The sequence below is a fragment of the Apium graveolens genome, chromosome 4 (genome assembly GCF_009905375.1).
Source record: "Apium graveolens cultivar Ventura chromosome 4, ASM990537v1, whole genome shotgun sequence".
NCBI classification, from domain to species: domain Eukaryota; kingdom Viridiplantae; phylum Streptophyta; class Magnoliopsida; order Apiales; family Apiaceae; genus Apium; species Apium graveolens.
In genome coordinates, this window is record NC_133650.1 from 55476636 (window position 1) to 55548724 (window position 72089).

General features: G+C 37.9%; 2 non-coding genes across 2 annotated transcripts; one reads left to right on the forward strand and one right to left on the reverse strand.

Annotated features, from left to right (window-relative positions):
• Positions 1 to 860: 860 nt before the first annotated feature.
• On the reverse strand, positions 861 to 967 carry LOC141722486 (small nucleolar RNA R71). The gene has a single exon (XR_012575506.1). It is a non-coding gene; the product is annotated as a small nucleolar RNA R71 (small nucleolar RNA).
• Positions 968 to 20647: 19680 nt separating this feature from the next.
• On the forward strand, positions 20648 to 20754 carry LOC141721919 (small nucleolar RNA R71). Its single transcript, XR_012574960.1, has one exon. It is a non-coding gene; the product is annotated as a small nucleolar RNA R71 (small nucleolar RNA).
• The last annotated feature ends 51335 nt before the right edge of the window (positions 20755 to 72089 follow it).

The following is a 72089-nucleotide window of genomic DNA, read 5'->3' on the forward strand; positions in this document are numbered from 1 at the left end:
CAACCTTTTACTCTCTTAGTAATTGCATGTTAGTTAATAATCTTAGTTATAAAAAAACAATTTGTTATTCGTCTTAGCATTGAATAATAACCATACCATTGTTGCATAAGTACATTGACTGAAATTAACCTAAATCAGTCTCTATCGGAACAAACTAGAAATAATTCTATATTACTTGCGATAATGTATACTTGCGTGAATACTAGCGCGTGTTTTCTTCCTAACAAGTTTTTGGTGCCGCTGCTGGGGGCTCGTGGTTATTTTTAGTTTATGTGTTTTTCATCAATGGTCGTTAAAGTCCATTGACTCGGACATTGTTACTTATCTATTTCCTTGTCGTGTTTCAGGTACTCTAGCGAGTCTGTATGCATACGCGTTCTCTGTCTCGCAAGAGAACACTGGATAAAGCGGAGGAAGTAGGTGAAGAAGTTTTTGTTGAGGAGAAAGTTGAAGAGGAAGCTCTAGTCATAATGGGAGATCAAGCAGAAAATCCTAAGGCTTTGATGAAGTATTCTGAGCCAAAGATCAATGATATTCAGTCTAGCATTATCAGGCCAGCCATCTCAGCTAACACTTTTGAAATCAAGTCGAGCATAATTCAGATGATACATAATTCAGTTCAGTTTGGGGGTTCTCCTATAGAAGATCCCAACATGCACATCAGGGATTTCATCGAGATTAGTGACACTTTTTAGTTTAATAGTGTTACTAAAGATGCTATTAAGCTGAGGTTTTTCCCATTCTCTCTGAGGGATAAGGCTAAGTGTTGGTTATATTCTCTACCACCAGGCTCTATTACAACTTGGGAGGATCTTGCCCAAAAGTTTCTCACTAAATTCTTCCCTATGGCGAAGACAGATGCAATCAGAAATGCTCTTACTCAATTTATACAGCAAACGGGAGAATCTGTGTGTGAGGCTTGGGATTGCTACAAAGAGTTGCTTAGAAAGTGTCCTCATCATGGGATGGCTGACTGGATGATCATTAACTACTTTTATAATGGGTTGGGTGATACTTCTAGACCCATGATTGATACAGCATCAGGAGGAGCCTTATGGGCCAAAAGCTACGATGAAGCTTATGAATTGATTGAATTGATGGCTGCTAATGAATACCAGAACCCAACTCGGAGAATGCCTCAAGCCAAAGTAGCAGGACTTCTGGAAGTGGACACAACTACTACTATAGCTACTCAGCTTCAGGCTTTGACGATGAAGGTGGATTCTTTGGCTAATTTCGGAGTTAATTAGATCACTAGTGTTTGTGAGCTTTGTGCCGGTGAGCATGAGACGGAGTAGTGTGCTATTTTTAGAAAATCAGCTAAGTTCATGAGCAACTTTCAGAGAGCGCAGCAACCAGCTCCAACCACCTATCATCCCAACAACCGAAATCATCCTTACTTCAGCTGGAGCAACACTCAGAATGCGGTGCAACAGCCTTATCAGCAGTATGCTGCAAAGCAAATACCATCCCCCTGGTTTTCAGCAACCGCAATATGCACCAAGACAACAACTCCAGCTGCAACAATCTAATGAAAAATCTGAATTAGAGGAGTTAAGGCTCATGTGTAAGAGCCAAGCGGTGTTTATCAAGACCTTGGAGAATCAAATTGGTTAGAGTGCTAATGCCTTGCTGAATCGTCAACCTGGTACACTCCCTAGTGACACTGAAGTACCAGGCCAAAGGGAAGCTAAAGAGAAGGTTAAGGAAATTACATGGAGGTCTGGGAAGGTTGCAAATCCTGAAAAATCTCCAGTTCCAGAGGTAGAAGTTGTGGTTGAAGAAGAAGTGTAGAAGGAAGCAGAGGTGGAACCAAAGAAGACAACTGTTGTCAACACTCCTCCTGAGAGTAATATAGGGGAAAAATAGGTCTATCTCTACCTCCTTTTCTTAAGAGGCTGTAGAAGCAAAAGCTGGATAAGCAATTTGCTAAGTTCTTGGATGTTTTCAAGAAACTTCATATCAATATACCTTTCGCTGAAGCTCTGAAATAAATGACTAGCTATGCGAAGTTTATGAAAGGTATTCTCTCTCAAAAAGTGAAGCTCGACGACTTAGAGACCGTAGATCTCATGGAGGAATGCAGTGCGGTCTGGAACAGAAGTTACCTCCAAAGCATAAAGATCCTGGAAGCTTCACTATTCCTTGCACTATTGGAAACTTGTCGTTCGACAAGTATTTATATAATTTGGGAGCTAGCATCAATCTGATGCCTTTGTCTGTCTTCAAGAAGTTGGACCTACCTGATCCAAAGGCTACTTATATGTCCTTGCAGCTGTTCGATTATTATATTACATATCCACGAGGCATTGTGGAGGATGTCTTGGTCATGGTGGACAAAGTCATCTTTCCTCCTGATTTTGTAATTCTTGATTTCGAGGAGGATAAGAAGATTCTTATAATCTTAGGAAGACCATTATTGGCTACTGGCCAAACCTTGATAGATGTGTAAAAGGGTGAACTCACTATACGAGTACTGGATCAGGATGTGACGTTCAATGTTTTCAATTCCATGAAATTCCCTACTGATAATGAGGAGTGCTTAAAAGTGGAATTGGTCGATTCTGTGGTTACTTCAGAACTTGATCAAATGCTAAGGTCTGATGCCTTAGAGAAGGCCTTGTTGGGGAATTCAGATAGTGAAGATGATGTAGGTGATGAGCAGTTGCAATTTTTGAATGCTTCTCCTTGGAAGCGAAGGCTGGATATGCCTTTTGAATCTCTTGGATTGGAGGAGTTGAACAAATCTCCAAAGTGAGTTAAGTCATCTATTGAGGAAGCTCCTACACTTGAGCTTAAACCATTGCCTGAACACTTAAGGTATGCTTTTTTAGGTGATGCATCTACTTCGCCTGTTATTATTGCATCTGACCTTTCAGGTAGCGATGAGGAAAAGCTCTTAAGAATTCTGAGAGAGTTCAAATCGGTAATTGGATGGACTATAGAAGATGTCAAGGGAATCAACCCTTCTTATTGTATGCATAAAATTCTACTAGAGGAAGGTAGCAAGCCTACTGCTGAGGAACAGAGAAGGCTTAATCCGATCATGAAAGAAGTTGTGAAGAAAAGAATTCTCAAGTGGCTAGATGCAGGGATCATCTATCCTATTTCTGACAGTTCTTGGGTGAGTCCAGTTCAGTGTGTGCCGAAGAAAGGAGGCATCACCGTTGTTGCTAATGAGAAGAATGAGCTCATTCATACTCGAACAGTCACAGGGTGGAGAGTTTGCATGGATTACAGGAAGCTGAATAAGGCCACAAGGAAGGATCACTTCCCTCTTCCTTTTATTGATTAGATGCTTGACAGATTGGCTGGGCATGGGTACTATTGTCTTCTGGATGGCTACTCGGGCTATAATCAGATTTGCATTGCTCCAGAAGATCAGGAGAAGACTAACTTCACATGTCTGTTTGGGACTTTCGCCTTCAAAAGAGTTTCTTTTGGTTTGTGTGGAGTACCTGCCACATTTCAGAGATGCATGATGGCTATCTTCTCTGACATGATTGGTCAGAATATGGAGGTGTTTATGGATGATTTCTATGTGTTCGGTAATTCTTTTGACGAGGGCTTGCAAAGTCTTGGTGCCGTTCTTAAAAGGTGTGTTGAGACCAATCTGGTTCTCAACTGGGAGAAATATCATTTTATGGTGCAACAAGGCATCATTCTTGGGAACAAGGTTTCTAGTAAAGGTCTTGAGGTAGACAAAGCCAAGGTGGGGGTCATTGAAAACCTTCCTCCACCAATTCCAAGGGAGACCGCAACTTTCTTGGTCATGCAGGCTTCTATAAGGGTTTCGGCAAGGACTTCTCTATAATCTCTAAACCCTTGTGGAATCTTCTAGAGAAAGATGTCCCATTCAAGTTTGATGATGAGTGCCTAGCTACATTTGAGAGATTTAAGAAGAGTTTGATAACAGCACCGGTCATAACTGCACCTAATTGGGATGAACCTTTTGAAATGATGTGCGATGCAAGTGACTATGCAATTGGAGCAGTTCTTGGGTAGAGGAAGAACAACATATTTCATGTGGTCTAGTATGCTAGTAAGACCCTCAATGGTGCTCAACTGAACTATACTGAGAAAGAACTATTGGCTATTGTCTATGGTATTGAGAAGTTTCGATCTTATTTGCTTGGGACGAAGGTGATAGTTTTCATTGATCACGCTACAATTTGCTATCTCGTCTCGCAGAAGGACTCGAAGCCTAGACTGATTCGATGGGTTCTTTTACTTCAGGAATTTGGTTTAGAGATCAAGGACATAAAGGGTACTGAGAATCAAGTCGCTGATTATCTCTCTCGTTTAGAATATCCAAGTGTAACTTCACAGGATAAGACATTGATTAATGAGTCTTTTCCCGATGAGCAGTTGTTTGGGGTACAAGAGGAAGAATCGTGGTTCGCAGACATTGTGAACTACCTTGTGAGCAATATTATGCCCCCGGACTTGTCTTCTGCTCAAAGGAAGAAGTTTCTCCCTAAGGTGAAGTGGTACATGTGGGATGAGCCATTTCTATTTAGGCAAGAAGCTGACCAAATCATCAGGAGATGTATTCCGTACAGCAAAACGGGGGGGGGGGGGATCTTGCGAGATTATCATTCGACTATTTATGGAGGCCACTATGGTGGAGAAAAGACAGCGGCTTGTATATTTTAAGCGGATTCTTCTGGCCTACATTGTTTAAGGATGCATATCAGTTTGTTTTAAAGAGTGATAGCTACCGGCGTGTTGGTAAGATGTCCAAGAGGGATGAGATGCCTCTTAATGTGCTTCTCGAGGTTGAGGACTTCGATGTTAGGGGAATTGACTTCATGGGGCTATTTGTCTCATCTTACAATAATCAGTATTTTTGTTGGCTGTTGATTATGTTTCGAAATGGGTTGAAGTCAAGGCTTTACCGATAAATAATGCGAAGGTAGTGCTTAATTTTCTTCATAAGCTGATATTCACAAGATTTGGGACTCCAAGAGTCATAATTAGTGACGAGTGATCGCATTTCTGCAATCGCAAGTTCACTGTCATGATGCAAAGATATAATATGAATCATCATATTGCTACAATCTACCATCCTCAGAGAAATGGTCAAGATGAGGTATCTAACAGGTAGATCAAGCGTATTCAAGAGAAAGTTGTATGTCCATCAAGGAAGGATTGGTCTTTGAAGATGGATGAAGTTGTTTGGGCGTATAGGACAGCATACAAGACTCCACTTGGCATGTCGCCATTTCGGTTGGTTTATGTAAAGGGATGTCATTTGCCTTTGGAGCTAGAGCATAAAGCGCATTGGGCTTTGAAGAAGTTGAACCTTGATATGGATGCAGCTAGAAAGAAAAGAATGCTTTAATTGAATGAACTCGACGAGTTTCGGCTTTAAGCGTATGAGAACAACAAAATGTATAAGGAGAAAGTCAAGAGGTGGCATGATAGGGGTCTAGTGCTCAAATCATTTGTGCCAGGGCAACAAGTTCTTTTGTTTAACTCTTGTCTCCGTCTTTTTCCTGGAAAATTGAAGTCGAGGTGGTCACAACCGTTTGTTATCAAAACTGTGTTTCCACATGGAGCGGTGGAGATTTTTGAGAATGATCTGTGCTAAGCGTTCAAGGTAAATGGACAGAGGTTGAAGCATTACTATGGGGATATGGCAAACCGCGAGGTGGTTAACGTTATTCTATTGTCCACTTGATCTCGAGTTTCTACGTCAAGCTAACGACGTAAAGCAAGCGCTTCTTGGGAGGCAACCCAAGTTTGTTGCACATTAGTAGAAAGATGAAGAAGGAAACAAGGAGAAAAACACAAAAAAATCAGAAAAAGAAATAGATTCAGTGCCAACTACAATAGCATGGCGCGGCCGCGCTGCCAGGCGCGGCGGCCGCGCTGAAACTCCACTAGCACGGTGTGCCCGTGCTGGTATACGGGGCGGCCGCGCTGGTTTTCCAGAAGCACGGCATGCCCGCGCTGCCAGGAGGGGCGACCGCGCTGGCTTCTTGGATGTGAAATAAAAAAAATCAAAAAATCGGGAATTTAAACACAAAACCAATTCATACCCGAAATTTCCTCCTCCACTTCCCATAATTTCTATTCCAAATCAATTTCATTACTCCTATTACTCCCATTACTCCCACTTCTTTTTTGTACCTAATTCCTAATCTCCTATATATACACACACACTTATACACAAGTTTTCTCCAACACTTCTCAAATTCTCAAATACAAATCTCTCTTATACACACATCTTTTCTCTTAACTTGTTCAATCTCAATGGCACCCAAAAGACAATGAACCCAAGTTAGCAACAGCACCACCGATTCTTCTAGTGTTAGGGGTGTGAGACCTAAGTTTTCAACTTTGGAGGTTGAGGCGGAGTATACGAGGCTGATTTCGAAGCCTATAGCTAAGGAGCGAGGTTTTCTGCCATCGGGGTGGGATGGTAAGTTGATGGAGATGACTGTGGAGATGGGTTGGATTACTTTTTGTGAGGCACCGACTGCGGTGCCTATGAGTGTGGTTTGCGAGTTTTACGCGAATGCAAAGGTGGATAAGAACGGTTTTACCGTGGTGAGGGGGTTGACTGTGGATTATAGTGCGAAGGCAATTCGTCGGGTGATAAATCGGCCCAAGAGACAGCCTGCGCAGGAGGATTGGAATGCAAAGACCGGTGAGGATTTTGATTTGGATTTGATAGTTACTACTTTGTGTGTTCCAGAGACTCACTGGAAGTTCAAAAAGGGCACGAACGAGTATGCCACTTTCCCTGCCTCGTGCATGAACAGGTTTGCACATGCATGAATTTCTTTTATTTGTGCCAACATCAGACCATCTTCTCACTTGCATGATGTTACTGTGGAGCGAGCACGGTTATTGTGGGGAATTCTTCAGGGAGATTATGTGGATCTCGGGATGGTGATTTATCAATGTATATTGAGGTTTCTGCGAGGAAGTGCTATGGATTCTATTCCTTATGAATCCATTGTGACGAAGCTGTGTATGGCGGTTGGAGTTCATTAGCCCGCACATGAGCAACTGCAGCTTCCTAGTGCCCCGATTGATAGTTCGACATTGTTGAGTATGCAGGAGTGTTATGGTGGTTATCCTAATCCGAAGGGGCTTGGTAATTCTTTTGACCACTTGCCAGGTGGACGTCCAGCACCTCAAGCATATGCTGATGGTACAACTCAGGCGAGCAAAGCAGCTTGTGTGATGGCCACAACCCCGGGGTCAGGAGTTGACGTCACCAACAATAACAACAACAACAAATATAATATAATCCACTCCAATGATAAAATATAAATACGACCCCTTTACCAAGATCTATTCCAGGTTTAGTATGACTTAGGTTACAATTATTACAAAAACAACTTATCACAAACAACCTTGACGTAAATAACTTAATACAGCAACTCAACATACGATCTTTGGTCTGACACAACTACCTCAGAGGATTCCGGTACGAAGGGAACTAGAACTCTGCTCTGCCGATGACGGAAGAGTCTCCTAGGAGTCTACAATACATATATATAAAATATTCTGCAAGGGTGAGCAATCAATTGCTCAGCAGTACTACTATATGAATAACAAGTAATTTTTTTTATGATAAAACAGTTATAGGAACATAATTCATAACTTGTTACAAAAATAAGTAAAACATGTATAACTTGATATTTAAAACTAGCATGCTCTGTAAAAATGATAACATCAGTCGTGTGCTGTGTATAACCAAAGTTCAATTTTAGCATGCTATTTCCATTTTCAAATCTTCTGTTCCATTACAGCAACCATTAAACCAGAAGTCCCGTTACGGGGACCACAAATTCATTTGTTCCGTTACTGGAACCACAAACCGTAATTAGATATATATATATATATATAGTGGATGTCATCTAGGGACGGCTGATCAGGCCTCCACACAAGTTATCTAGGATAATTGGCCGGGCTATCACACAAATTGTCTAGGAAAGCCGATCGGGCTTTCATACAAATTAACCGGAACCGTAGAGACTAGCTAGGTCTCTAATTAACTATGCTGGACTAATCGGTGAAGATAGGGTGTACAACCGAATTAGCCACTTACGCAAAGTTATCCAATATCTGATTCATTTTATCCAGTTTTCAAAATCACTTTTACCTATCTCTTATTAAAAACAATTATGTCACAACACACTATTCAAACCTCTTTCTACTTTTTAATCATATTTTAGAGATAGGTATTTTCAGAAGTTACTTTTCCCCAAAACATATTTTAAATAACATTTTCAAATACAGGGGATACGTAACGTTTCTGTCCCTATTCGAGAATAAGATAACATTTTATTCATATATACTGAACCATAAGAGCATGGTCAGGGGTACTAGAACCTACAGTTTCGAAATACCCTACGTTAGACGACTAATTATTCTTGACATATCCTCTCTATCAATTCTACCCGAAAAATAACAAATCCCGTCTCGTACTTATATGCATTACTATAATACACGTAACAATCAGGATTCGCGAATTCAAAACTCGGTCGATAATCACTTTCGGAATATACATATACTCGTTGCTTCAAAAAATAGGGTTATCAGTTATTTTACAAGATATTTTACTACGACACGCAAGTAAGTCTCGTAAAATAGGGTTGTTAACTATTTTATAATATATTTTATCTCAATATGCAAATAGGTTTGTACAATATTTATTTATAATTATATGGCTATAAACATTTGACCGATAATCCCGATAATTACAAGATAGATACCCGTATTTTCAAATTTAATTTTCCGAAAATCGGGCAGCGTCTCCTTTGTTTATCGGACTTCCTGTCGAAACATAATGGACGTCTCAATCAACAAACAACCCAACAATTAACCCCACAATCACAATTCACCATCCAAATTATGTGTTCGACTTCGATATAAAATAACTAATTTTTGTTCTGAAAAAAATAATTTATGTACTAATTATTATTTATATCGATTTAGGACTCAGAATATTTTATCACAGTTCACTGTCGGCTCGCTGAGGCTCATCGCCAACGGTGGTAAAATTCACGGTTTCCCGTTTTTATCACGCGTTTTATACGAATTTCACCGATAATTAAATTACAGATCATAATTAAATTCATTTCATTAAAACAATCAAATGATTTTCCCAGCAAAAATCCAGAAATCCCAAATTATTGCACACACCAATTAAATGGAAAATCGGTAAATACCAAATCGGAAAACACTACACCCGCCTGAAAAGACACACCAAACAATCACAGAATCCCACACCAACTGTTATACATACACAGTACACATGTATATATATCAGATAAATGGGCATGAAACCAGCGATTAGCCGAATAATAAACCGGAGAAAAATTCAGGCGACAGCAGAACAGGGCGGCGGTGAAATACCGGAGCACAGGGCGATGGAGACAGAAGAACAGGAGAGGTAAAAGGTAGAATAGAGGGGGAGAAAGGAGAATAACAGAGAGATTGGAGTGATCGAAAGAGGAGAAGAATGCCAAGATTAAGCCGAGATATACACGGGTGTGTGTGTGTTTATTTCTAAATAAACTAATTTAGATGCTCATAACACATGTCCAACCATTGACACGTAGCCCATTCTGACAGCAAGTCATTTTGTATCGTTTTTAACCCATTAATGGTACAATATTGCGAATAAATATTAATCGAAACAATTCCGAAATGATCTTAAATTTTTATAAATATCCCGAAACTAATAAAATACAAATTTCAAAATTTTTAAACCATTTTTGGAATGCAACTTACATCCGCTTTTAACGATTAAACGAATCAACGCGCGGGTGAAATTAATCCTAAAAAATTTTAAAAATAATTTTAAAATTTTCAGAATATTATAAACTTCATAAAATATGAGTTTCGTAATTTTTGAAGAATTCTAGAATTAATCACTGATTTTACAAATAATCGCTATCAGAAAATCATTTAAAGATTAATAATTAATGAAATATTGATTTCTCAATTTTATAAAATCCTAAAAATAAATATTGAAATTATAAAATTATAAAAACAATTTTAGGGACAATCCAAATATTTATGAAAATAAAACTGTAATAAAATCACTTTTAAATGTGAAACAAAATAATACAACTAAATAATTAATTACATAATTCCATCCTATTCACCAATAAATCATAGATAATTAATAAAAACCAACACACAACTGTCAAAACCAATACACATATATTATTTGATTAATTATTCACTAATTACACTTTCAAATTAATACAAAATATACAATTCGTCATAGCTTGGAGAGCTAAGTTGGGTGAGGCTGGTCCTTCACGGTCACAGCAGCAACAGCAGCACGTGGAAGCACAGGATAGTGCTGGTTTGGGTTCAGCGCAGTATAGGCGCTTGATGAGGAGGATGGATGCGATGCATGACATCCATAGTAGGTTTGCACATGATCTCACCCAGGCGTTGGGGACTGCATTCAGAGCCACAGGAGTTGATATCCAGTGGCCAGTATTCGGTGAGGACTCTGCATACCCGCCTCCAGACACTCCTGACACTCCACCCGTTGAGTATGATGATCCTGATTCCGAGTAGGTATGCCTGATTTCTTACTATTACCTTCACTGAGGACAGTGAATATTTTAAGTTTGGGGTGGTAGTTAAGGAATATATATGTTATGTGTGTGTCCATATAGTTTGCATATTCATGATAGTTTAGTTCATATAGTTGCATATTTGCCATGTAGTAGTTTTTTTTATATTATTTTGCATGTTAGTATATTGCATATAGTCCATGCATTTGTATTATAACATGATCCCTTAAGTTTAATTTTCTGACTGATTTGTGATATTGATGCTAGTGTAGTGATGTCGTGTATAGTGATATTAAGTCCTATCGAGTTGATTTGTATGCTAGAAGCAATAAAATTTCACTAAGTCTTATAGGTTGCTTGAGTTCTAGATCATGGTCATGGTTTGTTTGTTTGTCGAGGTTTAATCAATTGTTTATATTTAGAATTTAGGTAATTCTCTTAATGGTAAAATAACATGGATATTTAAAAATTGGAGGAAAATATTGGATTTTATTGCTAGTTGTTATGGCTAGGTGTCAAATGGCTAGTAGCCGGCTTATTTTATATGAGTAGTCTAGGGTTGAGCGAGATGGAGCGAAACACACTCGTTCAGAAATTTGAAAAAAAAGAGAAAAAATATATCGAAAAAAAAGAAAAAAAAAGAGAAGATGTGTTTATACATAATTGATCACGAGTGGGCTCTTTAATACTCAAGTTATTAAGTTCTTAGGGGACTTTGTACCTAGTGACCTAAGGCTTTTATAGTCTGGGACCACTAACCTAACGCTCGCTACACGAGTAATATTGTATAAGTCTTTTGTGGACCTCACTCATTGCACGATCAAATAAGGATAATTGTGTTGTTATGTGTTGTGAATAAAAGTATGAATCTGTGTAATAACTCTGATATAAGAATTGAAGTGTCATAAGGCATTTTGAGTTTAGCTTTTATTTTATCTATATATTAGTCGCTAAACACATGCTAATAATACACGCAAGTATACGAGTTCGCAAGTAGTATAAAATATTTTCTAGTTCGTTCCCACAGAGACTGTATTGGTTAACTATTTAATTTATGCACCTAAGAAACAATGTATGGTTATTATCCAATGTTAAGACGAATAACAAATTGAGATTTTTTATAACTAAGAATTAACTAATAATTATAACTACGAGAATAAGATTTACTGAATTAATATATATGACAAACATGGGATTCTAACTTCATTAAATACTTCATTCAATAGCCTTATTATTCTTAACCTTAGCATGCAATGGTGATGATACTAATCAGATAACACGAAACTGATAAACGCCAACTTTCGTTGCACGAGTACCATTCTACCAGACATCCACAAAAGAGATACAAGCTGAATAGGCATCAATTATATTGAGACCCTATATGTCTGTAGGATTTGACAACATAATGGTTTAAGCACAAGTTATCTATCTTGATTACATAGGGCAAGTAAGATGGTTAAAATTACCTACGAATCATGCATGACAAATACATGAATCTATGCTAGCATGGCAAGTTCTAAATCCTTAAATTCAATATCGCTTTATTATGAATTAACACACTATCTTATGAGTTCGCGACGCTCATAAGAAAAATACCCACAACCATTACTAGGATATCATATAATCACCACATACTAAGGCATCAAATAATTTAACTACAGAAATCCATGAATAAATCCGCTAGAACCCCACGATAACGATTTGCCCATAACCGGACTCATCATCAACGTGGGTTCCGATGAAAACATGATATAGCAAACGTAGTCTTTATACAAATAATTAAACCAAGTACAAACAAGAGTATAAGTTCATCACAACAAGAAACAAGCACCCAAATTACAACCCAAAACAAAGATTCACAAGAATAAACTTGATCATCTTCGCCTTTGTTGAATTGTGCTTAAGGTCTCTTGTCGTCTTCTCCTTGCGCTCTGGTCCTTCTATTTTATTAAAATGACCTAATATGAATATATATAGCAGCCCTCAACAATATGGAAGCCTTCCCTTTTAGAATTGTATTAGAAATAGGATTCCTGAATTCGGCATCGGCGCGGGCGCGCGCTATCACAGCGAGGGCGCGCTGTATTTCTGGAACCCCGGCGCGGCCGCGCGCTATCACAGCGCGGGCGCACCGTCCTTCTGCGAAAAACTCAGATTTCTTCTTAAATCTTGCGGCTTCAAGCCGGCTTTCCGCGAGCTTTTATTCCAACACCACCTTGACACCAAATTAGCACCAAAATAATGCTAATTCACCTGATTACCTGAGTAATGCCTGAAATACAAAAACACTAGAAAACACATTAAAACACTTAACAACTTGAGTACAAATGCATCAATTCAATGCTTATTAGAGCATATATAAGTATCATAAATGCTACTCAACATACCCCCAAACTTGAATCGATGTTTGTCCTCAAGCATAAACAGACTCAAAGAACAAGAAACAAAAATGCATGAATGCAACTATATGAATGCAACGATCCCAATAGAATAACTCAACCAATCAACAAGCAACATATCAACAAATGTAGTTACTCACATGAAGATCAATCAAATCATACAAATCAACTTACAAACTAGAGACGTGCTTGTGTGAATATGCTTACAGATATACAATCGTAACTAGATCAATAATCATGACTCACTACACATCAAGGCAATCACAAGGTTATAAATAAAATAAAAAGCTTGACTCAAAATAACTTATAACACTTCAATTCTTATATTGGAGTTTTATACGGATTCATACTTTTATTCACAACAAAACAACACAAGTATGCTTATTTGATCGTGCAACGAGTGAGGTCCACAAAAGACTTATACAATAGTACCCATGTAGCGAGCGTTAGGTTAGCGGATCCCAGACAATAAAAGCCTTAGGTCACTAAGCACAAAGTCCCCTAAGAACTTAATAACTCGAGTACTAAAAAACCCACTCGTGATCAATTACACATAACACTTATTCTTTTTTTTCATAATTTTTGAATGAGTGCGTTTCGCTCCATCTCATTCAACCCTAGACTACTCATAAAAATATGAGTCGGCTACTAGCCATTTGACACCTAGTCACACAACTAGCAATGAAATCCAATTTCTCCAATTTTTAAATTTCCATGTCTTTTATTATTAAGAGAATACCCTAAATTCTAAATATAAACAAACGATTAAACCTCGACAAATCAACAAACCATGATCATGATCTAGCATTCTAGCAACCTATAAGATTTAGTGAAATACAAGTGTCTCTAGCATGCAAATCAATCCAATAAGACTCAATATCACTAAATACGACATTACTACACTAGCATCAATATCACCAATTAATCGGAAAAATTATCTAAGGGATCATGTTATAATGCAAATGCATGAAACTATATGAACAAATTATCATAAAACTACCAAAATAAAAAAAACTACATGGCAAAATATGCAAACTATATGAACTAAACTATCATGAACATGCAATTATATGAGACTCACACAAACATATTCCTTCAACTACTACCCCCAAACTTAAAAGATTCACTGTCCTCAGTGAAGGTAATAGTAAGGAATCAGGCATACCTACTCTGAATTAGAATCCTCACCCTCAAGGGGTGGAGTGTCAGGTGTGTCAGGAGGCGGATACACAGAGTCCTCACCAAAAATTGGCCACTGAATGTTAACTCCGGTGGCTCTAAATGCAGTCCCAAGTGCCTGAGTGAGATCGTATGCAAAACAACTATGGATGTCGTGCATCGCATCAATCCTCCTCACAAGACGCCTATACTGCATCAAACTCAAACCAGCTCCCATCTCTGCTCCGGCTGCCTCCTGCTGCTGGTGCGATGGTCCTCCTTCATCTCCTAACTGAGATCTCCATGTAGTCCTGCTCGCCTGATCAGCAGCTGGCCTCCCACCAAGTAGGTGGTCAAAAGAATACACAATCTCCTTCAGATCGGGCTTGCCTCCATCCCATTCCTGCATCGTAGCCAAAGTAGTGCTATCAATCAGAACACTCGGAATCTGCAACTGCTCATGTGCGGGCGAATGCACACTAACTGCCACGCACAGTTTTGTCACCACGGATGCATACGGAATAAACCCCGTAGTGCTCCCCCTCAAGAACTTCAGAATCCCCTGAAAGATAACCATCCCCAAATCTATATAATCACCCTGCAAAATGCCCCATAAAAGCCGTGTATGCTCTACAGTAACCTCATGCACATGCGAATATGGCATGATATTAGCACATATAAAAGCGTTCCATACACGGGCAAACCTGTTCATGCCAGCCACCGGGAACGTAGAATACTCGGCTACTGTGCCCCTCTTGATCTTCCAGTGAGTGTCGGGCCGGCACAGAGTAGCACCAATGAGATCCAGATCAAAGTCCTTTGGCGTCTTATCATTCTAGGTATCCTGCCCTGGTTTCCTCGCAGGCTGCTCAATCACAGTCCTGATAGCCTCTGCAGTATACTCCACCGTCCTCCCTCGCACCACAGTAAAGCAATTCTTCTCGGCCTTCACATTAGCATAAAACTCAGGAACCACACTCATAGGCACAGCAGCCGGTGCCTCACAAACAGGAACCCAACCCATCTCAAGAATCATTTCCAATAGCTTACCATCGTTCCCTGATGGCAAAAAACCTCGCTCCTTGACGATTGGCTTTGAAAGAAGCCTCTTGTACTCCTCCTCAGCTTCAGGAGTAGAAAACCCTGGCCTCACACCACTCGCAGTTGAAGAATCGGTGGTTCTGCTTCCAACTTGTATTCTTTATCTCTTGGGTGCCATGGAAATTGATTAGAGAGAATAAGAGTTATGCCTGAGAGAGAATTTGTGTTTGAGAGTTTGTGAATTGGTGAAGAAGTTTCTGTATGGGGTGTATGTATATATAGGTGGTGAAAAGAAAATTAGATATGGAATAGAAGTGGGATTTGATTATGAGGATAATGGGAGTAATGGGTTTGATTTGGAGAGGGAATTATGGGATGTGGGGGAGTAAAATCCGGTTGGGAATTGATTTTGGGACAAAATTCCCATTTCCCCCCTTAAACTGCCTTTTATTTTTTTCCAGAGTCGGGACACAGCATGGCCGCGCGCTGGGACGGCGCAGGCGCGTGCTACTTCTGCCAAACCGGCACGGCCGCGCGCTGTAACAGCGCGGACGCGCCGTGCTTCTGTGTAAATAGCGCGGCCGCGCGCTAGGATAGCGCGGCCGCGCGCTGGGATAGCGCGGGCGCACCAGGCTTTTGTAGTCAGACCTGAATTTTTTTTCTATTTTTTGATTTTTTTATAATTTTCTCTTTTCTTCTTGCTTCCTCTACTTACTAATGTACAACAAACTTGGGTTGCCTCCCAAGAAGCGCTTCTTTTACGTCGCTAGCTCAACATAGAATATTGAGATCAAGTGGACAATAAAATGGCACTAACCACCTCGTGGGTTGCCATGTCACCATAATAATGCTTCAACCGTTGACCATTTACCTTGAATGCTTGGCCCGGATCATTCTCAAAAATTTCCACCGCTCAGTTTTGATTATGAAGGGACCTGACCATCTTGACTTCAACTTTCCAGGAAAAAGACGAAGACGAGAGTTGAATAAAAGAACTTGTTGCCCTGTCATAAATTTTTTGAGCACCAGACCCCAATCGTGCCACCTCTTGACTTTCTTCTTATACATCTTGTTGTTCTCATAAGCTTGAAGTCAAAACTCGTCAAGTTCATTCAACTGAAGCATCCTCTTCTTTCCAGCTACATCCAAGTCCAGATTCAATTTCTTCTAAGCCCAATATGCTTTATGCTCGAGCTCCACAGGAAAATGACACCCCTTACCATACACCAACTGAAACGGCGACAATCCCAATGGAGTCTTATATGCTATTCTATACACCCAAACAGCTTCATCAATCTTCAAAGACCAATCCTTCTTTAATGGACATACCACTTTCTCCAAAATATGCTTGATCTCTCTATTAGACACCTCAGCTTGACCATTTGTCTGAGGATTATAAGCTGTAGCAATGCGATGATTCACATTATACCTTTTCATCATGGTAGTGAACTTATGCTTGCAAAAATGCGACCCCTCATCACTGATTATAACTCTTGGAGTTCCAAACCATGTGAATATTTGTTTGTGAAGAAAATTAAGCACCACTTTTGCATCGTTCGTTGGCAACGCTTTAACTTCAACCCATTTCGACACATAATCAACCACCAACAAGATATACTGATTGTTACAAGATGAGACAAATGGCCCCATGAAGTCAGTTCCCCAAACATCGAAGACCTCAACCTCGAGAAGCACATTCAGAGGCATCTCATCCCTTTTAGACATATTACCCACACATTGACATCGATCACATTTCAAAACAAACTGATGAGCATCTTTAAACAATGTTGGCCAAAAGAAACCTGCTTATAGAACACGAGCTGCTGTCTTTTCTCCATCATAACTCCTCCATAAGCCGTTGAGTAGCAATATCGTAAGATCCCCCCGTTTCGCTGTAAGAAATACATCTCCTGATGATTTGGTCAGCTTCTTGGAGAAAAAGAAACGGCTCATCCCACATATACCACTTTACTTCATGAAGAAACTTCTTCCTTTGAGCATAAGATAAGTCAGGAGGCATGATATTACTCACAAGGTAGTTCACAATGTCTGCAAACCACGACTCTTCTTCTTGCACTCCAAACAGCTGCTCGTCGGGAAAAGACTCATTTATCAATGTCTTATCCAATGAAGTAGCATTAGGATTCTCTAAATGCGAGAGATGATCAGCAACTTAATTTTCAGTTCCTTTTCTGTCCTTGATCTCTAGTTCAAATTCTTGGAGCAAAAGAACCCATTGAATCAATCTAGGCTTTGAGTCATTCTTTGAGATGAGATATCGAATGGCGGCGTGATCAGTGAAAATTGTCACCATAGTCCCAAGTAGATAAGATCGAAATTTCTCAAAACCATAGACAATAGCCAAAAGTTCTTTCTCCGTAGTAGTGTAATTCAGTTGAGCACCGTTTAGGGTCTTACTAGCGTAGTAGACCACATGAATAATGTTGTTCTTTCTCTGCCCAAGAACTGCTCCAACTGCATAGTCACTTGCATCGCACATCATCTCAAAAGGCTCATTCCAATCAGGTGCAGTTATGACAGGTGTCGTGATTAAACTCTTCTTCAATGTCTCAAAATATGAAAGGCACTCGTCATCAAATTTAAAAGGAACATCTTTCTCTAACAGACTACACAAAGGCTTTGAAATTTTTGAGAAATCTTTGATGAAACGCCTGTGGAAACCCGCATGACCAAGAAAACTGTGAATTCCCTTAACAAAATTAGGTGGAGGAAGATTCTCAATGACCCCCACCTTGGCCTTGTCTACCTCTAGACCTTTATTAGAAACCTTGTGCCCGAGAATAATTCCCTGACACACCATAAAATGACATTCCTCCCAATTGAGAACTAGATTAGTCTCAACACACCTATTGAGAACGTGTCCCAGATTCTGCAAGTATTCATCAAAAGAATCGCCAAAGACTTAGAAGTCGTCCATGAACACCTTCACATTCTGGCCAATGATGTCAAAAAAGATGGCCATCATACATCTCTGAAATGTGGCTGGTGCACCACACAGACCAAAAGAAACTCGTCTGAAGGTGAAAGTACCAAATGGACAAGTGAAGGTAGTTTTCTTTTGATCTTCTGGAGTGATACAAATCTGATTGTAACCCTAATAGCCATCCAGAAGTGAGTAATACTCATGACCGGCCAACCTGTCAAGCATCTGATCAATGAAGGGAAATGGGAAGTGGTCCTTCCTAGTGGCCTTGTTCAGCTTCTGATAGTCCATGCATACTTTCCACCCCGTGACTGTTCTGGTAGGGATAAGCTCATTCTTTTCATTTGCTACCACAGTAATTCCACATTTCTTTGGTACACATTGAACCGGGCTTACCCATGAACTGTCAGAGATAGGATAGATGATCCTTGCATCTAGTCACTTCAGAATTTCCTTCTTCACTACTTCCTTCATGATAGGATTAAGTCTTCTTTGCTTCTCGACTATAGGCTTGCTACCTTCCTCTAGCAGAATTTCATGCATACAGTAAGAAGGGCTGATCTCCTTGATATCTGCTATAGTCCATCCAATTACCGATTTAAACTCTCTCAGAATCCTTAAAAGCTTTTCCTCATCACTACCTGAAAGGTCAGATGTAATAATAACAGGCAGAGTAGATGTATCACCTAAAAATGCATACCTCAAATGCTCAGATAAAGGCTTTAGCTCAAGAGAGGGGGCTTCCTTGATAGAAGGCTTGAGGCGTTTAGGAGCTCTATTCAATTCCTCAATTCCAACAGATTCAAAAGGCATATCAATCTTCCTCTCCCAGGGATAAGCATTCAAATACTGCAACTGTTCTTCCCTTCGTCATCCTCACTATCTGAATTTCCCAATAAGGCTTTTTCTAAGGCATCAAACCTTAGTAATTGATCAAGTTATGATGTGACCACCGAATTGACCAACTCCACTTTTAAGAATTCCTCATTATCAGTAGGAAATTTCATAGCACTGAACACATTAAAGGTAACATCCTGATCCAGCACTCGCATTGTAAGCTCAACCTTCTGCACATCTATCGAGGTCCGTTCAAGGGCCAAGAAAGGTCTTCACAAGATTATGGGAATTTTCTTATCCTCCTCAAAATTAAGAATTATAAAATCAGCAGGAAAGATGAGTTTATCAACCTTGACCAAGACATCCTCCACAATACCTCGCGGATATGTAATAGAACGGTCGGCCAACTGTAAAGTCATATACGTTAGTTTAGGATCAGGTAGATCCAACTGCTTCAAAATTGACAAAGGCATCAGATTGATGCTAGCTCCCAAATCACATAAGCATCTGTCAAAAGACACTTTTCCAATAGTACGTGGAATAGTGAAGCTTCCTGGATCTTTAAGCTTTGGAGGCAACTTCTGCTGCAGCACATCACTACATTCCTCCGTGAGATTGACAGTCTTTAAATCATCTAGCTTCACCTTCAGAGAGAGAATACGTTTCATAAACTTTGCATAAATAGGCATCTGCTCGAGAGCCTCGGTGAAAGGTATGTTGATATGAAGTTTCTTGAACACCTCCAGAAACTTCTTGTCCAACTTTTTCTTCTGTAGCCACTTAGGAAAAGGCAGTGGAGGATAGATCGGTTTCTCCCCTGTATTACCCTCAGGTGGAGTGTGCTCAACAATAGTCTTCCTTGGTTCCACTTCTTCATCCTGCTCCTTTGCTTCTTTCTCAGCCCCGGCTTCTTCAGTTAGCTCTTGAGTTTGTTCGGGATTCGCAACCTTCCCAGACCTTAAAGTGATTGCCTTTACCTACTCCTTAGCTTCCCTCTTTCCTGGCACTTCAGTGTCACTAGGCAATGTACCAGGTTGACGATTTAGCAAGGCATTGGCAATCTGCCCAATTTGAATTTCCAAGGTCTTGATGGAAACAACTTGACTCTTGCACATAAGCTTCAACACCTCTAATTCAGATTTTTCATTAGCTTACTGCAGCTGGAGTTATTGTCTTGGTGCATACTGCGGTTGCTGAAAACCAGGGGGTTGTACTGTTTAGCTGGATACTGCTGGTAAGGCTGTTGAACCGCATTCTAAGCATTGCTCCAGCTGAAATTAGGATGATTGTGGTTATTAGGATGATAGGTGGCTGGCACAGGTTGCTACGATCGCTGGAAGTTGCTCACGAACTGAGCTAATTCACTAGAAATTATGTACTGATCAGTCTCACGGGCACCAGTACAAAGCTCACAGACACTAGTGATTTGATTAACTCCATAATTCGCCAAGGTGTCTACCTTCATCGTCAAAGCCTTAAGTTGGGCAGCGATAGCAGTTTCTGCGTCCAACTCCAGAATTCCTGCTACCTTTCCCTGAGTCAGTCTCTGGGAAGGATTCTGGTACTCATTAGCAGCCATCAGTTCAATAAGTTTATAAGCTTCATCGTAGCTCTTAGTCGATAAGGCTCCTCCTGATGCTGCATCAAGCATGGGTCTAGAAGTAGGACCCTATCCATTGTAGAAACAATTAATAATCATCCAATCAGGCATGCCATGGTGTGGGAACTTCCTTAGCATCTCCTTATATCGATCCCAAGCCTCACACAGAGATTCTCCAGTTTGTTAAGCAAACTGAGTAAGAGAATTCCTGATTGCGGCAGTCTTCGCCATGGCGAAGAATTTAGTGAGAAACTTTTAAGCAAGAACTTACAAGTGGTGATAGACCCTGCTGGTTGAGAGTGTAATCAGCACTTATCCTTGTCCCTCAGAGAAAATGGGAAGAGACATATCTTGATAGCATCTTCAGTCACATCATTGAACTTGAAAGTGTCACAAATCTCGATGAAATCCATGATGTGCATGTTGGGGTCTTCAGTTGGAGAACCCATAAACTGAACTGAGTTATGTATCATCTGGATCATGCTTGACCTGATCTCAAAAGTGTTAGCCCTGATGGATGCTCTGATGATGCTAAACTGAATTTCATTAATCTTAGGCTTAGAATAGTCCATGAAAGCCTTCAGTTTTTCTTCTTGATCACCCATAGCTACTACAATTGGCTCTTCAACTTTCTCTTCTTCCTCTAACTTCTCTTCATCCTCAAAAACTTCCCTACGAACTATCACAAGTTCTTCCTCAAACTTATCCAGTATTTTCTTACGAGTACGCGAACGCGTATGCATACAACCGAGGCTACAGTACCTGAAACCAGACAAAGAACAAATAAGTAACAATGTCCGAGTCAATGAACTTTAACGACCACTGATGGAAAGCCCATAAAATATAAATTAACACTGCAGTCCCCGACAGCGGCGCCAAAAACTTGTTAGTCGCTAAACACGCGCTAATAATACACGCAAGTATACGAGTTTGCAAGTAGTATAGAATCTTGTCTAGTTCGTTCCCACAGAGACTGTATTGGTTAACTATTTAATTTATGCACCTAAGCAACAATGTATGGTTATTATCCAATGCTAATACGAATAACAAATTGAGATTGTTTATAACTAAGAATTAACTAATAATTATAACTACGAGAATAAGATTGACTGAATTAATATATATGACAAACATGGGATTCTAACTTCATTAAATACTTCATTCAATAGCCTTATTATTATTAACCTTAGCATGCAATGGTGATGATACTAATCAGATAACACGAAACTGATAAACGCCAACTTTCGTTGCACGAGTACCATTCTACCAGACATCCACAAAAGAGATAGAAGCTGAATAGGCACCAATTATATTGAGACCCTATATGTCTATAGAATTTGACAACATAACGGTTTACGCACAAGTTATCTATCTTGATTACATAGGGCAAGTAAGATGGTTAAAATTACCTACGAATTATGCATAACAAATACATGAACCCATGCTATCATGGTAAGTTCTAAATCCTTAAATTCACTGTCACTTCATTAAGAATTAACACACTATCTTATGAGTTCACGACGCTCAAAAGACGAATACACACTATCACAGCGCGGGCGCACTGTATTTCTCGAACCCCGGTGGGGCCGCATGCTATCATAGCGCGGGCGCGCCATCCTTCTGGAAAAAAACTCAGATTTCTTCTTAAATCTTGCTGCTTCGAGCCAGCTTTCCACGAGCTTTTATTCCAACACCACCTGGACACCAAATTAGTACCAAAACAATGCTAATTCACCGGATTACCTGAGTAATGCCTGAAATACAAAAACACTAAAAAACACATTAAAACACTTAACAACTTGAGTACAAATGCATCAATTCAAAGCTTATTGGAGCATAAATAAGTGTCATAAATGCCACTCAACGCTATAACCTTGTGATTGCCTTGATGAGTAGTGAGTCATGATTATTGATCTAGTTACGATAGTATATCTGTTAAGCAAATGCACACACGCATGTTTCTGGCTTGTAAGTTGATTTGTAGGGTTTGATTGATCTGTGTGCAAATAATTGCATTGGTTGAGATGTTGTTAATTGGTTGGATTAGTTATTCTGAGGGGATCCTTGCATTCATGTAGCTTGTATTCATGCATTTTTTTTATTTCTTGTTCTTTGAGTCTGTTTATGCTTGAGGATAAGCATCGGTTCAAGTTTGGGGGTGTGTTAAATGGCATTTATGTCCACTTAGAATGCTCTATAAAGGCTTGAATTGATGTTTTGTACTCAAGTTATTTGTGTTTTTGATATATTTTGTAGTTTTTTTGCATTTCAGGCATATAACAGGGATCAAGGTGATTTAGCATTGTTTGATGCTGAAATGGTGTTAGGAAGGTGTCTTGAAGATTGCTTGTGCAAAGGCCATCAAGAACCAGCAAATAAAGAAAGCAATTTTAGTTTTTCCAGAAGGACGGCGCGCCCGCGTTGAGGTAGCGTGCGGCCGCACCAGAGAAGCAGAATGTCAGCACGGCCACGCCAGAGAAGCAGAATGCCAGCGCGCCCGCGCTGGTGAAGTGCATGGCCGCACCAGGTCGGGATTCCAGATTCCTGTTTCAATTAGAAGACTATTTTCTGGGCTTCTAATCTGCATGGGCTTCTATATAATGATAACTTAAGGTCATTTTTCATAAGAAGCATGTAATGGAGCTTAAGGAGAAGACAACAAGAAGACCTATAGCACAAATACAACCAAGGCGAAGAAGATCTAGTTTATTCTTGTGATTCTTTGTTCTAAGTTGTAATCTTGGTTGCTCGTTTCTTATTTTGTTAAAGGAAATTGGAAAAAGGATCAACCCACAAATTCAAGATCTTTAGAAATGATAATGGAACTAAATTCAAGAACAACACTATGGAAGAGTTCTACAAGTACAACAGAATCAAACAGGTTTTTTCTGCCCCTGGAACTCCACAGAAAAATGGAGTTATTGAAAGAAAGAATAGAACTCTTATAGAAGCTGCAAGGACCATGCTTGAGGAAGCAAAATTGCCTACCTACTTCTGGGCCGAGGCTATGCAAACTGCTTGTTTCATACAAAATGCAACATTGATCAACAAGCATGGTAAAACACCATTTGAGATGGTGAAAGGAAAGAAGCCAAATGAGAAGTACTTTCACATTTTTCGCTGCAAATATTTTGTTCTCAGAACTCATCCAGAACAGCGTACTAAATTTGATCTAAAAGCTGATGAAAGCATTTTTGTTGGATCTCCATTGTCAACAAAAGCTTTCAGAGTTTATAATCTGAGAACATGGGTGGTCATGGAATCTATTCATGTGTCTTTTGATGATAAGAAGATTACAGGTCTAGAGGATACAGGTGATCAAGAAGAATTGATATTTGAAAATGAAGTACCATACGCTGAACAGATAAATCCTGATAGAATGACAGATTCGAATAATCTGGCAAATCTTGATATAAAAAATCCTGACATTACTCTAAACTCTGATGAACCACATAACAACGGAAAATCTACAAGAACTGAAGCACATGTTGAGGGGGAGAAACATGACTCACATCAAGGGTCAAGTGATTCAAATCAAGAAACTTCAGTAGATACTCCATCAGACTCTCATCCCTCAAATACTGATGAAGCAGATACTTATAATACTGGAAATACTGATTCAGGAGGAGCATCAAGAAACAATAGTGGTACAAGACAAAATGATACAAGGGACTTCATAGATCAAGGGGAGGTTCTACTTCAAGAAGTCAACTTCCTTCTGCAAGAAAATGGACTAAGTCGCATACACCTGACTTAATCATTGGAAATCCTGATAGTGGTGTGAAGACTAGAAGAGCCATTGAAAATGAACATCTCTATCAAATTTTCTATCTCAAACAGAACCCAAGAAGGTTGAAGAAGCTCTACAAGATGCTGATTGGATCACAACAATGCAAATGGAGTTAAATGAATTTGAAAGGAACAAAGTCTGGACTATTGTACCAAGGCATAAGAACAGATCGGTAGTTGGTACAAAGTGGGTATTCAGAAACAAAACTGATAGTAAGGGCATTGTTATAAGAAATAAAGCAAGGTTGGTTGCAAAAGGTTATTCACAGCAAGAATGCATAGATTATGATGAAACTTTTGCTCCAGTAGCAAGACTTGAGGCAATCGGAATTTTTCTAGCTTATGTTGCTCACATGAAATTTAAAGTGTTCCAAATGGATGTAAAGAGTGGATTTCTAAATGGTTAACTTGAAGAGGAAGTTTATGTTGAACAACCTCCATGGTTCATTAATCCAAAATATCCATATCACGTCTACTTACTGGATGAAGCACTCTATGGACTAAAGCAAGCTCCAAGAGCCTGGTACGAAACACTTGCTGAATTTCTATTGGAAAGTGGTTTCAAAAGAGGTAGAATTGATAAAACTCTATTTTATAAGTACCATGGTAAGGACTTGTTGTTAATACAGATATATGTTGAAGATATTATTTTTGGTTCTACTAATGATAAACTTTGTGAAAGATTTTCAAGGCTAATGTAGTTAAGATATAAGATGAGTATGATGGGAGAATTGAGTTATTTTCCGGTTTTACAAGTAAAGCATATATTTGAAGGTATCTTCATAAATCAAGCAAAATATACTAGAAATTTGCTCAAAAGGTTTGGAATACAAGACAATTTAGCTGTAACAACTCCCATGGCCACTGCAACTAAGTTAGATTTAAATACTGGTTCATCAGTAGATATAACTAACTACAGAGATATGATTGGATCACTCTTATATTTGACTGCTAGTAGACCTAATATCATGTATGATATCTGTCTCTGTGCAAGATTCCAATCCAAGGGAACCACATCTGTTAGCTGTAAAAAGAACTTTTAGATATCTCAAAGGAACCATGAATATTGGATTATGGTATCCTAGAGATTCAGACTTTAAGCTAATTGGATATTCAGATGCTGATTTTGTAGGATGAAAAATAGACTGGAAAAGCACCTCTGGAAGCTGCCAATTTCTTGGTGACAGATTGGTTTCTTGGTTTAGCAAGAAAAAAATTCAAAGTAGGTTAAACTACTCTCTTAGTGATGAATAATATCACTAAGAGCTGCTAGGTTACAATGTATAATCTTCCTCGTGAATGATAACACTTATAGTGTAAACCCTAAGCTGTGTTTATATAGTACACAGTTAGAAGATATCTTCTAATTGATATAGAATATAATTATGTCTCCTAAAATATATCAATCGGATATTATCTTCTACAAGTCTTCTAGCTGTCCAACTCTTTCATGCATATCTTTTATTGTTTTAGTCATGATCCTCTCCTGTAAATCAGCTACATTCCTTATCTGAAGTACCCGCACTTAAGTCCTGATATAAATCCTGACGGCCTTAAGTTCTGATATAAGTTCTGACTTCAGTAAATTCTTGTTAGGTCACACAACACTGTAGAAGGCGGTTGAATACAGTGTAGAATACAATCAAATCGATTTCGAACACAAGTAATAGTAAACAGATATATTCGATATAATAAGCTCTGTTACAATGGAACTGTTCTCTCTCAGTGATGAACAAATATCATGAGAGCTGCTAAGTTACAATATATGATCTTCTCGATAATGATAAAATATATAGTGTAAACCTATGTCTGTGTTTATATAGTACACAGTTACAAGATAACTTCTAATTGATATGGAATATAATTCTATCTCCTAAAATATATCAATCAAATATCTTATACAAGTCTTTAAGTCCTCCAACTCTTTCTATGCATATCTTCTTTTGTATTAGTCTCGATCTTCTTTCCTATAAATCAGCTTCCCTCCTTAACTGTTAGTCCTCCAGTACTTAAGTTCTGATATCCATCTTCTGATATTTATCTTCTGATAATCTAAGTCCTGATATCCTTAAGTTCTGACTTCCAGTAAGTACTGATTTCAGTAAGTACTGATATTTCCTGTTTGTTAAGATCTGAAAACTAAACATGAAACATATTAGACATGACATCTCAAATATATCTAACAATCTCCCCTAACTTGTAAATTGTGCAAAAAATACAAGTTAATAGATTCGATGATGTCAAAAACATTTAAGTTCAAATGCAATAAGAGTTTAATAAGATTATTAACTACAACTTACAGTCCTTGTAGCTTTACCAACTTTACTGGATCAATCTGAATCCATAATGATTCTTAACAAAATCTCTTACCAGCTTGTCTTCAGCTTTCCTCAGAAATTCAACTAACTGTGCTTTGACCTGCATCAGTTCTTCATCTTTACTATCACCAATTTGATAAATGGCTGTTCTGAGAGCTTGAATTGATGTTATTTCAAGTCCATCACCAAGTCTGATAACTCTAGGATGTGAAGAGTTTTCATTATAACATAAGCATCTTCCTTTCAGAATAACTTCCACCTTAGCAGAATTCTTCAGCATAGGAATTTCTCTTCCATCATCTTCAGTAATCATTGGTATATATTGAGAAATCTTTGTACCAGAGATTCTAAATAGATCTCTTATAGCCTTCAAAACATATTCTGACCATCTTCTTCTAACATCAAATTTTACTTCCAGAAGATAGTGAATATGTTGAAGTTCTCTGACAGACTTCTTTAGCACAATATCAGCTAGTCTGTAAGTTAATCCATCATAGAGAAATAAAATAAATTTCTCCTTTAGATTTTCCTTATCATGAGCATATCTCACGATTTGAGCAGACAGCACTTTGTCAAGGTGCTTTTGTTAGATTTGTTCATATGGTTTGTCTGTCAATATGAAAGGATCTCTTAGAGTAACTTCTACTCCTGTTTGTATTTTCTCTTCATCAAAACCTAATCCAGCTTTAACTCTAGGTTGCTTGGATCTCAACCCATATGTTGCGAGTTGACTCATCATAAGATTGGATTTTGGTTCAATTGGAGTAGCTTTCTTCCATAACAGCTTCTTCTTATCAGTAATTGTCATCTTTTCCAAATTAACTTGATCAGAATTTGTTATTTCTTCTGTAGCTTGCTGTTCTTTATTCTGAACAACTTGAGCAGTGTCAGAGATTATTTTAGATTCTTCAATTATCTTTCTTTTCTTCAGAATTTGAACAGTTTCATCTTCTATCAAATCATCATCATGCACTATAGTTTGATAGAATGGAATGGAAGAACTTATCTTTTTCTCAATCTTTAAAGGTTCACCAACCTTTTCTTTTCCTTTTGATTTAGGATCAATCTCAGTTTGTGATATAGTCTTGGATTTTGAAGTCTCAGAATTTGACTTTTCCCTAATCACAATGCATTTTTCCTTAGGACTTGGAGGTTTCTTTGCATCAGAAGCTTTAGACTTAAGATTTGTCTTCTCAGCAGCAAATCTAGCTTCTTCCTCCTTGAGAGTTTCCAAATCCATTCCTGGATTTTGTTTCAGAAATAATCTTCTAGCTATCTCCTCATCAAGTGTCTGGATTTTAGGATTTTTGTAATAAACAGTAGTCTGCTTCCCCTTTAGCTTCAGAGTTTGTAAAAACTTCTGAGAGTCTTTAGATCCTGACTAAATCATAATATCAGAACTTGACATCAGACTTTCTTTATCAGAACTTGACTTCAGACTTTTAGCATTCACAGCATCAGAACTTGACTTGTTCTGTGTAGAAGATTTTCCTTGAACTTTTCCTTGACCTCTACTCTTACCAGAGTTTCCCTGGTCATCACCTTTATCATCCTTTTTCTTCAGTATTTCAGTAGGTGAGCATTTGGACTTAACTACCTTCTCCCCCTTTTTGGCATCATCAGGAAGTAAGAGAGAAAGAAGAAGTTCAACTGAAGATTGGATTTCATCCAATTAAGCTTTCTGAGAAACTTGGTTAGCCAGGACCTCAGCAATTTGGGCTTGTTGCTTCTCTTGAATCTTCTCAATGGCTTCAATTTTCTCAAGAGTAGGTCTGATATATCTATTCTTGTCAAGCTTAAGCTGAAGATCTAGCTTATCAGCATGACCCTTTATTGTATCAACCTTTTCATGAGTAGAAGAATGTAGACCTTGAAGATGTTTAGTAGATAGAGCAGTGATCTTGAGTTGTGTCTTTAAATCAGAATTTGTGAGCAACTCATCAGCTTTAGCAATATGCTCTGTGAGAATGTTACAACTTGGAATGAAATCAGTGTCATTCCACTTCTTGGTCCACTCCACACCTCTGTGAGTATCCTCCCAAGGAATAGGTGATTCTTTTTCAACAAATTTCTTCACCAATTCTTCCTTTCATAGTATAGGAACTGAAGTCTCAGCAGAATCACTGTGTTTAGAACTTGAGGAAGACTCATTATGTTCTAACAGCACAACAGTGTGTGAAGCAACTGGAGATTCATGAACATCTTCATTTAAATTTTGAACATCAGAATTTATCTCCAGAGCTGGTGTGGTTGATGTAGATGGTATCTTAACATTTAAAATTGGAAAATGAGTTGGAGTTTGCTGAGCATCTGTAGATGGAGCTTCCTGATAAAGAACATTTGGTATTTTCAAATTATGAATATCTATTTCAGAGTTTTCAGTTTGTTCTTTAGCATCGTTTGTAGCTTTAATAGTAGAGACAGGAGGGGTAACAACTGTATCGGTAGTAGTGTCTTTGGCTTGAGCTGGAAGGGCTTCAATGATAATCGGTTCTTGTGAGATCAGAGATTCCTGATCCCCTTCCTCAGCTTCTTAAGTATCTTCTGATGAAGCCTTATCCAAATACCTCCTAGCCTTCATTTTCTTCAATTTCCTTGCCAATGAAGGAGTTGCTTCAACAGTAACAGAACTTAAAGATTTCTTCCTTTTCAAAGTATCAGAACTTTGAGATACCATTTATGTCTGAGAAGTAACATTCTCAGCTTCAACTATCACAGGTTCTGATGCATGAACCTGTGCTTCAACAGTTTCCTCTTCATCACTATCCGATTCATCTCTGAGAATCATCTTCCTTCTCTTTTGTGGAGGTTGAAGAACAGACTTTGTCCTCTTTGGCCGGGAAGATGAAGATCTGATAGTATGTGCTGATGATTCAGGTTGAGATGATTAAGTTGATGGTTTGACAGATGTCCTGATGGTAGATTTTGGTTGTGGTTGAGAAGTTTGAGGTGTTTGAGTAGTGGTGGTAGATGCTGATGGTTGAGGTTCAGATGGTTGGACATCAGGATATAGTGCAGTGTATGTAACTGGATCATAGGTTATTAAGGCCTGTTTGACAGATAAAGGAATTCGGAGGGGTCTTAACACAGCCTTCTTATTATCAGTAGATAATAAATCATTAAAAGCTCTTTTAGCTAGTCGAAATGGTGAAAGTGATTCACTAGCTAATTGGGGCTTATCAGAACAACAAACAATATAGATAAGTTGACAGAAATTATCAAAATAGACAGTATTCCTATCTTCTATCATCCTATCCCCAATAAAGCCTAAAATACCACTTTTATAATCAAAATCAGTTTGATTAATGAGACCATACCCGATTTGTTGACTGAGTATGGGGATTGCATCGAAATTAGAACATTTGTTGGCTAAGGTCTTTGTAATGCAGTCAAAGAAGAAACTCCATTCACTCCTTATGTTGGATCTCTTCAATTGACCCATCTTTGCCAATGTCTTTTCATACCCCAGACTAGCCATCATATTTTGAAGAACTGGCTCCTCAACAGTTGTATAAACACAGTTCTCAGGCAGCTGCAGTGCTTGACGAACCGTAGCCAACCTCACGACATGATCATCCTCCCCTGTTGTAAAGATAATACTTGGGGACCCTTAAGCACTACCATCATCATAGATTCCACTTCTCCAAAACTCCAGCACTTGGGTTCCAAATATTGCTTCAGGTTGGGTCAAAGCATACCCAATATCAGAATTAGCAAGGAAGTCCTGAATAAAGTGAAGTTCCGATGGAGCTTCAGCCTTGCTAAGAATAGACGAGTAGTTGTTGGGAACAAACTTAGCTCTATTGAAAAGAAAGTCTTTTGGTGCCATCTCTGCAGAAATTAAGTGAGAAAGATAGTGTTTGCAAGGTGTTTGATAAAAGTCCTGAAAGAAAACGCTTCAGAGAATATTAGAGAGAGAGAGAATAAAAGAGAGTGAGAATAGAAAAGTAATTAAAAGATTAGAAAATCTTTTAACTCCCATATATATACTCTGTCCACTCAACAGTTATATTTTTGAAGCATGGGATACACTTTACACCTGGCAACGTGTGAACAGTCAGTAAACAAGTAAAGTAGGAGTTAATGGGCACGTAAAATAAACAATAATTACCGTGAACATGCAGTTTTTTAGGACAAACACGTTTACCACTAACCCATAATGATTATTACTGTTTTTATCTTACCCAAATATATTCTAATTTGACATGACTGTTTCAGATTTTATCACAAATAAGTCAAGTAAAGAATAATGCCACGTACGCATCAAGGATTCCATCAGGATTTGATATCACAACTTAACTTATATCAGATTTTAACAGTCATCAGAATATGGCTTCTGAACTCAAAAAGTGAATATCTTTTTCTGTGATTCTTCATACAAATACTGACTTGTTTTCTTCAGAGTTTAATCATCAGAACTTCCATTAGAACTTGTCCTCAGAATTTATGCAAATGACACTTAACTGTTTGTCAAAAACAACTTAATCACCACAGTAATTTTCATCATTCATATGGAGTGAAAGTGTGTGCATTTAGCAGAATATCAGATAAAGATTAAAGTCTGATAAACTTCAGTACATCTTAGAAATAAGGCATAACTAAGAAAAGTGCTTAAATCTGTCATCAATTATGAAGTCTACTATAGAACAAATTTATACAAAACTCCACCTCAACTGTTTGTGCTCATTTTATGCATCTTTTGAAATTCTTTTTTACAGTGGCTTCTCAGTGTAAGTGAGTCACGACTGCTTATCAGAATTTATGTTGTTGTCATAGTATTTTTCCAATAATCAGAGAATGTGAAAAGTCACCAAGAAAATTTATTTGCTTTTCTAATGCATATTACTTAGTACCAGTAATGCACTTGGGTCTTCCCTTCCATATATTTACTCTAGATCTCAAAGGAGTACCTGACTTTTCTTTTCTTTTCTTTTCTTTTCTTTTGATAAGTGAGGCTTATCAGCATTTAGTTCATTCTTAAGATTTACTGACATCAGAATCTAACAGATAAGAAGCAAGAATCTAGTTTGTGACTTAGTAATAAGCTACACAAAGTAAACTTGACTAAGCTCAAAATTAGAATTTGCTTGTGTTAATGAGTTTCCATATAAACAACTAATTCAAACATGGGATTTCTAGTATGTTAAAGACTACTAGGTCAACATCTAGCACAATTATCCTCATTGGATTGAATAGTCACAGAACATTCAAAACACTATCAGAGTTTATAGATCCACATCAGATAACAATCAGTATTTAATGAATTTCAATTAAAGAACATATTTCATGAAAATAAGACAATCTTTAAACACTGATCATAAAGTCTGATGTAAGAGAACAAAAACTAAGCAGATTTAGAGAAAGAACCTGAAACCATTCCAAGTTCATTTACCAGTCTTGTAAAAGTAGCTTCACATAGTGGTTTTGTGAAGATATCTTCTAGTTATTGATCTATTGAAACAAAATGCAATTCCACTTTACCTTCCATCACATGTTCCCTTATGAAATGGTACCTAATGCTGATGTGCTTTGTCATTGAGTGTTGAACTATATTACCTGTCATAGCAATAGCACTTTGATTATCACAGTAAATAGGGATTTTAGAAAATTCTAACCCATAATCCAGTAACTGATTCTTCATCCAAAGAATTTGTGCACAACAGCTTCCTGTAGCAATATATTCTGCTTTTGCAGTTGATGTGGAAATTGACTTCTGTTTCTTGCTAAACCAAGAAACCAATCTGCCTCCAAGAAATTGGCAGATTCCACTAGTGCTTTTCCTATCTATTTTGCATCCTGTAAAATCTGCATCTGAGTAACCTATTAGCTTAAAATATGATTCTCTAGGATACCACAATCCCATATCAGCTGTACCCTTAAGGTACTTGAAAATTCTTTTCACAACTATTAAGTGAGGTTCTCTTGGATCAGCCTGAAATCTTACACAAAGACAGGTAGCATACATGATATCAGGTCTACTTGCAGTTAAATAGAGTAAAGAGCCAATCATTCCTCTGTAGTTAGTAATATCTACTGATGAACCAGTATCTTTATCTAATTTGGTTGCAGTGGCCATGGGAGCGGATGCAGTTGAACAATCTTGCATTCCAAATTTCTTCAGTAAATTTCTGGTGTACTTGGATTGACAGATAAAAGTACCTTCTTCATTCTGCTTGACTTGAATGCCCAAAAAATAACTAAGTTCTCCCATCATACTCATTTGATATCTTTACTGCATTAGCATTTCAAACCTCTCACAGAGTTTGGCATTTGTAGAACCAAATATGATATCATCAACATATATTTGTACCAAAAGTAAGTCATTTCCATGGTTGAGGTAGAACAGTGCTTTGTCAAGCCTGTAGACATGATTTGGAAATTTTGAATCTACAAAGCCTAAAGGTTGTTCAACATAGAACTCTTCTTCTAATTCTCCATTAAGAAAAACACTTTTCACATCCATTTGAAAGACTTTAAACTTTTTGTGAGCAGCATAAGCAAAAACGATCCTTATGGCTTCTAATCTAGCAACTCGTGCAAATGTTTCATCATAATCAATACCCTCATGTTGAGAGTAGCCTTTAGCAACTAACCTTGCTTTATTCCTTGTAATTATGCCATCACTATCAGTTTTGTTTCTGAACACCCATTTTATGCCAACAACTGATCTGTTCTTTGGTATTGACACTAGGGTCCAGACTTTATTTCTTTCAAATTCATTTAACTCTTCCTGCATTGCTTGCACCCAATCAGCATCTTGAAGAGCTTCCTCCACTTTCTTTGGTTCAGTCTGAGATAGAAAAGAATGACAGAGACATTCATTTGATGTTGCAGTTCTAGTTCTGACACCTGCTTCAGGATCTTCATAAATTAAGTCAGGTGTATGTGATTTGGTCCACTTTCTGGGAGATTGAAGTTGACTTCTAGAACTAGATCCTCCCCCATGATCCATGTTATCTCTATTAGCATTTTCTGATGCTCCCCCTGTAGTTATGCTCTCTGAGACTTCAGAGTTTGACTTGGATCCTTCAGGATTTGAAGTATCAGAGCTTCCAGAATTATCAGAATTTGGCTCATCAGAACTAGATGAATCAGAACTTAAAGAGCCAGTGACAGGTTCTGATGCTTCTTGAGAGTCTTGAGATGTGGTAGGATCTTCAGCTTGCTCCCCCTAGACATTTACATTTTCCTTTGGATTAGTTACCATAGATTCAATGACATCAGTACTTACAGGATCAGAGTATAAGCCATCAGAATTTACAGAATCAGAATTTAAGTCTTCATTTTCAAATCTCAGCTAATCGTGATCATTGAAATCTTCAAGTCCACTAATCTTCTTATCATCAAAAGATACATTGATAGATTCCATGTCAACCCTTGTTAAATTGTAGACTCTGAAGGCTTTTGTGGAAAGTGGATATCCAACAAAAATTCCTTCATCAGCTTTTAGATCAAATTTTGACAGTTGTTCGAGATGAGTCTTAAGAACAAAACACTTACATCCAAATACATGAAAATATTTCAGTTTTGGCTTCTTTTTCTTCACCATCTCATATGGTGTTTTTCCATGCTTGTTTATAAGTGTTGCATTCTGTGTAAAATAAGCAGTCTGCACAGCTTCAGCCCAAAAGTAGGTTGGCAGCTTTGCTTCATCAAGCATAGTTCGTGCAGCTTCAATGAGAGTCCTGTTCTTTCTTTCTACAACTCCATTTTGCTCTGGAGTTCCAGGTGCAGAAATTTCCTGTTTGATTCCATGCTCTTTGTAGAACTCTTCCATGATTGAATTCTTAAACTCAGTGCCATTATCACTTCATATAATTTTAACAGAATCTTTGACCAACTTATCCAGCTGTTTGACATGATCAGTTAGAGTAAATGTAGTTTCATTCTTCTTGTGCAAGAAGTACACCCAAGTGTACCTTGTGAACTCATCCACTATAACCATAACATATTTCTTCTTTGCAATAGACATGACATTGACTGGACCAAATAGATCAACATGCAATAGGTGATACGGCTCAAGAATTGATGACTCAGTTTTGCTCTTGAAAAAAGATTTTCTTTGTTTTGCCTTTTGACATGAATCACAAAGGCCATCAGGAGCAAATACTGATTTTGGAAATCCTCTCACAAGATCTTTCTTTACAAGCTCATTTATGTTGTTGAAATTTAAATGAGAGAGTCTTTTGTGCCAATTCCAGCTTTCTTCAATTGATGCTCTACTCAACAAACAGATTGCAGAACCATCAGAAGTTGTTGAAAGTCTGGCTTCATAAATGTTACCATGCCTGTATCCTTTCAGAATCACTTTGCCTGTAGAATTGCTTACAACTTCACAATGTTCTTTAAAGAAATCCACATGATAACCTCTATCACAGATTTAACTCACACTCAGCAGATTATGTTTAAGTCCTGAGATAAGAGCTACTGATTCAATGATGACATTCCAAAGATTAATACTTGAAAGGCATATGTCATAGACTATTTGTTTATTCGAGGATTTAACTCAACTCAAATAAGAATGTAACAAGTAAATAATGGTTCTATTGTCAAAGAGATCTCTCAAAGTAACATCTGTCAAAGAATTAAGAAACAATGTTCATCTACAGACTTGAGAAATTACTTCACTAGAAGAAGTTCAAGAAATTGATCAAGCCTCAGTGATATAAATCAAGATTGTGGATTTAATCAAGTGACATAGATCTTGTCAGGGTATCAGATAATTACAGGGATTTAATCTGAAGAAAATCATGTTATCAAAGTCAAGACATGAAGAAATGTCACGGAAGTTAGTCACTCATGAACCAGACAGTACATCGAGTGTCAATATTGAAGTGGTGGAATTGATTCATAATTTTCAGTGATTTTCAGAAGATTGTCAGAAGAGTGGTTGTTGTTCAAGAATAATATTAATTCTCTATTAATTAATTAAATCATATAATTTAATTAAGAAAATAAATTATATCTGTAAAGATTAATTTATTGATTAATTGAATTAGTTGGTTATTTAATTCTGAATTAATATTATGTTTTTTTTCAGAGTTGATTTTGAATTAATATTCAATATTAATTCAGCAAGACAATCATTTGAACTGGTATGACAATCAATTGTCATAGCGAAAGTATTTCCAGTTCATTTAATTGTTATACCGAAAGTCTTTGCAGTTCATTTCATTGTCATACCGAAAGTCTTTCCAGTCCATTCAATAGTCATGCCGATTGTCTTGCTAGATCAACGGATTGTCTCACCGATTGTCTCGCCAGTACAATCCAATTCTATTGATTGAATTAAATGTCAACAACAGCAGATCATTGAAGACTATCATCATTATTCAACAACACAAGAACAAAGAAAAGAATAAAGCAGCAGAAAACTTTTCATATTCAACTGTAATATTTCAGAACATTAATTTCTAGCATTTATAGTTAAATCTAAACCACTAGAAATCATTCTCTTGTTCTTGTGTAACTATCTAGCGGATCAAAATCCCTAGAACTTAATCTCAAATTGCTTATAGCATTTGATCTTTTTATTGCAAAAATAGAAAAAGTTCATGTCGAATTTATTCTAGATTTGTAATAATTTATTTGAGATTAATCCCTTGTAAACGATACCGTTGTTGTAACACCTTTCAAGTTTAATAATAGTTTTATTTAACTTGAATTTTGGTTCACTTTTTATTCCATATTAAATTCGATTAAACGGTATAATTTGTATTCAACCCCCCTTCTACAAATATATTGGGACCTAACAATTGGTATCAGAGCCTTCTGATTAACGAACAAATCAAGATCCTAGACTTTTGTGATTCTTCCACTCCTTGAATTTTTATTTACTCAAAAATTCATAATGACTTCACAAAAAGTTGGAACCGTTAAAATTCCACTGTTCGATAAAGAAAATTATATTATGTGGAAGAAGAAGATGGTCTTGTTCTTATAAGTTGCAAATCCCAAATATCTGGATGTGTTAAAGAAAGGTCCAAAAATTCCGATGGTTATTGAACGAGAGGTTATAGAAAATGATGTTGTAATTACCAAAGCTAGAACCTATGCAAAAGAGCCTGAAGATTTTTCTCTTGCTGAAAAAGAAGCAGCCTCCTTGGATGCCAGCCTTCAATTAATTTTAGTTGATTCCCTTGATCCCTTGATGAACAGACATGTTATGAACTATAAAACTTCCAAACACATCTGGGAAGCTATTGAGGTGATTAATGAAGGCACAGAGGAAGTTCGGGAGAACAAGTTAAAGATCCTAACCTCTGAGTATGAACATTTTAAATCCAATCTAGGAGAAGGAATTACTGAAGTGTTTGAGAGGTACAATGCATTGATCAACAACCTGAACATAAATGGAAAATATTATTCAATCAGGAAGGTCAACAAAAAGTTCCTTTTAACACTGCCAACTCATCTTGAACATATAATCACTGCCATAAGAGAAGCGAGAGATATGAGTGAGATTTCTTTGGAAAGGCTCTATGGTGTGTTAAAAACCTATGAGTTGGAGCAGATTCAGCAGAAGGAAGTCTACGGGAAAGGTAGAGTGGTCAACATGTCTACTGCTCTAGTAGCTCAACAACAACAACAACAACAACAATCTCAATAGTCAGAGAGAATGGTATAGTCTTCCAAGGATGAAGAAAATGTGATAGTAGCAGAATTTGATCCTCCTACTACAAATCAATCCGGTGTTGATTTTTACTCCTTGGAAGAACTGGATCAATTGGAAGATGAGTCAATGGCCCTGATTATCAAGAGATTCTCCAATGTCAGATTCAAGAGGAATCCCAAGTTCAAGTACAAGTCCAACTACAACATATTCTAAAAAGGTGGATCTTCATCCTCTAACACCAGCAGTGGTGGATACAAAACAGGGATGGTTGATCGAAGCACCATTCGATGCTTTAACTGTAATGAGTTGGGACACTTTGCCACAGAATGCAAAAAGCCAAAGCAAGTAAGGAAGAACTCTTATGATTATAATCAGAAGAGTAAATGTGAAAGGGCTTACCTGGCAAAGGGAAGAAGCTGGGATGATACTGACAGTGAAGATGAAGAAGTTGGGAATCTTTCTCTTATGGCTATTGATGGAAACACTTCATCGTCAAGAAAAGAGGTAAAATTTACTGATGCAGAATTAGTTTATCATCTAGGAGGCTCCTTAGATTATGCTTGTCGTGATAATGAAATGTTAATTCAACAAATCAAAGACCTTGAGAAAGAGGTCAATGAATTAAGACTTATACACATTAATCAAGACAAATTGAAAGAACAAATATCTTTTCTAGAGAATAGAGTTGACTGTTATAGACAACTCGAAACAATTCTCAAAAACAAGATCGCCGGTCTTGAGACTAAGGTTAAAGCTTACTTTAATTCTTGCTCGAAGGCTAAAGAGTTCTACAATAACCAAGCTATTAATCAAATATCTGGAGTAGGTTATGATTACAATGTTGCTATTGGAGAATTAGGCATAAACTCCCCTCCTAATGTATGTGCTAAAGGTAGGAAAGTACCACATGTGCTTAAGGGTATTGATAAACCCCTCTATAAAGAATCAATTGCTTAACCATTTGATGAGATGTTATGGATAAAAAACTAAGGTTATTATTTGCTGTATTTATTACTAAGATTCGGGAGCTCAAGGCCTTTAATGGCTGCTCTCGTGTTTCGTAGCTCAATTCTGCCTTTACGAGATGCCTACGTATCTCTGTCAATTAGAGAATCAAGCCAAAAAACGTAGTTCTGATTTGTGGGGCGAGACCCCTATATAGATGTTGAGAGTCCTTGAATTGGACTTGGTATAGGAGACTTGGTGGGCAAGTCTCATAATTAGAATGGACTTTGGAGTCCTAGATAGTAGGAAACTGATTCCTTATCCTTTTAGGTCCCCTTATGGCCAATATACAAGGATTTATATCCCCACTAGGACTTATCTTAATAGCTGTTTTCCTCCTTTATTTATTAATTACAAAATTAATAAATAATCAGGGCTTTTGGGCCTTCTTTGTTCCATCAGGCCTGATCTGGTCCATCAGGCCTGATCAATGTGTTGACCTTCTTGGTCTGAATGTCATACATCTTCTTATTGGGCCTAGCAGCCCACACCTTGCAATATTTATTTATACAATCAGGATTTATTTATCCCTATCATTTGCCCCCCAACTTTTGGGAAACATTGATTAGGTTTCGCAAAAGTTAAGTGTATTCATTCCCTTACAGAGTTTCATTTTTGTGTAAAGTGTGGAGCGACCTACACATTTACAACGATTTTTCCTTTATTTCTGGATTTTTCCCTAATTTTGTGGAATTTATCCCTAATTTTCTGGATTTTTCCCTTAATTTCTGGGTTTTTCGCTAATTTTCTGGGATTTATCCTAATTTTCTGGGAATTATCCTTAATTTCTGGATTTTCCCTAATTTTCTGGGATTTATCCTTAATTTCTGGATTTTCCCCTAATGTTCTGGGATTTATCCTTAATTTCTGGATTTTTCCCTAATTTTCTGGGATTTATCCTAATTTTCTGGTATTTATCCTTAATTTCTGGATTTTCCCTAATTTTCTGGGATTTATCCTTAATTTCTGGATTTTCCCCTAATTTTCTGGGATTTATCCTTAATTTCTGGATTTTTCCCTAATTTTCTGGGATTTATCCTTAATTTCTGGATTTTTCCCTAATTTTCTGCCTTTAAATCGATCAGGATGTATAAAAAATCGATCAGGATGTATAAAAAATCGATCAGGATTCCTAACCGATTTCGATCAGGATCCTGATCGAACCAGCTCAGGAAGTAACATTCTGGTCGACGGGATCTTCGATCAGGATCTATGCCAAATCGACCAGGAGATTTCGATCAGGACTCTGATCGAACTGGCCTTCAAAGTGACACTCTAGTCGACTGAAACATGGGCATAATCGACCAGAATTCTTGATCGATTTCAATCAGGATTCTGATCGAACTAGGTGGCTTTCTACCGTTCTGATCGAATGAAATATCGATCTGGATCCTCTTCTGTGTCGATCAGGACTCTGATCGATCTTAGTGGTTTTCTTCCTTCTTGCTCGAATGAGATATCGATCAGGATCCTTTTTAGGGTCGATCAGGACTCTGATCGAACTTAGGGGATTTCTTTCCTCCTGTTCGTATGAGGTATCGATCAGGATACTGTTTGGCGTCGATCAGGACTCTGATCGAACTTAATAGGTTTCTTCCCTCTTGATCGATTGAAGTATCGATTAGGATTTTCTTCTTTGTCGATTAGGACTCTGATCGAACCATTTTAAAATTCTGGTCGATTTTCGACCCTTCATTTTCCACAGGAGCTTCTAGATTATTCCTGATATTTCTAGTAGATGGGCTTTTAGGTTGGGCCTGGCTAAATGGGCCTAGAAACGCCTCGTATTCCGAGCTTTTCGCCTATATAAGTGTAGTGTGAAGTGAGAATCCTCACTTCACTTCACATTTCTCATTTTCTCTCACAAATCTCTCTAGAGTTCTCCCTTTGAGAAGGCGATTTCCGGCGACCTCAGCCACCGTAGCTCCACCTTTCTCAGGTTTTTCTGGGTTTCAAGCCTTCAACCGAAGCATATCAATGGCAGATCGTGACTTGGCTCGTTTGCAGAAGATGAATGTCTCTAAGAGAGGTACAAACATTCAAATTCAATCTCCATATACTTCCCTACTTGATATGATTAACTCGAGAGGTGATGAATATCCCTCTCTATCTGAGTTAGATTCGTATAATCATGGTAACACCTTTCATGAGTTAGATGGTAGGATAGAGTCTATGAATACCCTGTACAGACTTCCACCCCACCTTAGGATCACTCCAGCCGCCCCTGGGGATAGGACTTGTAATTGGGAGGGGGATACTTTGTTTATCTATCGAGGATCCCTGACCGCAGGTCTCAGGTTCCCATTCCATGAATTTATTCCTCGCTTACTTGTAGATGTACAAATTAACCCTTGTCAACTCCCTCCTAACGCTTGGAGGAACATTATCTGTTTTATGGTCCTTTGTCTTAGAAACAATTTTCCTCTTTCCGTAGCTGTCTTTAGGAAAGTTTTCCAATTCTATAATAGCGCCATGAGTCAACCAGGTTGGATTTTAATTCGTCAACGGCCCAAAATCCCTCATATCTTCGATAGTAATTCCATAGTTGAGAATAACCCCAAATGGAGGGACGAGTTTGTGAGGCTGACCTGGGCTGGGGGTGATTGGGCCACACTCTTTCGTAGGCCCTTTTGCAAAGTGTCAGATGGGAGTCTAGGTAGCATCAGATTATCTGATGAGGAGGAGGTGGCCTACCAAGCCTTAATTTCAGATGATGGGAAAACAGACACCTGGACCCTCTTAGAGGAGTTTTCTCTGAAGAAAGTTGGTCTCTCTCAGGCCAGTGATAAGGGTAAATTTATAACTGGATAACCATTTTTCCGTCCCTTTAATTGTAACGTTTTATCTCTCCTGCAATTTAATATTCTTTCTATCTTTCTTTTTCAGCTTGCGAGGCCATCAATAATGTCAACAGGCCCAAGGAAGGGGAGTCAGGCCGCCAGAAGAGGGCCAAGCTAAACAAGGACCCCAGGAGCAAACCTGACGGTCCTTCTTTTCTTAAGCCCCACGTCCCGGTGGTCGAGTTGGGGGACGATGGGGATCCTCCACTTAAGGCACATTCCTTCAGGCCTAACTGGGGCTTCAGGAGGAGCGATACGGTGGTTGGATCCACCAAACATGCTAAGGATTGGTCGTACCATTCCATCACTCCCCATGACTTTACTGACATTGTTACGGGGAGTGATATCGAGACTATTGAGCTTCTGGGTACTCAAGCCCAAGCTGCGGTAACTTTCTTTTTTCTCTTTTTCTTTGAATCCCAACTTTCTCGTATTTCAACGAACTTGTGCTAACTCATACATATTTCTTTGCAGAGTAATACCTACTTCCAGGTGGCCCTCCACCAGGCTAGGTCTTCGAAGGGTAACTCATATGGGTTTGAGAAGGAGATGAAGAAATGGGAAGAGAGAGCCAAGGTCCTGGAGAAGAAGCTGGACATGAAGAAAGAGGAGCTGGCTAAGGCTCATTCCGAGCTGGTGAAACTTAAGAGCGATAAGGATAAGCTCATTGATGACTACATGGATTCTGACAAGTTTAAGAATCTCATGGAGATTCATGATGAGGGTCTTTATTCCCTACAGTTTACTCAGGGATGGGATGCGGCCGTAAAGGCGGTTTCTGAGAAGCACCCGGGCTTAGTCGACCCTAAGGACTTTATAAGTCCCAAGCAGGCTGAGTCGGAGGACAGCATAGACGCCCTCTTCAACTCCCCTCAGCCAGATGATCGCATCTTGGATCCTAACACTGCTTCTCCTCCCGCTTCTCCTGCGAAGGATGCTGAAGGCGCTGATAAGGAGCAAGAGAATGAAGGCTCCCGCATGGAGGAGTAGTTTTTCTATTCTGTAATTTTATCCTTAACTTATGTCTGGACTTTTGTTTGTATTAAAACTTATTACCCTTCGGGGCTATTTTATATGCTACTTTCCTTATTTGCATTCTCTCCTTTATTTTTCCGATACTTTAATATTCAAACTTGGCTTAATGGGCCACACAAGTATTATCACAACTCAAACATCCATAGGTTGAAATAATTTCGAACTCTTCAATTTCAAGTCTAGTTTTCCAAAACTTTACATAATATGGGTTCGACCCTGATCTATAATAGCTAGAAAATAAAAATCCTATGCAAACAAAGCTTCAAGGTGCTTTTAAACCTACTTGTCACAATGACAAGTGAGAATCGTACTTCGACTATCTTACACGTAGTAAACCTTCAGGTTTTGTGCATGCCAGGTTCTCGGGACTTCAAAACCATCCGTAGTCTCCAGCTTGTAGGTTCCTCTACCCTGAACGCTCTTGACTTTGTACGGCCCTTCCCAATTTGGGGCAAGTTTCCCTTTCTGTCCTACCCCAGAAGCTTCTATCTTCCTCAAGACTAGGTCACCTTGTTTAAAGAACCTTTCTTTAACCCTTAAGTTATAGTAGAATGAAGCTTTCTTCTGATACTCTACTATCTTTGCATGTGCTTCATCTCGCACTTTATCGATTAAGTCTAGAGCCAACCCTTATCCTTCCTCATTTTCCTCGGCATTGAAAGCCTGAATCCTTGGAGAGGAATGTGATATCTCCACCGGAGCTACTGCTTCTGCCCCATACGCCAACATGAAGGGAGTTGCTCCTGTCGTGACTCTACAAGTAGTCCTATAGGCCCACAATATGGGAAGTATCTTATCCACCCAATTATTTCTTGACTTCTCGATCCTCTTCTTTAGTCCATCCAGGATTATTCGATTTGCTACTTCTGCTTGCCCATTGGCTTGTGGGTGAGCCACGGAGGTGAACCGTAACTCAATTTCATTTTCTTCATAATACTTCTTGAATTCCTTGTTGTTAAACTGCGTTCCATTGTCGGTGACTAGGACACGGGGAATTCCATATCGGCACATAATGTTTTCCCACAGGAGTTGTGTAACTTGTTTAGTTGTGATTTTGGCCAAGGGTTTGGCTTCAATCCACTTAGTGAAATAATCAATGGCTACAATCAGGAACTTCCTTTGTGCCGTGGCCATAGGGAAAGGCCCTAGAATATCCATTCCCCATATAGCAAAGGGAATAGGCGAGTTGATAGATGTCAGCATCTCGGGAGGTTGTCTAACAACAGGTGCATACTTCTGACAGCGGTCGCACTTCTTCACATATTCTTTGGCATCAGCCATCATTTCCGTCCAATAAAAGCCTAGGCGAGTTATCTTATGAGCCAGGGCCCTGCCCCCCAAGTGTTGTCCACAAATACTTTCATGCACTTCTTCAAGAGACAAGCGTGCCTCATCGGGCCTGAGACACCTCAAGTAGGGAACCACGAAAGATCTTTTGTAAAGAATCCCATCTATCAAAGAGTACCTTAGTGCTCGAATAGTTAACTTCCGTGCTTCAGTTGCATCACTTGGCAACCAACCGGTTTGAATGTGAGCCTTGATAGGATCAATCCATGACGTCCCCAGGCCTATAGGAGCCACAAGCTTAACATCTATGCTTCGTGTCTTCAAAACACAGAAGTACGCACTTCCTGAACTTTCTTCTATCTCGGATGAAGCAAACTTTGATAACGCATCTGCCTTAGCATTTTCTTCCCTTGGAATGTGCTCAATATGACATTCATTAAATTGGGTCATCACAGCCCTTACTAGGTGGACATACTTAGCCATCGTATCATCCATTACCTCAAATTCTCCCTTTACCTGGGATATGATCAGCTTCGAGTCTCCCCGGACCTTTAAGTTTTTGACTCTAAGTGTCCCAGCTAGACCAAGGCCAGCAATCAGGGCTTCATACTCTGCCTCATTGTTTGTGATTGGGAAGTCTAGCTTCATAGCATACTCAATTAAGAATCCATCAGGGCTTTGCAAAACCAACCCTGCTCCACTGGAATTTGTTTTTGATGCTCCATCAAAATAGAGAACCCAATATTCTTTCTCCTTATCATCCTTTTCTCTGTCCCCATTGTCGACTCCCTTGTCTTGAGGTATGGTATCTTCCTGCCCCCCGACTTCTTGGTTGGGTATGGTACATTCCACCACGAAGTCAGCTAGTGCCTGGGCTTTTATGGCCGTACGTGGCTTATACTTGAGATCGAACTCTCCCAACTCTATTGCCCACTTAATCAATCTCCCACTTGCCTTTGGACTGTGAATGATATTTCTCAGTGGTTGATTCGTTAGCACCTCAATCTGATGAGCCTGAAAGTAAGGACGCAGTTTTCTCGAAGCCATTACCAAGGCTAGAGCAAATTTCTCAATAGTTGAATAATTCAATTCAGCACCATGTAGAATTTTGCTGACATAATATATGGGTTTCTGGACTTTTAGCTCCTCCTTAACCAACACCGCGCTCAAGGCGCTCTCTGAAACGGCCAAGTATAAGAATAAAACTTCATTCCAAGATGGTTTGGCCAACAACGGGGCCTGAGCCATATACTTCTTTAACTCTTCGAATGCCTTCTGGCTTTCCTCATTCCATACAAAGTCTTTGATATTCTTTAGTGACTTGAAGAATGACAAGCACTTGTCTCCTGACTTGGAGATGAATCGTCCTAGCGCAACGACCCTTCCTGTGAACTTCTGAACATCCTTGACAGTTTTTGGTGGTTCCATGTCCAGGATTGCCTTTATTTTATCAGGGTTAGCCTCAATTCCTCTCTTTGAGACCATTAATCCCAAGAATTTTCCAGATCCTACTCCGAAAGCGCACTTCGTAGGATTCAACATCATCTTGTGGTACCTCAGGATCTCAAAAGCTTCCCTTAAATGGGTTATATGATCAGTCTTTACTAGACTCTTGACTAACATGTCATCAACATAGACTTCCATAGTCTTACCATAAGATCCTTAAAAATTTTATTTACCAACCTTTGATAGGTGGCTCCCGCATTCTTAAGACCAAACGCCATAACAAGATAACAATAAACACTAAAGTCAGTGATAAATGATACCTTTGGAATGTCATCCTTGTGTATCTTAATCTGATTATATCCGCTAAATCCATCCATGAAACTTAGCATCTCATGCCCAGCAGTGGCATCAATCAAAGTATCAATCCTTGGCAATGGAAAACAGTCTTTAGGGCATGTATCATTCAGATCAGTGAAGTCTATACACATCCTCCACTTTCCATTAGCCTTCTTCACCATTACAGGGTTTGCTAACCACTCCGGAAATTAAATCTCCTCAATGAAACCAGCCTCTAGGAGCTTCTCTACTTCCTGTTTTATAGCCTCTTGTCTTTCCGGGGCAAAATTTCTTTTCTTTTGTTTCACTGTCTTCCGGCTTGGATTCACGTTTAGCTTGTGAGTAATCAACTCTGGGTCTATGCCTGGCATATCAGCTGCTGACCATACAAATACATCACTATTTTCTTGCAAAAATTTCACCAACTTCCCCCTAAGGGGCTCCTCTAGTGTGGCTCCAATGAAAGTCATCCTCTCAGGATTCTTGGGGTCTAAAGGAACCGAAACCAAGTCTTCTGCTGGCTTTCCTCTCTTCTCGTCATTTTTTCGGACATCCATATCTTCAATAGGAAGAACCTGTCCCCCGACTCCATCTGCCCTCAAAGAGGCCACATAACAGCTTCTAGCCATTTTTTGATCTCCTTTCTCTTCTCCAATCCCGTTTCGGGTGGGAAACTTCATAACTGAATGGTAGGAAGAGGGGACTGCCTTAAAGGCATGTATCCCTGTTCTCCCCATGATAGCATTATAAGTTGAACTAGCCTTTACTACCACGAAATCCAACATCTGCGTTGCTTGTCTTGGTTCCGTACCTATGGTGGTTGGCAGTTTGATTATTCCTTCCACAGGACATTCTACTCCAGCAAATCCATATATCGGCATGTCGGTTGGTGTCAATTGGGAATCGTTATACCCCATCCTTAGAAAGGCGTTATGGAGCAATATATCCACAGAAGCACCATTATCCACAAGAACCCTCTTAACCGGGCTATTTCCTATTATTGGTGTTATGACCAACGGGTCGTCATGAGGAAACTTTACTCCCTCCAGGTCAGAATCATCAAAAGCCAATATTACTTCTGTCCTGGCCCTCTTCGGGGCTTCTCCAACAATATGCATAACCTCTCTAGTATATGCCTTTCTTGAATTTTTGGACAATCCAGCAGCAGTCGGACCTCCAAAGATCGTGTTTATCACAGGTCCTCGAGGGCGTCGTGGTCCTCCAAAAATTGCATTTATAACCGGCCCTCTAGGTTGGGGATTCCGCCCCTGATCGTCTTGGTCCCTCCTACGATCTTCAAAATTCTTCCTTCCACTATTATTTCTGTCCCCTCCATCTCCAGTATACTTGTTCAATCTTCCTTTTCGAATCAAAAACTCAATTTCATCTTTCAATTGCTTACACTCATCGGTGTCATGGCCAACATCCTTGTGAAACCTGCAATACTTGCTCTTATCTAGCTTGGCGGGATCAGCCTTCAAGGGCTTAGGCCAGCGAATATCTCTATCCTTCTCAATCTCCATCAAAATTTGACTTCTAGGAGCATTCAGCTTAGCGTATTCAGTGAACTTTTGCCCAGGTCCTCCCTTCTTGGGGGTTGAATCAGGGTTTTGTTTGGTTCTAGGATATTTGTCCTTTGCAATATATTCTAGATCAGTTTTCCGCTTCTTGCCTCCAGTGGGCTCATTACTTATTACGGTCTTCCTCATACTTTCTTCAACCTTGATATACTTCCCTGCCCTCTCTTGGAGCTGCAACATGCTTTCAGGGGGACGTTTGACCAAAGACATCTTAAAAAATTCATCCCTAGTTCCTTGTTGTAGTGCTATCATGTCTACCTTATCATCAAGGTCCGGGACTTTTAAAGCCTCTTTTGTGAAACGATTCAGGTAATCTCTGAAGGATTCCTTAGCTCCCTGCACAATACTCATAAGAGATGCTGAACTTTTCTCATGGACTCTCCCGCTGATGAATTGCTTAATAAAAGCCTGACTTAACTCTCTGAACGATCCATTAGAGTTTAGGGGTAAGCGACTATACCATCTTTGAGCCATACCCGACAGGGCTTGAGGGAAGGCCCGACACTTAATAGCGTCATTCACGGGTTGCAGCAGCAGTGCATTAGAGAATGTCCTGACATGGTTAGCGGGGTCTCCGGTGCCATCATAGGCTTTGATAGTGGGCATCTTGAATTTCCTTGAGATATGGGCATTCATTATTTCTTCTGTGAAGGGTGGAGTTGGATCATCAGGGTCTTCAAGGGGAAGGAGATTGCTTGGATCAGTTCTTGGGAAGACCACCCTTCTTCATACTGGACATCCAGGTCTATGACAGGAGGAGGATTTCTCCCCCTAGGAGGCATCTGGGGTCTGGTGGCCTGGTGAGCTTCCAAGTCACGCCTCAGCCTTTGGATCTAAGCCTCATGATCCCTTATCATTTCCTGCACTTCCTGGGGATTCGCCCCTTGGGTGCTTCGAGGGCGTTGCCTTCCATCGGCCATCGGCTCCTTGCCTGGACGTCTCCTTCTTGGGGCCACTTCATCATCCGAAGATTCAGAATCTCTCTCAGTGTAAGGACCAGAAAATTCCCGATCCTCGGGGATAGGAGCCAAACCTCGTATATAAGGGGGCAATTGCCCTCGTGCTTCACTTCGCCCAGCATATCCACTTCCTCTAACCTTGAATAGTCGGGGGAGTCGTCCCTTGTGGCTGAGATTGAGTTGCCCCTATCTGGGTTTCCATTTGAGTAGATGCATAAGTTGAGTGGGGAGGAATCTCCACGGTTGACGAAATCACCTGAGTTGTCCCTGATGGTGTTCCCTCCTCCAGAGCGCTAGTTGTTCTCCGTGTTCTCGCCATGGTTGTTGTTCACTTCCCACAAACGGCGCCAAATGTTATGGATAAAAAACTAAGGTTATTATTTGCTGTATTTATTACTAAGATTCGGGAGCTCAAGGCCTTTAATGGCTGCTCTCGTGTTTCGTAGCTCAATTCTGCCTTTACGAGATGCCTACGTATCTCTGTGAATTAGAGAATCAAGCCAAAAAACGTAGTTCTGATTTGTGGGGCGAGACCCCTTATATAGATGTTGAGAGTCCTTGAATTGGACTTGGTATAGGAGACTTGGTGGGCAAGTGTCATAATTAGAATGGACTTTGGAGTCCTAGATAGTAGGAAACTGATTCCTTATCCTTTTAGGTCCCCTTGAGGCCAATCTACAAGGATTTATATCCCCACTAGGACTTATCTTAATAGCTGTGGCCCTCTTTTATTTATTAATTATGAAATTAATAAATAATCAGGGCTTTTGGGCCTTCTTTGTTCCATCAGGCCTGATCTGGTCCATCAGGCCTGATCAATGTGTTGACCTTCTTGGTCTGAATTTCATACATCTTCTTATTGTGCCTAACAGCCCACACCTTGCAATATTTATTTATACAATCAGGATTTATTTATCCCTATCATGAGACCTCCTTTATTATTCAAGAGGAGATACGTGCTAAAGATCTTGCTAATGAAAAGGTTATTTCCGAGCCAAGTGTGTCCAAAGTTCTAGTCAAAGTTGTGAAAGCAACTAAGACTAACTCAGACACACATGAGTTAGATAACAAAAATGCCATGTCTACCATGCATAATTTGCTTGTTGTTAATTCCTCTCATAAAGTACGCGGTGTTCCTAATTGCATGTCTTGTGCTTTTAATTTGATGTATGCTTATTTTAATGGTAAGCATGTTTCTAGTGATAAGACTACTCCTCGTCAGCATGTGAATAATAGGAAGCATAATAATAGGTCTAAGACTGCTAGTCCTCCTAAGGCTAGAAAGGAAACATTTGTGCCTAAGCCTAAACAAAAATTTGTGAAGGCTGTTTACAAGGTCAAATGTCCAGTCGTTGAGAACATAAAAGTTAAGAATGTTGTTTTGCCTGATAAAGGCCAATTCTACAAGTATGCTGGACCCAACCAAGTTTGGGTTCTGAAGAAGGTCTAATCCATTTATATTGCAGGGCATTAAACAAGTGGAACCGGTAGTGTGGATTCTTGACAGCGGATCGTCAAGACATATGACCGGAGATAGAGCCCTGCTATCAAATGTGGTTGAGAAAGCTGGCCCAGTGGTTACCTTTGGAGATAACAACAAAGGTTTAACTAAGGGATATGGTTGTTTGCAAGCTGGAAATGTTATCATTGAAAATGTGTATATTGTGCAAGGGCTTGAACACAATCTGCTTAGTATCAGTCAGTTATGTGACAAGGGCTACTATGTTTTATTCGACAAGCTGAAGTGTCAGATCCTGCATAAGAAAAGTGTAAAACCCTCCCTGATGGGAATCCGGAAAGGAAATCTGTTCGTAGCTGACATGAACTCTGGAAGCAGTCCTGAAGTCAATTGTTTCTATGCAATGACATCGTCAAATGAGAGTTGGCTATGGCACAAGAGACTTTCCCATCTCAATTTTAAAGCAATGAATTCTCTTGTTAAGAGATAATTGGTCAGAGCTATGCCTCAACTGGAATTCTCCCCAGAAGGACTGTGTGAGGCATGCCAGAAAGGAAAGTCAAAGAAAGCAAGTCACAAAGGCACTAACACATCCTCCATAACTGGTATTCTTCAATTATTGCACATGGATTTGTTTGGACCAGTTAATGTTCTTTTGATGTCAAAGAAGTGTTACTGTCTTCTAATAGTTGATGACTATTCCAAGTATACGTGGGTTTTATTCCTTCACTCTAAAAGGATGAAACACCACAAGTTGTGATTGATCATATAAAGTTGATCGAGTTAGATTCTAATGTCCCTGTTAGAGCAATAAGGTCAGATAATGGAACAGAATTCAAGAATTCACTTCTCAATGGATTTTATACAGACAAAGGGATTACCAGACAATATTCAGCTCCTAGAACCCCTCAACAGAATGGAGTGGTAGAATGGAAGAATCGTACATTGATTGAAGCTGCAAGAACTATGTTAAGTGAATCAGGTCTTCCAATGTACTTTTGGGCTGAAGCTGTCAATACTGCATGTTATACTCAGAATCGAACTCTAATCAACAAGGACCCCATGAAGACTCCTTATGAGATTATGAATGAACAGAAACCTTCTATCAAATACTTTCATGTATTTGGTGCCAGATGCTTCGTGCTCGAGGATGGAGATGATCGTCATGGTAAATTCGAGGCAAAGGCATATGAGGGTATTTTTGTTGGTTATGGAAGAAGATCATACAGGGTGTATATCATTGATCAACACAAAGTAATTGAAAGTGTCAATGTTACATTTGATGACACTAAACTCCCTAGTATCCAAACTGAAGATCCTTCTGAGAAACTGAAGTTTGATGATATGTCAGATTCAGAATCAAAAAATGATCAAGAACCTAAGGTTGCTGCTGGTGAAGAACCAGTTAATCATGATGATACTCAAGGTAATGGTGATGGAAACATTGGCAATAATGGAGATACCACTGCTACTGACGGAGAATCATCAAGTCAACCTGGCAACAACTCAGGGGGAGATGTTGAAGGATCAACTAGTAGGACACAACATCCCAATGTATTTCAAGGTGAATCATCAAGATCAAATCTTCCAAGACAGACTGTCTGGAATAAAGCTCATCCTTTTGAGTTGATTATTGGTGATCTAGATGTTGGAGTCAGAACTAGACGTGCTACTCAAAATGAATGTCTGTTCTCAGGATTTCTTTCTGAGATGGAACCTAAGAAGATTGAGAAAGCACTGACTGATCCAGATTGGGTGATTGCTATGCAAGATGAACTCAATCATTTTGAACATCAACAAGTCTGGAAACTGGTACTTAGACCTACACATAAGAAAGCTGTTGGTACTCGGTGGGTATTCAGGAATAAACTAGATGAAGATGGTGTGGTTATAAGAAATAAAGCAAGACTGGTAGCTAAAGGGTATTCTCAAGCTGAAGGCATTGATTATGATGAAACCTATGCTCCAGTGGCTAGACTTGAGGCCATCAGGATATTTCTGGCATTCGCAGCATTTTCAAACTTTAAAGTTTATCAAATGGATATCAAGAGTGCCTTTCTGAATGGAAGTTTGGATGAAGGGGTATATGTAGAGCAACCTCCTGATTTTGAAGATCCAGATCATTTGGATTTTGTCTACTTTCTTTTCAAGGCTATCTATGGTCTCAAACAGTCTCCGAGAAAATGGTATGACACTCTTTCTGAATTTCTAATTGGAAATGGCTTTACTAGATGTGTCATAGACAAAACTCTCTTTTCTAAAAAGCATAAGAATGATACTTTATTAGTCCAAGTCTATGTGGATGATATAATATTTGGGTCTACTAATGATAGTCTCTGTAAGAGATTTACTAAGTTAATGCACAGCAAATTTGAAATGAGCATGATGGGATAGCTGAAGTTCTTTCTCAGATTACAAGTAAATCAAAGGTTAGATGGAATATTTATTTTTCAATCCAAGTATCTCAAGGAACTCCTCAAAAATTACAATCTAGAGGATTCTGCATCAGCAAGGACTCCGTCATCTACAACTGTCAAACATGGACCATGTAAAAACTCCATTAAGGTAGATGTCACAAGCTACAGAGGTATGATTGGCTCATTACTCTATCTTACCGTAAGTAGACCAGATATTATGTATGCTACATGCTTATATGCAAGGTTCCAAGCGGATCCTAGAGATATTCATCTCGTTGCTGTTAAACGAATCTTGAGATATCTTAAGGGAACACCAAATTTAGGTATTTGGTACCCTAAAGAATCTGGTTTTAACCTTGTTGGATATACATATTCAGATTACGCAGGAAGTGTTGTTGATAGGAAAAGTACATCAGGGAGTTATCAATTCCTAGGTAGCAGGCCAGTCTCATGGTACAGCAAGAAATAACAAACAGTTTCCAACTCAACGGCCGAGGCTGAATATATTGCTGTTGGAAGCTGCTGTGCTCAGATCTTAAGGATTAGGAACCAGCTACGGGACTATGGCTCTGTATTGAACAAAATTCATATTCTATATGATAATACAAGTGCAATAGCCATCACCAACAACCCTGTGCAGCACACAAGGACCAAGCACATTGACATCAGGTATCATTTTATTAGAGAGCACGTCATGAATGGTACTGTTGAATTATTTTTTGTTCCAAAAGAAGAACAAATAGCAGATATTTTCACTAAACCACTTGATGAATCCACATTTACCAGATTAGTTGATAAATTGGGTATGTTGAATAGTTTTAGTGATTAAACTAGTTAATATCTGAGATCTGTTCTTGAATGAATTTACAAATGAAGTTTCATGAATGAAAAATTCATTTGCAAATTTATTTTATCATATTTACCATATTTCTTGCTTATTTCTATGTAATTTTTATTATCTTATCTTCTTTATTTATTCAACTTGTTAATTTTAATATCTCAGAATATTTTATTTTTCTTTAAAAATATTTTTCTATGAATTTTATTTGCTAAAATTCAAAAGAAATCTATTTTTGGATTAAAATATAATTATTTCTGAAATACTTTAATTATGTAAATATTTTCTGTATTTTTGCCATATTTTTATTAGTCTTTATTTGTCTATTCTGTATTTGTATATATTGTTTAAGTTATTTTTGCATATTTTATTTGGTTTTTAAAATCATTTTTATGTTTTTATATATGTAACTGCAATGACAATCGGCAAGACTATTGCATTTGTCTTGATGAAAGTCATTCCAGTATTAACTGTGTTTATTTTCTTTTAATATTCCAATCATTTTCCTAGTATGACAATCGGTATGACAATCCCGGATTGTCATACCAGTTGTAGTACTTAGGCCTTTTTTTGTTTGTTTGTTTTCATTTCTCACAATCATTTAACAGCATCTCTCTTTCTCGTCTTCCAATAACCGAACAGTCAACCATCGCCGTTGTCATTCTTGCTCGAGTTCTTACTCAACAATCTTAAAACCCACTCCTGTTATATATATATACCCGTGTATACATACAGAAGTGCTGCCAACATTTTTTTTCATTTCGAATTGGCTGTGTGTTCTTCTATCTAAAAAAAATCCTAATTCGCTTTTGGGCTTAAAAACTGGTATTGTGTTGTGTGGTTGAGTAATCTGTATGCATATCTAATTTTTTTGGTTAAAAATCGACAAGTCACATTTTGTTTCTAATTTTTTTGGATATAATTGAATTAATTCGAATTATTAATTAATTTTTAATTCGAATTTTCTTAATTTAATTCTTAAAATTCTGACAGTGTGTGTCTTTTTGTATTTGTTTTTAAAATGGCTCTCCTTTTCCATATTGTCTCGCATAATCATGTTGGTTATTTTAATCCGGAAAATTGTAGTGTTGAAAAATTTAAGCCGTGGATTAGATTTTTAAATGATCATTCGATTGTTAGCTCTGCTATTAAATCAAATGTTCTATTAAATGTCGACTTGCTTCGACTGATTTGCACAACTTCTACTGTGGCCCCTGATTCTAACTCTTTTTCATTCACCGTGGCAAACAAACGGTATGTAGTTGATGAAACAGTCATCAATAGAGCTTTAAATTTTCCAATGGACAATTTCTGTAATTTACCCTCTGACAATGAGATTTCAAATTTTTTTCTTGATATTACTATCAGGGGGTGATTAGTTTGACTAAGCTGTCTAAATCAAATTTGGTTTCCGAATGGGATATTTTCTTCGATACACTTTCCAAAGTCTTTGCCAACTGCACTAAATCCAATTTTCACAATATCACTTCCACTCTGCAGTATATTGGTCTTGCGGTCATTTTCAATCAAAGGATCAATTTTGGCAAATTACTTTTACCCATTCTTCTGAGACGTCTCACTGCAGCTTTGCGTGATCATTCTACGAATCGTAGGGATTCTTGCTACTACGCTCGATTTCTTATGCTTATAGCATAACATCTTCTCACACCTGAGCATAAGGCTCTTTTTGCTAAATCATCAGTAGCTAAACCCCCTCCGGTAAGTAAAAAGATCTACACACGCCAAGACACAACCTTTAAATTCATGCATGTTCCAGTACTTGTATCTGCTTTCATGGCCACCTTCATTTATTTACCAATTTTTAATCTTCCCGGTCATGAACAGCAAACTCAACCTCCAGTGGTTCAAGCTACCCAGGCACAAACATCAGATGCTCTTCCACTGCAGGTAATAATTCCTCACTCTCAACCTATTCCTACTTCTGATGTAAGACCCCCAGTGGTTGATAGGGCTGACCATGAAGTTGTAGAACCACAGCTTCAATCCCAGGTCATAGAGCCAAACACAGAGTCACAACCTATCTCAAACTCTCCCCCACTGTCAAAAATATTACCGAGAAGGTTAGTATGAAGTGGTGTGTTTTTAAATGTGAATAAACCCTCAGCTCTGCATCCTCCCAAGAAGAGAAGAACATTTACTAAGGCATCTGAAAGCCCATCCTTGTCCTCTCAACAGGACATGGACTTTGAAATGGCCACTGAACAGTTACTAGAGACATTCTCTCAACATGATGAATCTATTGAAATTCGCCATAGGGCCATGGCATCTTGTACTGATTCAAGCACACTTCCATTACTCACAATGGAAGCATACATACCAATAGATGACACTCAGGACACAGAGAAAGGAGTGCACATTGAGTCGGTTACAGTGCCTTCCATAGTTACGGCAGAAGAGCAGTCACATGCTTCAGAGGGAAAATCTGACTCTCAGCCATCTCTAATAGAGTCATTTTCTCCCCTCCCAGATCCAACACCTCTGGCTCCCTCACGGGATTCTCCACTCGCAGATTTATCTAGAGAAAGTGGAGGGCAACCCGGTCAGTCTATCCCTGAAGCAATTCATACATCTATTTCCCATGAAAAGATAGACTTGGCTGAGGATCGGGACTCGCGAATTTCCATTGCACCACCACTGACCTCTCTTGAAGAGGCTAGGGTGATTTCAATTGCAAGTACAGAAGACCAGCAAAAGGATGGCTCCTCACGAGCAATTATATTGAGAGAAACACAAGCACGTGAGATGAGTGAACCAGGAACGAGAGATATTAAGGTGAGCGCACACACAGACACAAACACTGAAAACCTGTTAGCTCAGATTGCTACTCTGAAAGAACAACTTGCTAAAAGTCAGGCTGAGGCTCAAACATTCAAAGCACAAGTGGTTGAATGGTCTTCTTCTTCCACCTCTATCAACAATCAACTGGCATTCATTAGGAATGATATCTCAGATTTGAAGACCACTGTGATACCAAAGCTTAACTCCATTCAGGAATCTCCAACTTTATCAGCTGAAGACATTTCAAACCTCTACTCTATCCATACAAGGATGAACTCTCTTGAAGATCTGATTGAAATGAACCATTCACTGGACTCCTCCAGATTCCTAAAGATAGAAAAGGGAATGGAACATCTCAATGAAGGGATGAAGCACTTGTATTTTATGATTAAAAATTCTCACTGCCGTAAGGAAGAGCAAATGACCTTCTTTGAAGGGCCGTCTGGTGGAGGCTTGGGCTTTGGAGGTAATGGAGGTCATGAAGGGTCTATAGGGACATCTGTAGAGGATTACTCAACTAAGGGGGAGAAGCAGGGGAGAAGTGCAAAAGGAAAAGAAAAAGATTCTTCTGCTGGAGAGACAAGGAAGGCTAATGATGTCTACTATAATGGAGAACAAGATGACTTCGATATTCTTGATGTTCCCACTGAACCAGTCTTGGAAGATAAAGCTGGTATCTTTGAAGCTGAGGAGGAAAGTAATTTTGAAGAATGGAAAGAGGAAGCTCAAGTGGATCCTATCTTTGAGAAAGAGTTCCAGCAGCAGCAGTCAGAGTTGAAGAGAAAAGAAGCTGAACTTAAAAAGATATCTCAAATCATTGATATGAGGAAAGAAATCCAAAGAACAGAAACTCTTGAAAAGCAATGTGTTCATGACATTAAAGTTGAAGCAAGAAGAAGAGATGTCAATCTAAAGATTGGTGTAAAATGGGATGAAGCAAGAAGAGTTATTGATATACCTCAACAGAGTACAAACAATGATAGGGAGTTTCTATATCTTCTCGACAGGCTAGAAATTTCTAATCCAAACAATGACGTGTACATGAATGCTATCAAGACTGAAATATCAAGGATCTCAGCTACTTTTGACAGATCATTAAATGAAATGAGCATATTTGTATATTGTCAGAGTGAAGGATCTTTTAAGGTATCACTTCATCTGTTTGAGAATCGTTCTTTATCAGATATTTGGGTTCTTCTCAACAAAGTCAAAAGAAGCTCAGAATTGAATGAAGTCCTTCGTGAAAGGATAAACGAGTTTGGTAATAGGGCTAGTCCTCAAGTGGTCAACTTACCCTTTCAAGTAAGATTCTTTAAGTCTGACTATCCTCAAATCTGCCATCTCGATTCACAATCTCTTAAAGACTACTCTGCTAAGCATCTTGTCTGGATGGAACATCACTTAAGAACTGCTGGATACTCATCTGAGTTGAAAACTAAAGTTGCTGATCTGATTCAAGCTTACTGTGAAAAGAACATTAAAAGGTACAATTAGTTGAAGAATAAGCTAAAGCAGTTAGACCAGTCAGTTTCACTTCAGAAAGGGATCGTGTCTATGACAAGGAGTTGCTGCAAGATTTGGAAGAAAGTGAATTTGGAAGAGAAGACAATTGAATTCAAAGAACTCAAAACTTAATGTAATATGCTTAGAGCTTAATTAATCAAGATAGACAAATGTATTCATATATTCAGTCTAGAGGAACATCTATCTTGTATTCACTTTTAAATTTCTTTTGGAATCTAGAAAATGTTAAATATAATCCAGAACTTTTCTGCTATTTACTTTGCATTATTGTTTATATCTTTTTCTTATTTGTTAGTTGAGTTATCCTCTAGGTATTTTTTGTTATTGTCTAACAAACAAATAGGGGGAGATTGAAAGGCATATGTCATAGCCTATTTGTTTATTCAAGGATTTAACTCAACTCAAATAAGAATGTAACAAGTAAATAATGGTTCTATCATCAAAGAGATCTCTCAAAGTAACATATGTCAAAGGATTAAGAAATAATGTTCATCTACAGACTTGAGGAATTACTTCACTGGAAGAAGTTCAAGAAATTGATCAAGCCTCAGTGATATAAATCAAGATTGTGGATTTAATCAAGTGACATAGATCTTGTCAGGGTATCAGATAATTACAGGGATTTAATCTGAAGAAAATCATGTTATCAAAGTCAAGACATGATGAAACGTCATGGAAGTTAGTCACTCATGAACCAGACAGTACATCGAGTGTCAACATTGAAGTTGTGGAATTGATTCATAATTTTCAGTGATTTTCAGAAGAGTGGTTGATGTTCAAGAATAGTATTAATTCTCTATTAATTAATTAAATCATATAATTTAATTAAGAAAATAAATTATATCTGTAAAGATTAATTTATTGATTAATTGAATTAATTGGTTAATTAATTCTGAATTAATATTATGTTTTTTCAGAATTGATTTTGAATTAATATTCAATATTAATTCAGCAAGACAATCATTTGAACTGGTATGACAATTGATTGTCATACCGAAAGTCTTTCTAGTTCATTTAATTGTCATACCGAAAGTCTTTGGAGTTCATTTCATTGTCATACCGAAAGTCTTTCCAGTTCATTCAATAGTCATGCCGATTGTGTTTCTAGATCAACGGATTGTCTCACCGATTGTCTCGCTAGTACAATCCAATTCTATTGATTGAATTAAATGTCAACAGCAGCAAATCATTGAAGACTATCATCATTATTGAATAACACAAGAACAAAGAAAAGAACAGAGCAGCAGAAAACTTTTTATATTTAACTGCAATATTTCAGAACATTAATTATTAGCATTTATAGTTAAATCTAAACCACTAGAAATCATTCTCTTGTTCTTGTGTAACTATCTAGCGGATCAAAATCCCAAGAACTTAATCTCAAATTGCTTTTAGCATTTGATCTTTTTATTGCAAAAATAGAAAAAGTTCATGTCAAACTTATTCTAGATTTTTAATAATTTATTTGAGATTAATCCCTTGTAAACGATATCGTTGTTGTAACACCTTTGAAGTTTAATAATAGTTTTATATAACTTGAATTTTGTTTCAATTTTTATTCCGCATTAAATTCGATTAAACGGTATAGTTTGTATTCAACCCCCCCTTCTACAAATATATTGGGACCTAACAATACTGCCATATCCCAGAGTTTTTCCCATATTGCCATCTCCATAAGAAACTCCTGGGCCAGCTTTCTCCACAAAGTCTGAGAGCAAGGCTTTATTTCCAGTCATATGTCCTGAACATCCACTATCCAGTACTAGAATGTTTTTCCTGTTGCCCTGCAATCACAAAGACCACTAATGGTTAGTTTTAAGGACCCAGACTTGCTTGGATCCTTTGGCCTTTTTAAGTTTGTTAGCATTAGCAGCGGATTTAATATCAGAGTTTATGCTAACATGCTGTTTATCAGAACTTATATCAGACTTTACACTAGAAGGAATTAAAGCAACTTTCTTCAAAGAAGTTTATATTTGATAATAATCATAGTATAAACTAAGATATTCCTTACAAGTGTAAATGGAATGCCATAAACTTCCACAATGAAAACAATGATTTTGTGGCTTAAACCTAACAGACTGACTCTTAACTCCTGACTTAGGAGGTAAAGAGTTTATATTCTTATTCTTCCTGCAAAAAGAAGCGAGATAGTTAAAGTTTCCACAGTTATAACATTTCTTTCTAGGAGCATTAGGAACAGGCATATAATTATTGCTTTTATTTACACCTTCCTTTCCATTCCTATTTTTCCTAGTTGCTTTAACCTTGGTTACATTCCTTATTTCTTTCAGCTTATGCTTAAGCTGCTTCTTTGTCATTAAGCATATGTTGACTTCAGCTGGTTTATCCTGTTCTAATTTGTCAGAAGTTGACTTCTCCTTAACTTTCATCAAAGACTCTTTCATCTTTTCAGAACAGACTTTACAGTTTTAGCTACAAACTTAATAGGATTTACCTTTGTCTTAACATTTTGTTTAACAACAATTGGCTCAATTTGTTCAGTTCCTTCGTCACTTTTTATCATCTCCATAACCTAAGCCCTCTTTCCAGTTTCCGCTACTAAATAAATTCTCAATTATCCTGCCAGAGTTAGTCCAAGTCCTGATAATCTCTTTTTCTTTTTCTAACTCAGTTTTGAGAGATTTATTCAATTTTAACAATTCATCTCTAACATAAAAAGCATCATCTCTCTCTTTCTCAGTTTGATGGAACATAACTAACTCTTTTTCTAAATAATCATTCCTTTTCTTATAAGCAAGATTTTCAGAACTTAATCTTTCACATGTTAAAGTTTGATCTATGTAGCTAATAAACATGGTTTTAAGATATAATCTCAACCCAGTAATATCATCAGTATGAAAGGCATAAGTTTTTTGAGGTATCTTTAATTCAGCAGTTTCAGGGCTGCCATCAGCATTTGCCATTAAAGCATAGTCCACCTCATCTTCAGAATCTGAAAATTATGTCCAACTTTTCTTCTTTGTGATAAGTGTCTTGCCTTTGTCACTCTTTCCTTTCTTGCAGTCAGGAGATATGTAGCCTCTTTCACCACAATTGTAGCATTTGACTTTTGAGTTATCTCCTCTGTCAGACTTTGCACTTTTGCCTTCATACTTTCTAAACCCTTTCTTATCAGTACTTCCACCTTTCTTGAAACACTTATTTCCCCTTCTAAATTTCCTGTAGGCTATCTTTGTGATGCCCTTCATCATAAGAGCACACAATTTCATCATCTCTTCATCAGCATCTATTTTAGGTAAACTTTCAGTTTCTGAATCATCATCATCAGAACTTGATGATTCTCAATCAGACTTTGTGATGAGAGCTTTTCCTTTGCCTTTCTTTGAGACAACCACTTTGGGGAATTCCTCCTCAGCCTTGAGAGAAACTTTCCTTGACTTTCTCCCTTGTCTCTTGCTTCTTTGATCCATCTCAAGTTCATAAGTCTTGAGCATACCATAAATTTTATCAGGAGTAGTTTCATCAAGAGCATAGTTGTCTCTTATAATAGTAGCCTTCAAATCCCAACTTTCAGGAAGAGCTAAAAGGAATTTTAGATTTGAATCTTCAAGATCATATTCCTTGTCCACTAGTGACTGATCATTCAAGAGTTTGACAAACCTATCATATAAGTCAGTTAATGACTCATCACTTTTGGAGTCAAAGTGCTCATACTCTTGTGTGAGTATAATCCTCCTGTTCTTCTTGATTACATCAGTTCCCTGGCATCTTGTCTCCAAAGCATCCCATATCTCCTTTGCAGTCTTGCAATAAATTACCCTGTTTGACATGACATTATCAATGGCACTATGCAGCAGATGCCTTACCTCTGCATCATTGGCAATGGATGAGATATCTTCAACTGTATACTCACTTTTATCCTTTGGTATGGTCTTTCATTAATTCTTTCCAGGTATTCTGGATCTGTAGCTTCCAGAAACATAGCCATCTTCACTTTCCATATGGGGTACTCAGAAGGTCTCAGTATGGGAACCCTAATAGTCTCATATCGACTGTGTATTTGAGTCTTTTGAGTTTCTTCAGTTTTTGCGGGCTTGGTTGGATTTTCTGCTTCTTCAGACTTGATTATTTTTGGATCTTTACTATATGTGTGTTAACAGATAGGCTCTGATACCACTTGTTAGGTCACACAACACTGTAGAAGAGGGTTGAATACAGTGTAGAATACAATCAAATCTATTTCGAACATAAGTAATGGTAAACAGATATATTCAATATAATAAACTATATTACAATGGAACTGTTCTCTCAGTGATGAACAAATATCACGAGAGCTGCTAGGTTATAATGTATGATCTTCCTGATAATGATAACACATACAGTATAAACCTATGTCTGTATTTATATAGTACACAGTTACAAGATAACTTCTAATTGATATGGAATATAATTCTGTCTCCTAAAATATATCAATCAGATATCGTATACAAGTCTTTAAGTCCTCTAACTCTTTTCATGCATATCTTCTTTTGTATTAGTCTCGATCTTCGTTCATGTAAATCAACTTCCTTCCTTAACTGTTAGTCCTCCAGTACTTAAGTTCTGATATCCATCTTTTGATATTTATCTTCTGATAATCTAAGTCCTGATATCCTTAATTTCTGACTTCCAGTAAGTACTGATTTCAGTAAGTACTGATATTTCCTGTTTGGTAAGATCTAAAAACTAAAAATGAAACATATTAGACATGACATCTCAAATATATCTAACAGTTCTGATTTCCAGTAAGTCCTTATATTAAGTTCTGAAACTAAACACAACAGATTAGACATGTCATCACAAATATATCTAACAATCTCCCCCAACTTGTAAATTATGAAAAATATACAAGTTAATAGATTTGATGATGTCAAAAACATTTAAGTACAAATGCAATGAGAGTTTATTTAAAAAACTAACTACAACTTATTGTCCTTGTTGCTTTTACCAATTTTACTGAGTCAATCTGAATCCAAAGTGATTCTTGACAAAGTTTGATATCAGCTTCTCTTCTGCATTCCTCAGGACTTGAGCTAATGTAGCCTTGACTTGCTTCATTTCTTTATCTTAACTTCCAATCTGGTAGATTACAGTCCTAAGTGCTGAGATGTGATTTCTTTCCAATCCATCACCAAGTCTGATTACTCTTGGATGAGATGAATCTTCATTATAGTACAGACATTTCTCTTTCAGAATAACTTCAAGTTTAGCAGAATTTTTCTTCATGGGAATTTCACTTCCATCATCTCCAACTATATTTGGAACAAATTATGTAACCCTTGATCCAGAGATTCTGGCTTTATCCCTTATGGTATTCATTATGAAATTTGACCATCTCCTGGTAATCTCAGACTTTATCTCCAAAAGATAATGAAAAAATTGAAGTTCTTTCAGAGATTTGTTCAACACATCTGATTCTGACATTCTGTATGTTCTTCCATCTTCAAGAAACAAAATTAGCTTTTCTTTGACATTACTCTTTTCATGAGCCTCCAGTACCACTTGAACAGATATAACCTTGTCAAGGTGTTTCTGTGTAACTACCTCAAGTGGTTTGTCAGTTAATAAAAATGGATCTCTCGTAAGTACTTCAACTCCTGTCTTGGTCTTGGCTTCTTCAGAACCTAATTCAGCTCTATCTCTTGCTTCTCTGGCTTTCAATCCAAAAGTCATGAAATCATATAGCAGTTGACTTTTCTTAGGATCTGATGGTGTAATATTCTTCCATAAGAGTTTCTTCTTATCAGTAATTGTCATTTTGTTCAAATCAACTTGAGCTTTGTTAGAGGTTGATGTCTTGATGACTTGATCAGAATTTGCTGTTTCATCTATACCTTGATGTTCTATGTCAGAGGTTATCTTAGATTCTTCTGTAATCTTTCTTCTTTTCAGAGTTTCAACAGTTTCATCTTCAGCAGCTGTATCATCAAAAACATGAACCATTTTGCATACAGGTTTCATCAGGATTTGAGGAATCTTAATCTCATGTGCCTTTGTTGGTTCATCAATCTTTCCTTTCCCTTTTGCCTTGGGATCAATTTCAACTTGTAATCTTGTCTTGGGCTTTGAAGCATCAGAGCTTTCCTTGATCACAATCCCTTTTGCCTTAGGCCTTGGAGGTTTCTTTGCATTAGAAGCTTTAGACTTAAGATTTGTCTTCTCAGCTTCAAATATAGCTTCTTCCTCCTTGAGAGTCTCTAAATCCATTCCAGGATTATGCTTGAGAAATAGTCTTCTAGCAATTTCTTCATCAAGTGTCTGAATCTTGGGATCTTTATAATAGACTGTAGTCTCCACTCCCTTAAGCTTCAGAGTGTGCAAAAACTTCTGAGAGTCTTGACTTCCTCCTTGAATAAGAATATCAGAACTTGATATCAGATTTTGATTATCAGAACTTGCTATCAGAGTTTGAACATTTACAGCTTCAGAACTTATCTTCTTCTGTGTAGAAGATTTGCCAGAATCAGAAATTAGTTTCCTTGAAGAAACTTTGCTGCTTTTCCCTTGACCTTGACCCTTGCTAGGGTTTTCCTGGTCATCTTCTTTATCATCCTTCTTCTTCAGTACTTAACTAGTTAAGCATTTGGACTTCACTACCTTCTCCTCCTTTTTGGCATCATCTGGTAGGAGTAGAGATAGAAGAATTTCTACTAAGATTGGATTTCATTCTGTTGAGCTTGTTGAGAGGCTTGATTCTGCAGGACCTCAGTCAGTTGGGCTTGTTGCTTTTCTTGAACTTTCTCAATAGCCTCTACTTTCTCATAAATAGGTCTGATAAACCTGTTCTTGTCTAGCTTGATCATCAAGTCTATCTTATCAGCATTTTCCTGTAGTTTATCAACCTTGGCATGAGTAATGGAGTGTTGACCTTGAAGGCTTTTAGTACTGAGAGCTATGACTTTAAGTTGAGCTTTAAAATCAGAATTTGTCATCAACTCATCATCTTTTGCAATATGATCCGACAAAAATTTTGAGCTGAGAATGAAATTAGATTCATTCCACTTCTTGGTCCATTCAACTCCTCTGTGAGTTTCTTCCCATGGAACATGAGCTTCTTGTTCAACATATTTCAACAGTTCCTCATTTCCAAGAATTGGAGCTGGAGTATTGACTGGAGCTGACTCTCCAGAACTTGGAAGAAACTCATCATCTTCTAACAACACAAGTGTATGTATGGCTGAAGGAGATTCTGGTACAACTTCATCTGTTTCCACATCCAGAATTGAAGTAGTTGGAACTTCAGAATTTAGTGGGGAAACAGGTGGAGTTGTCACTTGTCCTTGTGGTGCTTCCAGAAACAGGACAGATGGAATGTTCAGCCTATAAATGTCAATTTCAGGACTTAATCCTGAATCTTAAACTGTAGTTGTTTCTCTGAGTGGAGAGATATGAGGTGTAATCAATGTGTTTGGAACAGTGTCTTTAGCTTTAGGTGAAGGTGGCAAAGCTTCAATCACTATTGGTCCTGATGAGATCAAAGATTCCTGATCCCCTTCCTCAGCTTCATTAGCATCCTCAGATTGAGGTTGTGCCATATTCCTTTCTGCTCTCATTTTCTTTGATCTTCTGGATGGTGGAGGAGTTGCTTGAGCAGCATCAGATCTTGAAGTTCTTTTCCTCTTTAAAATACCAGAACCCTCATCTTCAGTTTCCTTCTGAGGAGTTACCTTTTCAACTACTAGTTCCTTCTGAAAAATTACATTTTTAGCTTCTACTGTCACAGGTTCTGAAGCATGAACCTGGACATGCTCCTCTTCATCTGATTCATCCCTAAGAATCATCCTTCTTCTCCTCGGTGGAGATTTAGGAACAAATTTTTCTCTTAAAGGTTTGGGTCTAGATGTTGTAGAAGATGGTTATGGTTGAGAAGATTGAGCAGGTTGGAAATATTTTTAGATGGTAGGTTGTGGTTGTGGTTGAGAGGATTGAGCTGGTTGAGTATTGGTTGTAGGTGCTGATGGAGGTTGAGAGGGTGCAACTTCAGGAAATTTGGGTGCGTATGTGTTGGGGTAAGAGTTTACTAAGAACTGTTTTACAGAATCAGGAATTTGAAGGGGTCTTAGTATCTCTTTCTTATTATCAGTAGATAAGAAGTCTGTGAAAGCCCTTTTAGCAAGTTTAAAAGGTTGAATTATCTCACTAAAGTTTTGAGACTTATCAGGACAACAAAAACTGTAAATGAGTTGACAAAATCTGGCAAAGTACACAGTATTTGGGTCCTCATTCATCCTATCTCCAATAAAACCAAGAATAGCAGTAGAATAATCAAAGTGAGTTTGATTTAGAAGTGCATACCTTATTTGCTGACTGAGAATGGGAATGGCATCAAAGTTGGAGCATTTGTTGGCAAAAGCTCTGGTGATGCAGTCAAAGGAAAAAACTCCACTCCCTTCTAATGTATGGCCTTTTCAGTTGTCCCGGCTTGGAAAAACCTTTCTCATAGCCAAGATTGGCCATCATACCCTGTAAAAGTGGCTCCTCAATCTGAGCATTGAAAGTGCAATTTTATGGTAAGTGCAAAGCATGTCGAACTGTTGACAATGTTACCAGATGCTCATCCTCCCCTGATATGAAGATGATACTTGGGGAACCAGCCTCACCACCATCATCATAAACTCCACTTCTCCAAAACTCCATTATTTGAGTTCCTGAGAGTAATTAAAGTTGGGTCAAAACATACCCGATCTCACTGTTACCAAAAAAGTCTTGGATGAAATGAAGATCTGATGGAGCATCATCCTTGCTAAGAATAGCCATGTAGTTGTTGGGGACGAACTTGGCTCCATTAAAGATGATGTCCTTGGGTGCCATTTCTGTAAAAAATTAAGTGAAAGTTGTGTGTACGAAAGGTATTTGATAAAATGCCGGTAAGATATAGCTTCAGAGAATATTAGAGAGTGAGAGAGAATAAGAGAGATTAGAAAATAAGAATAGTAGGTAAAAGATTGTAAAATCTTTTAACTCTCTTATTTATACACCCCACGTGACAACGGCTAATTTTATGAAGCTGAACAAACTTTTACACCTGGCAGCATGTAAATAGTTAAAAAAGTAATCAGTGGGCACGATAAACATGCAGTAATTATTGATCACATGCTGTTACCAAAACAAACACGCAACCCATTAACCAAATGATTATCACTGTTTTTATCTCACTTAATTATTTTCTGACAAAATATAACCGTTACAATAAATACTAAAAATAAGTCAAGTAATTAAATAATGTCACATAAGCATCAGAGTTTCCATCAGGATTTGCATAAGAACTTGACTATTATCAGAATTTAACGGTCATCAGAACATGGCTTCTGTACTCAAAAAGTGAATGACCGTGTCTGTGATTTTTCACACAAATATCGACTGGTTTCTTCAGAGTTTAATCATCAGAACTTTCATCAGAACTTGTCCTCGGAATTTATGCAAATAATACTTAACTGTTTGTCAAAAACAACTTAATAACCACAGTAATTTTCATCATTCATATGGAGTGAGAGTATGTGCATTTGCAAATGATCAGATAAAGATTAAAGTCTGATAAACTTCATATATCTTAAAAATAAGGCATAACTAAGAAAAATGCTTAAAATCTGTCTTTAATTTTGAAGTCAACTATAGAATACATTTATGCAAGAGTCCACCTCAATTGTTTGTGCTCATTTTATGCATCTTTTGACATTCTTTTTACCGTGGCTTTTCAGTGTAAATGAGTCACAACTGCTATCAGAATTTATGTTATTATCAGAGTATTTCTCCAGTAATCAGAGAATGTGAAAAGTCACCAAGAAAAATTTATTTGCTTTTCTAATGCATATAACTTAATACCAGCAATGCACTTGGGTCTTCCCTTTCACATATTTACTCTAGATCTCAAAGGAGTACCTGACTTCAATTTTTCTTTTCTTTTGCTTTCTTCAGATAAGTGAGACTTATCAAGCATGTAGTTCATCCTTAAGATTTACTGACATCAGAATCCGACAGATGAGAAGCAATAATCTAGTTTTGACTTAGTAATAAGATACAAGAAGTAAATTTGACTAAGATCAAAATCAGAGTTTGTTTGTGCTATGGATTTTCACATAAATAACTAATTCAAACATGGTATACACAGTTTGTTAAAGACTACTAAGTCAGCATCTAATAAATAATCCTCATTGGATTGAATAGTCACAGAACATTCAAAACACTATCAGAGTATATAGAATCACATCAGATAACAATCAATATTTAATATATTAAAGTTTAAGCAAAGATTAAATTGAGATAAGATAATTTGTAAACACTAATCATAAAGTCTGATGCATGAGAACCAAAACTAAACAGATTTTGAGAAAGAACCTGAAACCATTCCAAGTTCATTTACCAGTCTTGTAAAGGTAGCTTCACATAGTGGTTTTGTGAAGATATCTGCTAGTTGTTGATCTACTGGGACAAAATGCAATTCCACTGTACCTTTCATCACATGTTCCCTTTTGAATGGTACCTAATGCTGATGTGCTTTGTCATTGAGTGTTGAACTGGATTACCTGTCATAACAATAGAACTTTAATTATCACAGTAAATGGGTATTTTAGAAAATTCTAACCCATAGTCCAGTAACTGATTCTTCATCCAAAGAATCTGTACACAACAGCTTCCTGTAGCAATATATTCTGCTTCTGCAGTTGATGTGGAAATTGATTTTTGTTTCTTGCTAAACCAAGAAACCAATTTGCTTCCAAGAAATTGGCAGCTTCCACTAGTGCTTTTCCTGTCTATTTTACATCCTGCAAAATCTGCATCTGAGTATCCTATTAGCTTAAAATCTGATTCACTAGGATACCCCAAACCTAGATCAGCTCTACCCTTGAGGTACTTGAAAATTCTTTTCACAACTATTAGATGAGGTTCTCTTGGATCAGCCTGAAATCTTGCACAAAGACAGGTAACATACATGATATCAGGTCTACTTGCAATTAAATAGAGTTAAAAGTCAATCATACCTATGTAGTTAGTAATATCTACTGATGCTCCCGTATCTTTATCTAACTTGGTTGCAGTGGCCATGGAAGTGGATGCAGTTGAACAGTCTTGTATTCCAAATTTTTTGAGTAAATTTCTGGTGTACTTGGATTGATTTATGAAAGTATCTTCTTCATTTTGCTTGACTTGAAGTCCCAGAAAATAGCTAAGTTCTACCATCATACTCATTTGATATCTTGACTGCATTAGCTTTGCAAACCTTTCACAGAGTTTGGCATTTGTAGAACCAAAGATGATATCATCAACATATATTTGTACCAAAAGTAAGTCCTTTCCTTGGTTGAGGTGGAACAGAGTTTTATCAATTGTGCCTCTGGTTAATCCATTTTCCAGAAGAAATTGAGCTAAAGTCTCATACCATGCTCTTGGAGCTTGCTTAAGCCCATAGCGTGCTTTATCAAGCCTGTAGACATGATTTGGAAATTTTGGATCTACAAATCCTGGAGGTTGTTCAACATATACCTCTTCTTCTAATTCTCCATTGAGAAAAGCACTTTTCACATCCATTTGAAAGACTTTAAACTTCTTGTGAGCAGCATAAGCCAAAAAGATTCTTATGGCTTCCAATATAGCAACTGGAGCAAATGTTTCATCATAGTCAATACCCTTCTGTTGAGAGTAACCTTTAGCAACCAGTCTTGCTTTGTTTCTTGTAATTATGCCATCACTGTCAGTTTTGTTTCTGAACACCATTTTGAGCCAACAATGGATCTGTTCTTTGGTCTTGGCACTAGGGTCCAGACTTTATTTCTTTCAAATTCATTTAACTCTTCCTGCATTTCTTGCACCCAATCAGCATCTTGAAGAGCTTCTTCCACTTTCTTTGGTTCATTCTGAGATAGAAAGGAATGATAGAGACATTCATTTGATGTTGTTGTTCTAGTTCTGACACCTGCTTCAGGATTTCCAATTATTAAGTCAGGTGTATGTGCTTGAGTCCACTTTCTTGCAGATGGAAATTGATCTTTAGAACTGGATCCTCCCCCATGATCCATGCTGTCTCCATCAGCATTTTCTGATGCTCCCCCTGAAGTTATGCTCTCTGAAATTTCAGAATTTGAGTTGGATCCTTCAGGAATTGAAGAATCAGAGTTTCCAGAATTATCAGTATTTGGCTCATCAGAACTTGATGAATCAGAACTTGAAGAGCCGGTGATAGGTTCTGATGTTTCTTGAGAGTCTTGAGATGTGGTATGTTCATCAGCTTGCTCCCCCTGAACATGTGCATTTTCCCTTGGAGTAGTTACCACAGTTTCAATGACATCAAAATTTTACCCTTCAGAACTTACAGAATGAGGATTTAGGTCATCAGAATTTACATTATCAGAATTTATATCTTCATTTTCAAATCTCAACTGATCATGATCATTCAAATCTTCAAGTCCAGTAATCTTTTTATCATCAAAAGATACATTGATAGATTCCATGACAACCCTTGTTCTTAAATTGTAGACTCTGAAGGCTTTTGTGGAAAGTGGATATCCACCAAAAATTCCTTCATCATCTTTTAGATCAAATTTTGACAGCTGTTCTGGATGAGTCTTAAGAACAAAACACTTGTACCCAAATACATGGAAGTATTTCAGATTTGGCTTCTTTTTCTTCACCATCTCATATGGTGTTTTTCCATGCTTGTTTATGAGTGTAGCAGTCTTTGTAAAACAAGCAGTCTGCACAACTTCAGCCCAAAAATAGGTTGGAAGCTTCGCTTCATCAAGCATAGTTCGTGTAGCTTCAATAAGAGTCATGTTCTTTCTTTCTTCAACTCTATTCTGCTGTGGAGTTCCGGGTATAGAAAATTCCTACTTTATTCCATGCTCTTTGCAGAACTCTTCCATGATTGAATTCTTAAATTCAGTGCCATTATCACTTCTTAATATTTTAACAGAATCTTTGACCAACTTATCCAGCTGTCTGACATAATCAGTTAGAGTAGATGCAGTTTCATTCTTCTTGTTCAAGAAATACACCCAAGTGTATCTTGTGAACTCATCCACTATAACCATATCATATTTCTTCTTTGCAATGGACATGACATTGACTGGACCAAATAGATCAACATGCAGTAAGTGATAAGGCTCAAGAATTGAGGATTCAGTTTTGCTCTTGAATGAAGATTTTCTTTGTTTTTCCTTTTGACATGAATCACAAAGACCATTAGGAGCAAATACTGATTTCGGCAGTCCTCTCACAAGATCTTTCTTTACTAGGTCATTTATGTTGTTAAAATTTAAATGAGAGAGTCTCTTGTGCCAATTCCAGCTTTCTTCAATTGATGCTCCGCTTAACAGACAGATTACAGAACCATCAGAGTCTGTTGAAAGTCTGGCTTCATATATGTTACCATTTCTGTAACCTTTCATAACCACTTTGCCTGTAGAATTACTTACAACTTCACAGTGTTCTTCAAAGAAATCCACATGATAACCTCTGTCACAGATTTGACTTACACTTAGCAGATTGTGTTTGAGTCTTGAGACAAGAGCTACTGTTTCAATTATGACATTCCCAAGATTGATATTGCCATATCCCAGAGTCTTTCCCATATTGTCATCTCCATAAGAAACTCCTGGGCCAGCTTTCTCCACAAAGTCTGATAGCAGGGCTTTATTTCCAGTCATATGTCCTGAACATCTACTGTCCATAACTAGGATGTTTTTCATGTTGCCTTGCAATCACAAAGACCACTATTGGTTAGGTTTAAGGACCCAGACTTGCTTGGATCCTTTGGCTTTTTTAAGTTTGTTAGCATTTGCAGCGGATTTAATTTCAGAGTTTATGCTAACATGCTTCTTATTAGACTTTATATTAGACTTTGCATCAGAATTTATACTAGAAGGAATTACACTAACTTTCTTCAAAGAAGGTTTTATTTGATAATAATCATAGTACAAACTATGATATTCCTTACAAGTTTAAATAGAATGCCATAAACTACCACAATGAAAACAAGGATTTTGTGGTTTAAACCTAACAGACTGACTCTTAACTCTTGATATGGAGGTATAGAGTTTATATCTTTATTTTTCCTGCAAAAAGAAGCAAGATGGTTAGAGTTTCCACAGTTATAGCATTTCTTTCTAGGAGCATTAGGAATAGGCATATAATTATTGCTTGTATTCACACCTTTCTTTCTATTCCTATTTTTCCTAGCTTCCTTTACCTTGTTCATATTTCTAATCTCTTTCAGCTTATGCTTAAGCTTCTTCTTAGTCATTAAACCTATGTTTACTGAAGCTGGTTTGTCCTGTTTTAATTTGTCAGAAGTTGACTTTTCTTTGACTTCTGTTTTAGAATCATTCATCTTTTCATATTTTGACACATCAGTTTTTGCTACAAATTTAATAGGATTAACTTTAGGCTTTTCAGCTCTCTTGGTAAAGTTTGGTTTAGATGACATAGTTTCCTTTTCTTCTTTATCATCTAGATAACCTAGACCTTCTTTCCAATTTCCATTTTCTAAGATTTTATGAGTTGTTCTTCCAGAGTTAGTCCAAGTTTTTATTATCTTCTTTTCCTTTTTCAGTTCAGATTTAAGAGATTCATTCAATTTTAGCACTTCATCTCTAACATACAAAGCCTCATCTCTTTCTTTCTGAGTTTGATAGAACATAACTAACTCTTTTTTTAAGTAGTCATTTCTGTTTCTAAGAGCAAGACTTTCAGATGTTAATCTTTAATTTGTTAAAGTTTGTTCTCTAAAACTAATGAACATGGTTTTCAGTGATAATGTTAGCTCAAAAATATCATCAGTATGAAAAGAAAAAGTTGATTGAGGTACCTTCAATTCAGCAGCATTTGACATTTAAGTTATCTCCTCTGTCAGACTTTCCTCCTTTACCTTCAGACTTTCTGAACCCTTTCTTTTCAGAACTTCCACCTTTCCTTGAAAACTTCTTGCCCTTTCTAAATTTCTTATAGGCTGTCTTTATGATACCTTTCACCATAAGAGCACACAGTTGCATCATCTCTGCATCAACATCAACTTCAGATAAATTTTCAGATTTTGAATCATCATCATAGAATATGATGACTCTGAATCAGATTGTATGATGAGAGCCTTTCTTTTGCCCCTCTTTGAGACAACCACTTTAGGAGATCCTCCTCAGCTTTAAGAGCAACTGTCTTTGACTTTCTTCCATGCCTTTTGCTCCTTTGATCCATCTCGAGTTCATGAGTCTTGAGCATACCATAAATTTCATCAAGAGTAGTTTCAATAAGGTCATAGTTGTCTTTTATGGTAGTAGACTTTAAATCCCAATTTTCAGGAAGAGCTAAAAGG